Below are 72,089 nucleotides of genomic sequence, written 5' to 3'. Positions count from 1 at the left end.
CCCATTTCCTAGGGATTCCAGTGATTTTAAATATAAAACCAAAACCTGCAGGTTCTAACTAGAAAATATTTCCCTGGAAATTTTTGTCTAGAAAAGGGTATGACTTGGCCAATTAGAATAATTTATAAGAGAATAATGCCTAATGTTTCTACTCCACAATTTTGATTTGAGGAATTCCTGTTTCTCTCACATAACTGCATTAAATTTTGTATTACAAAGTTCACTTACTGAAAATTCACTGCAGATAAAAAAGTAACAATATGTTTTTTAATAATTGCAATCAAAAGCTTGAGTCCTTAAATTCAGCCCAAATATACTTGAACTAGAAACTCTTCACCTGATTAGGAAAAATCATTGACATCATCAGAATCATTTCATCCATCATTAGTAACCTTCATTGAATGGTTATTATATCCAGACATCATGCTGAGCATTTACAAACATTACCTCATTTAATCCTCAAATACTGAGGTAGATAGAGTGATTAGTCATTTCCATTTTGTAAATGAGAAAATTGTGAACCATAAAATTTGAGTCTCTTTCCCAGTGTAAAATAACTACTAAGTAAGAAAACTAAGATTCAAATTCAGTTCTGTTTGATCCAAAGTGATTACACAAAAATCACCGTTTAAAGTCTTACACAAGCTGTACGAAAATTGATATCAAACCATTAAAAACTATATTAGATCATTAATGATTTTTTAGGTGGTTTCCTCAAAAAGGCAAAATTGAAAGTAAAATTTAAAAAAATTAAAATCTGATGGGTCATATTTTCTTCTCCATAGTTCTTAGATCCCCCCACTCTTCCTGAGTTCATGTTTTTTATCAATTTTTTACTCCTATTGTTTCCTTTCCATAAGTAGGATAATATCTGGTCAGACAGGTTTTCCTAGAATATAGATTAGCGTTTATAACTGTAAGTGAAATTGGAAATAGCAACCTAGAAGAAATGGGAAATTTCTTTTAATTATATGCGAAGCTAGAGTAGACTACAGCAAAGTGACCTGATGAATCTATCTTTCTAGTTGACACGGAGATGGCACATCAAATTTGATTCTGGTGAAAAAAAAGTGACTCAATTTCTGGATAGTCTTAAATTCAGTGGTCTATCAACAGGAATTTAGTTAACATTAATCATTCATGTACAGAATATGTGACAATGTTATTTCACTTGCAGAAAGGAACTAATAGCTAGAGGAGTGATGTAGTTTGGGTCTGGACTGACCCAGATGTTCAAGGCTTAGTTCCCAGTGTGTCATTAATGGGAGTGATGAGTTGAGTAGGCGAAGCCTAATGGGAGGTCTTTGTTAATTGAGGGTGTGCCCCCAAAGGGGATGATGGAACCCCAGCCTCTTCCTCTTCTTCTCCTCAGAAATTTGTGTCAAGCTATGGGGTCAAGCTATAGGCTTTCTCTGCAACATGCTCCCACCATGGTGTACTATGACTCCACCAGCCCAAAACAGCAGGACTAATCAATCAAAGACCGAAACCTCCAAAGCTGTGAGCCAGAATAAGCCTTTTCCTCCCCTTAGAAGTTGATTTATTTCAGGCATTTGTTACAGTAATGGAAAGCTAATAAAAGGAGTCAAAGTTACCGTTGATTAAACTGATGTGTTCTGTACTCAGGAAACTCGGTCCTTCTTTTTTCCGTGTCTTTTTAGGAGTTCACAAGGGTATGCATGGCATACATAGGGGCATGTGTGAGAGTATGATTTTGTGTGTATGTTGTGAATATATAAATGTATATATAGGTATATATGTTAAGGAGTCCCCTGTATCCTTTACGTCTTTAAGTGTGGCACTAATCTTTGCTTTTTCTGCAAAATTTAATATCGTTTTGGCTAGAGAGGGAGTGTGTGTGTATGTGTGTGTGTGTGTGTGTGTGTGTGTGTGTGTGTGTGTGTGTGTAAGAGGTAGAGATGGGGGAGATGGTGGTGGATAGGGGTATGGGCAGGGATTGCTTCAGCGGCTTCCGCTTAGCTTTGCACTCCTTACCCTACAAGCTAAAGAACCACTATGAGGTTCTTGCCATCTATCTTCTGTCTATTCCCATTAAACAATTTGAGACTGGTGTCATGCCAGTGGCTAGGTGTATGGATAAAACTCCTGTAGCTGGACCTTGGCCAGGACTCCATGTCTTAAGTTCTACCCTAATAGGAGGACCATGATGAGTCTTCCTATCTAAAGGTCATCTCAGATCCTGTGCCTGATGGATCTGAAATATTTGGCATTCCCATTCTATGCATAGTTATTTGAGTAAATGACTATATGACTCTTTGGAGAAGAACCAGGAATCTCACAACGGTGTATGCCCATGATACAGAGTCATTTCTCCTGGGGACCTAATTCAGTCAATGGACTGTGAGTCCAAACCTTGATGAGTCTAGAAATTGGGAAAAGGATTATGAATTTTTATTTAAATGACTGCCTTCAGTCTCTTCATCATAATCCTTGATTTCTTTTAGTTATATAGATTGAGTGAAAACCCTGATACTTTACCACTTAGTATATCCTGGGGGACACCATGGTGTTAACCACTTCTGCAATAACAAGTTATGTTATCTAGGAAATCGGTACCCACTTTCTTCTCACATTGAAGAACTACCACCTTTCATTTCAAGGTCCTCTCATCTCCATTGCTCTCAGGGAACACAGCCTATAACAGCATCTCTGCCATCACGCTGGCCTTCAGAGGATGGCCATCTCTGAGCTGATTTATTTATTTGTTTGTTTGTTTTTGGTACCAGGGTTTGAACCTAGGGGTGCTTAACCAGTAAGCCACATTCCCAGCCTGTTTTATTTTATTTTTTTTATTTTGAAACAAGGTCTAAGTTGCTAAGGCTGGCTTTGAACTGCAATCCACCTGCCTTAGCCTCCCAAGGTGCTGGGATTACAGGCTTAACAGATACAACCACATGGGGCTTCTCTGAGCTTCTTTATGACAATCATTCCTTATTATTTTAGTGTATGGAGTTTCCTCTAGACTCTTCCTTGGGGCAAAGCTATCTGGTGTGTCTTCAGACTTACATAGCACATTTGCTCCAGATTGGCACCTCTCCAAGACTTTGGATCCCTTCTTCCCCACTCTGTCTGCCATGATGATTCTGGCATTTCGAGTTCACTTAATGTACACATTATTTTCCCAACCTTTCAAGAGCTACCCAAGCAGCATGAGCAGTTTAGCACAATCTCTGAATAAACTGCTCCTTGTCTATCTTAGATAAGGGAGGCATCTTCATCAAGCATCCTCAGGACAGAAAGCCATTCACTTTCTCTGGGCTCTAAATGGTCTGTGCTCACTACATCCTGTAGCTCCTTTGAGGCATCATAAGGTATAATTCTTTTTCTTTCTTAACAGATACAACCTTTCTCTATTAAGGTTATACTGTTACTAACTCGAGCTAGGTCACTGGTGGCCAGGAAGGAGAATGGGGTTAGGCACTAAGAGCATCTTCTGCTATTTTGCTGGAAAGAAACCTCTGCTCCATCTTCAGGCAAAGTGATAGCATTAGCCTTTAACAGAGGGGAGTGGCCACTGTGCAGCCTCAGGAAGTTTAGAGGAATCTTAGAATTCAAGATTATCAAATCATCAACTCAATATCCCCATAACATGCCACACTCCTTTCCAACTGAGGTCCCAACCTGGGTATAGCTGGTCTGTCAGGGCTGAGAAGTCAACCTCCTTTGGCGTTTTGATAGTTTTTTAATTACTGGTCTGGATTTAATTATCAGATTTTTCTGTCTTCCAGCTGCAGGAGATGAGATTCTCTTTATATGCTTCCCTGGAGGCTTGACGGTTTTCACAGTTAGCATGAACTGATGATTAATCACCATAGCAGGCAGAATAATGGCTCCAAAAAGATGTCCACATTCTAATGCCTGAAACATATGAAAAGAGATTTATACAGGTGTTGAGATGTTGAATATTTTGAGATGGATTATTAGACTGGATTACTTGGGTGGGACCCATGTACACCCAACAGTCCTTATAAAAGGGAAGTGGGAAGGTCAGAGTCATAGAAAGAGATTGGATGATGAAAGGGAGGTTGAAGTGATATTAATGCTGTCTGGAGGCCACAAATCAAGGAATGCCTGTGGCCTCTGGAAAGCAGAAAAGGCAAAGAATGGTGAAGACCCTAGAGTCTCCAGAAAGAGTACATTTCTGCCAACACCTTGATTTTAGTCCACAGAAAGCCATTTTGGACTTCTAAGTTCCAGAACTGTAACGTAAGGAATCTGTGTCATTTTAAACCACTGAATTTGTAGCAACATATTACAGCAGCAATAAAAGATAAATACAATCACTTCTCACTGTCTTTCTACAATTTTTTCTTTGATTGCCCTCAACAACCGCTGTCCATTTCCCTGGTCCTTCTGATGAGCACTTGCCCCAATCTCTCAAATGCTAATTAGATAGCTCGTAGCTGATAATTCATTTCCTTCCACCAAAATCCCATCCAAGTTCACCATCACTGAAAGTTTAAACGACATTGCTGTCACATGCCAATGACTACTATTCACAGTAATTGGGGGACTGCATGGCCAGCTGCTCAGCACATGTCCATCTCCCAAATCCCATTTTGGTGTCTGTTGCCTTGGACCACTTCTGGCAGCCACCATGGAGGGGCAGGTGCCTCAGGAAACATGCTGAGATTTGTACACATGAAATGTACTGTGGAGAGCCCCTGGGGATTAACAAGTGTGGGGAGTCAAGAAAGGAGGAATGAAAAGAAGAAGAACAGGAGTCAGAATGCAGCCACACTGTTGATGGAGGGGAGCTTTCCAGCTCGAATGGCCCTTGAGGAGGGTACCACCTCTAGAGGAACTCAACCAAGAACTGGAAGCCACCGATACTCTCCGCAGCTGGGGAATAAGTGCTGAGTCCTGCCTTAAAGGTGGATGGGGTATCCTGGGCCATATGTCCTTTGTGGGTAGAGGTAGGCTGTCCTGGGCTGTATTAGTGAATGAGTATCAGTATAGACACACTGACAGTAACTTTTTCAAAGTAGAAATGTCATAAAGCCCCACCCAAGAATGCAGTCCAGGTTTGAAGGGTTTATTGTGGTTTTCCTCCTATTTTCTACCATCACGGCATCTCAGGAGCTGTGTCTGTATCTTAGATCTAAGTTTATTTTGCTGGAACATTAACTGCCCTCCTGTTAAGGAGGAGAAACAGTACCTCCTTTCCTCCCTGTATTTTCAGGAGTTTGTGAGTGTGAGTGGTGTGTGTGTGTAGAGTGGTGAGTGTGTAGTGTGTGGTGTATAATGTGGACACATACTGTGCTGTGTGTGGTATGTAGGTGGTGTGTGCATGTATAAGCCTTCATGGTGTATGCAAGAGAGTGTGGGTGGGAGGGTATGTGAGGTGTGATTGTACATTGAAGTCCCCTGTCCTATCCATCCTTTCTGGTGTCCTTGTCTTGGTATCTCTAGGTCTCTTTTCTGGTGAGGCCTGCTGGTGCCACACTGTTTATAGTCTGCTTCCCTGACATTACCCACCCATTACCCATGTCATTCAGGGATCAGAAGCGCATCTTCCCATATACCCACATATCATGGATAGTCATCTGCTCTTGACCTCTGATGCCTACCATTCCTGGTCCTTGAACTCGCTTCTCCCTTCTCCCCTCCTCAGGGTTTTCAGTGGTCTTGTCTTCCTCTTGTCAGTACTGACACTGAAACTCTTGATCCTGGAGAGAGGAGTCTGACAGGACAAGGTTTGTATTCCTAGTAGTCTCTTTTACATCAAATTCCTCTTCTTCATAGTCATCAAGGCCACATGAGGAGAAGGGAGAAGTACTGATTTTGTGAATTTTCAAACACACACTTTTTACTTGCATGCATGAGGCTCTCTCCAATACTAGTGCCTGTTTCCGAGTCTGACCCACCTGGTAGGTTTCTTCCTCATTGATAGCTTCTTCAAGGTGCCTCTTAAATCAGGCTTTCACTGATCCCTCTGGTGTAGTGTAGATCCCTTCAGGTCTGTGGGTGTCTGATCTTGAATCCTAATCAAGGTTAAGTTTTTTTTTTTTTTTTCCCCCGATGGAGTTTTTAGGTCTGAAGAAATCCAGGCTTTCTAGCTATAACTCTATTACAGAATTAAATCTTCAATGAAGGTGGCAGATTCTTCTGGGCATCCCATACCTGATCAGAGTACAAAATCTCCTGAAAGAAAGTGCTGCCCAATGTCACATCCCTGGCTTTCCCAGTTCACATCAGAGACCTCTTCCCAGGTGATGGATTGTAGCTCATGTGGAGTTCATCACCATATTCAGAAGCCAAGGTGAAAAATCACTTAAAAAAAATTAACCTTTGAAAATTCATATTATTTAAGTGTACTGCAAAGTAAATATACCACCAGTAAGCATAGCATTCTTGTTCCTTGGTTGAACAGTAATTAAATTAGTCAACTCCTTGGGCCCAGGTATATCTCAGTGGTTTTGCATCTGCCTAGAGTGCAAGAGGCCCTGGGTTCAATCCCCAGCATTGAAAAATGCTGAACAAAACAATCCCTGTTTAGGGGCTATGCTGAATTAAAAGAACGGCAACACAAAATTAGCTCCTTTGACTCTAAAGTAACCTCTAGCATAATGAGGAGCTCTTCCTACATAAGTGCTTGGGGAGCCATGGGAAGCTGAAGGAGCTACAGATTTATATCTCTCCTTTCCTCATGCTGTAGCATATGCTCAGTGATGGCAGAAGAGTCAACTATTTATGTTTCAGCTAAAATAAACACGTCAAATAAATGTACACTGTGAGTCTGCTGTGTATATGGGAAAGAGATCAGAAGAAAACAGATACATTTTTTAAAAGGGCTCTTAGCTCTGGGTAGTGAGAATATGAATACTTTAATTTTATTTTTATGACTCCTTTTGATAATTTCCAATTTTTCTTATAACAAGCATACATTTTTAAAAGCTTTTTTTTCTTTATGATTTTAAAAGCAATACATAACCCTTGTGGGGAAATTGAAAAATGCAAGGAAGTATATGAGACAAAGGAAAGATCACCCTATCAACCTATCACCTATAGAAAATAGCTGTTAACATTTTGGTGTATTTTTTTTTCTGCATACTCAACTATGGATGTTCATGTTGATATTGGGCATTCAGTAATGTATCTAGCTTTGTTTTCTTTGTTTGTTATGTTTGTTTTTTAACATCATGTGGTGAACATTTTCACTTATTCCTAATTTTTGAAACACCATTTTAAACAAAGGCAGAAGATTATAGTACACTTCCCTACAGCTCAAAATGAGGATTCTCTCCAGTTTTTTTTGGACATTACAAATATCAAAAAGATCAATCATGTGATGACTAAAGTTGAGTAGATATTAAACCAAATGTCAAATTATTTCCCTGGAACAGATGATAAGGAGTGGGATGTGGATTACATTCATAATCAGAAAAATATATATGTTACATTAAAAGCATCAATATGGTCAAAAAGACCTGCAAAGCATTGGCTGGCACCACTAGGTTTGGGGAAATACGGTCCATCTTTCCCTCATCAGAGGCCAGGCCTGCTGTATTTAAGGAAAGAGGCCAACAACTGATACAGATGGGCAGTCTAAACCATCTTCCATTGTCTTGGAGAGGAAGGTGATAGGCTTAAGAAAATCTTGGTAGCAAGGAAGAAAACTGTATGCAATGTTCATTCCTAATCTAGGGTGATTCCGCAGGGAACACTGCTTTTGCCCTTCTGCTGAAGAAGATATTCTGCTCTGCTCTCCCTAGAGGGATGATATGGCACAGTAGATAAAAGTATCTTTGAAAAAAGAGGCCATTTTAAAGGTGTAACCTCTAAACAACACTGCGGCTAATATGGTGTGTGTGGTCAAGCTGTTCCAGTCACTGGCTCAACCTAGAGAAAGAGCCCTGGGGATCCCCCACCAAGGGAGTAAATTATCCTACTCTCAGCACAAGATAAACTATACACGAGAAAATATTCCTTCCAGACTATTAATCAATGCTATGCTTTGCAGCATTCACCGCAGTTTGCTAAAATATGCAGAGAAAATCATTGCTGCGGGCTGAGAAAGAACATTGCTATGGGAAACAATAAGCCTAACTTCTCCCTAGAAGAACTTTAATCCTCATCTCAAATTTGTTTCGCCCTCTGTTTATCCATATGTTCACCTTTGAGAAAATAGTGCAAACCACATGCAAATGCAAACTGAGAAAGAAATAGTGGCATTTGCTTATGGAGAAGTTTTTAAAATACAAACAATTTTAAGAAATGATTTGGAAGATTTGAGGTGACTTTAAATATTTTCTCCCCAGAAGGATTGATAGCTTTATAAAAGTATTTCCACTAACAAAAATGAAATAATAAAAGAAAACATATTTTTTAAAACCCTTGAAATAAAGCACTCAGTAACTGATCTCCATGGAGAGATATTCTATAAATGACATAAATGTATGTGTTTGGAGAATTTTGTTTAATATGCAGTTGCAAATATAGATATAGATATACTTAATATATGCTTTCTAGTTTAGAAAAACTTCTCTTCCTGTTAAAAACAGGGATAGTAAACTTTAGCATTAGACCACATTATCAATTATAATAACAGGCACAATAGCTCTTATAAAAAATGGCTTTTCTTTGAAGACAATGACAGACGCACTAAGTCATTGCAATCTCTCTCTGCACAGCTAAATTAGGAGACTCCATCATCAATCATGTTGAATTTGTTGAAATGCTCTTTATTCGAGGTTGTTAAAGCACTAACCTATTGTACTTATTGTCATGCTTCTCATTTTTTTAAAACCAGATTTTTTTAGAAGAAAGCAGAGTAGCATTTGGAAAGGAAAAAATTTAGCATGCTGGTTGTGATGAAAAGAACCACACTGAAAGATGTAAATGCTGGTAGAGGGTGAAGCTTAAAATATCTCCAGGGGGGAAGGGCAATTAGTTCCAAATAATAAGCACCAAAAAAAAAAAACAGAAAAAAATATTCACATTAATATATTAGTAATACTAATTAATGACATGTATATTAAAAAATTCTTTTGTTTGTAGATGGACAGCATGCCTTTATTTATTTGTTTTTAATGTGGTGCTGAGGATCAAACCCAGTGCCTCACACATGTGAGGCAAGCGCTCTACCATTGAGCCACAACTGCAGCCCACATGTGTATCATTTTAAAAACATTTTAAACTGCTAATTCATGCATATTGATTTTCAAAATAGTATTGTTTATTATCCATGAACTTCAGATGAGGAAACTAAGGAGAAGAAAGATTAACTGACTTGTTTCAAGTCACAGATATAGTGTCAGAACTCAGATTGGAACTCAGGGCAAGTATTTCTGAATCTGTAGCCCTGATTGCATAAAAATATATACCTTCTACTCACACTCATGTGTTATATATATATATATATATATATATATATATATATATATATATATATATATATATATAAATCACTACAGCAAATCATTCAGTTCAAATCAAACAACAGTTATGGATCTCAATCTTTAGAATTGTTGTTCTGACCCTCTATCTCTTAAATTCATTTTCCCTCAAATACTTTCATATCATTCTCTACATTCTTAACAAAATGTATTAAACAAGTGGTCACAATTCTATTATCTTCTTTTATTAGCTGGGGAACCAAAAGGTTAAATGACGTGTCTGACATCAAATGACCAAAAAGTTAAATGACGAGTCTGATGTTAAATGAGCAAAAAGATAACACAGAGCCAAAGAGACAGGGCTCCTGATGCTGTCCTTGGTTCCGCACACCTTACCACTGGTTTGTGGGTGAAATTGAGAACATCATGCATGGCCAAACTTCCTTTACCCAGGGACTCCAAATAACCTATGACCATCTACCACTTGGACTTATGTGTGAGGCTGTGATCAGTGAATCCTAGCTTCTAATGCTTACCTGTTTGTGATCACATTACTCCTTCCATGGAAACAGCAGTCTGTGTATCAATAGTGTTCGTTTCATATTTATCCCATCATGGGACTAAGATGAGCACAGAGTAACACTTGTAGATGGCTAGAACCTTGGTCCAAGGGGCCTTGTCCTTCCACTCCATGCTAAATACGTTTTTGAGCATATACTGTGTGCCAGGCTCCATGCTAAGTACTTATATGCAGCTCCTCATTTAATGCTCTTGACACTATAATCAACCCTACTGTACAGATTAAAATTAACTTGCCCAATTTATAAACTTGGGAATGACAAATTCAAACCCAGCCAATTTTACCCTCTAATCCTGAACCACCAGGTCACTTACCTTTTGTCTTTACCTTGAAGCCAAGTGATTGCCAATTTTGTCTATTTGCCCATCTCCAAATTAAAAGAATGCTACTTTCTCTTCTGGTTCATGTTGTCGCGACCCCTTGCCCGCAAGGAAGACGCATCTCAGGAATCTTCTTTCAACAGTTTATTCAGGCCCTTGATATTTCTTCTAATCTCTCTCGGATGCCCCTCCCAGCCTTAATAAAGCATCTCAAGCCCCAATGCGAAGCTGCCAAGTGAACTTTCTCATAGGGTGTTGAAAAACAATGCGCCAACTCTCCCTAATAAGGAGTTGTTTGTCACAGACCACAGCGGAGCCAGCGCCATCTTGTCATGGCTACCATAGTCCGCAGAAACGGCTCACCACATCATGTCTTTTTCATCTTTCTCACTTTCTTTTGGTTTAGTTCTCTCCTTTTACATCAATCATCTCCAGATAATATTTAACCTAGGAGGCAGGACCCAGTGACAGTTCTCATTTTCTAAGAAACCCTGTGGAGTTGGTACAACATTTCCCTTGTGTAAACTGATATTTGATCTCAGGCTCCTTGAAGCTCACTGTCAGCCCCCAACATGGTGCTGACTTGGCAAAGCAGTGTATGATAAATTGCCTGATAGTTCAGCTTCTGCGCTTTAAGATCACAGTCATCTGTCTACATCCCACAATTTCTGTGTCATTGTCAACAATGTCTGATAATGTTTGTAATCTGGTAAGGTGAAAGAGTCTCCCAGGTGTTAAAATACATATTGTGCCAAAGCTTTCTAAATCTCTTGTTACGTTCTCAAATACAACTGCAAAGAAAGAGTTGAACAGATCTGAACATAGCATATAATAGGACTTCACTCAATTTTTTTTTCATTTTTTTATTGGTTGTTCAAAACATTACAAAGCTCTTGACATATCATATTTCATACATTAGATTCAAGTGGGTTATGAACTCCCAATTTTACCCCAAATACAGATTGCAGAATCACATCGTTCACTCAATTTTTGATGGGCATGGAGAATTGGTCAACTTTTCAGTCACTAACCTAACCAAAGAGTTGCCAGAATACAGTTCTTCCAGTAGTTGCCAATTGCTTCTTATGAGATCAAGAAATATACTTTAGAGATTCTTATGCTATTTCCTTCACCATTCCTGTGCATTAAAACTAAATGTATCATAAATGAACCTTGATGGTAAATATAAGTCTTCTCAATAGTTGACCTGGGAGATTCTGACTAGAATCTTCAATGCAAAGGTTATTGTTTGAATTGGTTAGTACTTTGTTTAATCTAACATATGTAGCATTGATTAGCACTATAAGTGACCACAGATACATGAAAATGTAAATTTCTACAAATTTAAATGTCACCTGTGGAGCCAGAAATTGAATGTACTTTCATGTGTATAAATCTGTCAGTAGCCTTGCTTACACAAAATCATTAGATTTAACAAAAGGAGAACCAGAACAATAATTTGTTAATTTGCTGTATTCTTTTGAATTCAGTGTGGTTCCTTAAGATTACTTTGGCATTAAAAGATACATAAAAAAATAATACTTAAGCAATCTAGACTGGACATTGGAAAGCCAAGTTGCAAAAAGAAGGACTTTTTTCTTAATAAGACTGTAAAGAATGGAAATAGACATATCTCTGAGTTTTGTGGGAGTCTGTGAGTCAGTACCTTGAGCTTTGAGAGTTATTATTGAAGATTATCATTGCCTGTGGTTTTTGTTTGTTTTTGTTGCTTTCTCCCATTACTAGGGATTGAACACAGGGTGCTTACCACTGAATTACATCCCCAGCCCTTTTAATTTTTAAAATTTTATTATTATTTGTTGATTTTTGAGAGAGAGAGTCTAACTAAATTGCCCGGATTGTCTCGGTAACCTGGGATCCTCCCACCTTAGCCTCCCAATCTTTGGGATTCTGGGCTAGCACCATCATGCCAGGCTTCCACTGTCTTGTTTTTTTTTTTAATTTTTTAAATATAAGACAGCAGAATGTATTTCCATTCATCTTAAACAGATAGAGCACATTTTTTCATATCTCTGGTTGCATACAAAGTATATTCACACCAATTTCTACCTTCATACATATACTTTGAATAATGATGTCCATCACATTCCACCCCATTCCCCACTCCCTTCCCCTCCCACCCCTCTGCCCTATCTAGAGTTGTCTCATCCTCTCATGCTCACCCTCCCTACTCCACTATGAATCAGCCTCCTTATAGCAGAGAAAACATTCAGCATTTGTTTGGAGGGAATTGGCTAACTTCATTTAGCATTACCTTCTCCAACTCAATCCATTTACCTGAAAATACCATGAGTTTATTCTCTTTTATTGCTGAGTAATATTCCATTGTGTATATATGCCACAGTTTTTTTATTCATTCATCTACTGAAAGGCATCTAGGTTGGCTCCACAGTTTAGCTATTGTGAATTTTGCTGCTATAAACATTGATGTATCTGTGTCCCTGTAGTATGCTGTTTTTAAGTCCTTTGGGTATAGACTAAGGAGAGGCATAACTGGGTCAAATGGTGAGTTCCTTTCCCAATTTTCCAAGAAATCTCTATACTGCTTTCCAGATTGGCTGCACCAATTTGCAGTCCAACCAGCAATGTATGAGTGTACCCTCTTCCCCACATCCTTGCCAACACGTATTGTTGTTTATCTTTATAATAGCTGCCATTCTGACTCAAGTGAAAAGAAATCTTAGATTAGTCTTGATTTGCATTTCTCTATTTGCTAGCAATGATGAACATTTTTTCATATATTTGTTGATTGATTGTATATCATCTTCTAAGAATTGTCTGTTCAGGTCCTTGGCCCATTTATTGATTGGGTTATTTGTCTTTTTGGTGTTTAGCTTTTTGAGTTCTTTATATACCCAAGAGATTAGTGCTCTATCTGATGTGTGAGGGGCAAAAATTTGCTCCCAGGATGTAGGCTCTCTATTCATCTCACAGATTTTTCCTTTTTCTGAGAAGTAATTTTTTAGTTTGAATCCATCCCATTTATTGATTCTTGATTTAATTCTTACACTATTGGAGTCTTATTAAGGAAGTTAGGCCTAATCTGACATGATGAAAATTAGGGCCTACTTTTTCTTTTATTAGACGCAGGGTCTCTGGTTTAATTCCTAGATCCTTGATCCACTTTGAGTTGAGTTCTGTGGATGGTTAGAGATAGAGGTTTAATTTCACTTTGTTGCATATGGATTTCCAGTTTTCCCAGTACCACTTGTTGAAGAGGCTATCTTTTCTCCAATGTATGTTTTTGGCACCTTTGTCTAATATAAAATAATTGTAATTTTATGGATTTGTCTCTGTGTCCTATATTCTGTACCATTGGTCTACCAGTCTATTTTGCTGCCAATACTATTCTGTTTTTGCTACTATTGCTCCCTAGTATAGTTTAAGGTCTGCTATAGTGATGCCACCTGCTTCACTCTTCCTGCTAAAGATTGCTTTAGCTATTCTGGGTTTCTTATTTTTCCAGATGAATTTCATGACTGTTTTTTCTGTTTCTATAAGTAATGTCATTGGGATTTTGATTGGAATTGCATTAAATCTGTATAGTGCTTTTGGTAGTATGGTCATTTAGATAATATTAATTCTGCCTATCCAAGAGCAAGGAAGACCTTTCCATATTCTAAGGTCTTCTTTGATTTTTTTTTTCTTTAGGGTTCTGTAGTTTTCATTGATTAGATCTTTTACCTCTTTTGTTAAGTTCATTACCAAGTATTTTATTTATTTATTTTTGAGGCTATCGTAAATGGGGGTAGTTTCCCTCAGTTCCCTTTCAGAGGATTTGTCACTCATATACAGAAATGCCTTTGATTTATGAGTGTTGAGTTTATATCTGCTACTTTGCTGAATTCATTTACTAGTTCTAGAAGTTTTCTGGTGGAACTTTTTGGGTCTTCTAGGTATAGAATCATATCCTCAGCAAATAGTGCTAATTTGAATTCTTCTTATCCTATGTGTATCCCTTTAATTTCTTTGTCTGTCTAATTGCTCTGGCCAGTGTTTCAAGAACTTCATTAAGTTGAAATGGTGAAAGAGGGCATCCCTGTTCTGTTTCACTGTCTTTTAAATTCAAGTTCCCAGGGAGGAATGCCCAGCCCAATCCTGACTAGCTCCTTTGAATTTAAAGTTCTTTCCTTGGCCTGAGATCAAATCTTCACAGTCTCAGGCCCTTTGCCCTGTAAATAGAAAGGAATTTTGCCACTCTTCTAGCTTGGCTTGAGATGTATAAATCTTGACATAAGTCCTTAAGACATGCAGGTTATACTGGTTTTCAATATCCACAACCACAGTCACTCAGGTGTTCAGAGGATTGTGGAAACGGTCTCCATTTCACCTATGGTGGTTCAAGAGTAAAGGAAAGTCACAAAGGGCAGATAGAAACCTTTCCTGCTAGACGGAAGACTGCTTTGTGGCACTGCAGTATAGGAACCTGTAGTGGCCACTCAGGTGCTGACAGACAGTGGGCACTGGGTGGCCTCAGGCAATTCCCAAGACTTGCTTGGCAAAGGCTGAACAGAGTATTGATATTCCTGGCAGTTCTTGTCTAAGGGAAGGGTGACTCACTGATCACCCTCCTCACCATCTGAAATACATAGGTGTAGTCTAGCTCTATTCTCTTTCAAACTATTGTTTTATACATACATGTCAGACTCTGCTCCTTTGAGTATTTGTTGCCAATGCTACAACACATTTTCACCCTCTACAAAAAAAAAAAAAAAACATACTCCCAGTTATTATCAACCAAATCTTATCTGTGCCAGGCACAGCCCACACCCCGATCCCTGCCCCATTGGAAGTACTCCACCACTGTCAGAAGACACTACCGGCCCCAAGGCCTCTGCGCAGCCGCACTGGCAGCTATAGGTCCCGTGTCCTCTACTACGCAGACTCAGAGGCTGCCATTCACCGCCATCAGCCAGGCTGGAACTGAAAGGATGCTGTGCAGCGTCTGCTTCAGCCTCACCACGGAGGCCCAGACCTTGGGATTTTGAAGAACCAGGGCTATATTTTCTGGCCTGGACTCATGAGAGGGAAAGGCCTAGAGAGCCTTGAAGCTGTTGAACCTGCTTCTGTTACCCCCAGATTCCGGGAAAGCCAACGCCTAGCAAGGGCCAAGGCAGGCCCGGGAACCTGTGTTCCTGTGGTCGTGTGGAGGGCAGCTAGCCAAAACGGGCTTCTTCCGGAGGCTCCTGAGCCCTGTGACCCCAGTGAGCAGGCGATACACCACGACTCGCTTGTGTCTGACCTTGGGAGAAAGCCCAGGGCCTTCACTCCCTGGAGGCCTCTCAGGCTCCTCACCCCTCCGCTCTTGTAGCAGATGTCCAGGATGTCCCCCCACCCCCATCAGTACCAGGCCTTCCAAAATAAACGGACATCTACGTCCACCCCATAAAAATGACTGAAATTGTGTGCAGACATTCAGGCTGGGTGGAGGCGCAATCCCAGGGCATAAGCTGAGCTGCGGACTCAGATGCAGACCAGGTACCAGGCAACCAAGGTTTTCAGGTAAGATTTGGAGTCTGCATCAACATTAAAGGGAAAATCCCACAGTTAAGTGCAGATGAGCATTTGCTGGTCGGAGGGAGGAGATGGCTATGAGTACTGACTAGCGAAGGGAAATCTGCTGTCCCTCTTTCCGGGTTTCAGAACCCTCCTTGAGGTTGTTTAGGACAGTGTGTTGTAAACTTTGGTCTCAGGACATCACAACATTCCTAAAAATTACTGAGGGCCCAAAAGAACTTTGTTTGTATGGAAATTTTTATGTGTCAGCATTTACTGTCTCAGGAATTAGAGCAGGAGCCGGGTGCAGTGGTGTATTCCTGTAACCCATCCACTCCAGAGGCTGAGTCAGGAGGATCCCAAGTTTGAGACTAGCGTCAGCAACTTCTCAAGGCCCTAAGCATCTTAGCAAGATCCAGTCCCAAAGTAAAAATTAAGAAAGGGCTGAACCCAGAGGTTGAGTGTCTTTGGGTTCAATCCTCAGTACCAAAAAAAAAAAAAAAAAGATAAAATTAAAACAAGAAGTATTTAAAATAGTAACCAACTTCTAAAAAAAATAAATAACATCTTGGCATTATTAGGAAAATAGTTTTGGCTTTGCTTGCTGCCTGAAAGAGTCCCACTTTGAGAACCTTTAGGAGGTTCTAAGACTGAGCTCATCTCTACAATGCAGTAGGTACTTGAATTTAGTTGATTTTTTTTTTTTTTAGTATACACCCAGAAGTGAGGGTCCTCTGAAGAATCAGTAATTTGTCCCTTTTTTTGGTGCTAGAGATTGGACCCAAGGCTTTCTGAAAGCTTAGCATGTGTCTACCACTGATCTACACACCCTTTTTTCCTAAATTTTATCTTGAGACAGGATTTCATAGGTCTATTCAGTTTTGATTCTTGAGAAGCTTCATGCTGTTCCCAAAGGCTAGCATTCCCAAAGGCCAACAAAAAGCTGTTCTGAAGGTCTAGAATACATTATTTGAGCTTCCTGTTATCAGCTGAGTGACAGGAGACCACTTAAACTCTATGGGCCTCAATGTCCTTATCTGTAAAATGGAGGGAGGTCATTATACTTATTTACCCACCAAACAGGATAGTTATACATGCTCAAATGAAATAAAATATATGAAAACAGTTTGAAAATTTTAAAGCACCATGAAAATCTAAACTATTGTTGTCATTGTGATTCTTTTTTAGTATAACTCCTGTTATCTTAATGGAAAGATGAAAAATACCCTCACCTACAGTAAGAGTAGATGGCCTTAAACCTTATCACTTGTCTAGGAGCCAGTCTCCCTCATGTGTTTATTTGGATCCTGTCTGTTTCCTTTGTTCATTTGCTTTTCATGGGGAGAAAACAAGTTGTTTGTGGACTTGGATATGTAGGCAAGAAGTGTGCCTTTCTTTCTATTCAGGAATAGAGAACCTAAAAACATGAAATTTAAATATTTCTTTAAACTGCTATGGAATTTGAGGTAACCAATATTTCACTTAACTAAAAACTATAAATATTAAAATGCCTTTGTACTATCTATGTAATAACAGTAAATATAGAAATATTTTCATTAGCTATACAGAAGAATCTGTTTTATTACTTCATAGCTTTCCCTTTGTAAATGCCTATGCTCATTAATGCCATAGTTACTGCAGTTATTCAAGTATAGGATACAGAGATACAAACATTTTGCTATACATTTGCTATCTACAACTGTGAATGGACTGAAATCATGAACCAAAATAAAGCATGACAGAGTGTCATAGGAGGATTGGGACCAAAGCAAGATGTGAACCCATCAGGGCAATCATTAAGTCCTGCAGCCCTGAATCTGGCATTTGAAGCATATAGTGGTAAGGTGCAAGTATCAAAGGGTTTGGACAGGCCCACCCCTAGGCCTTGCTGACTGTAATTCACATAACCTCTCCCTTGGGCTGTCTTCTTATTCCATGAAGATTGCCTCAGCAGGCATTTCATGGTACTGGCATCTTTAACTTCCCAGGATCTCCATTGCAGCTCTGGCTTCATTCTCAGAGCTTTACACACTGCCTACAGGGATTCAAACCCTGACATATGGTTTCACATGTTTTCCTTTAAAATCTGGGTTGAAGCCTCCATGACCTGTAACTCCAGAATTTTGCTTTCCTACAAAACCAGCACCACATGGACAACACCAAAGTATGCCACCAGTGGACATGGTAGCTGAATCTTGAGCTGGTAATAGATGGTCTTGTCAATTCCTGAGATGCCCTCAGGGCATCTTCCTTGCAGTATAAAGTACTTGATTTCTTTTTAGTGGTGTTAATCTTTTCAACAACCAGAAATTCCTTACCCTCAACTTTAAATGGCATTTTCTGGACAAATTGCAAGTTTTTCTAAACTTTCTATTCTGTGTTCTATGCCTGATTATCACAGTAAACCTGGCTAAAAGCCACTAGTGACTCCAGTGCCTGAATGCTGTTCCACCAGATTAGTCTATCATCTTTAAATTCAGTTTCACATAACATCTCAGGACATGGACAAAATCATTGCCAGAATGTAGTACATGTGGCCTCAAATCCAATTCCCAATAGAGTCCTCATTCCCATCTGAAACCTCATGAGCACATTGTTTACTGTTTGCATTTCTGTTGGCATTCTGGTGCCGCAGTCTGGCTGGGCACAAAATCACGAGCCACTCAAGCAGGAACAAATTTTATTTTTGAAACTGCCGCCAATGCCCCGTATGCTCCCAGGAAGATTACCGATGGACCCACGCTTTCTCCCGGCCCCCCACTGGAAGTCCCTCCTCCTGAATTCCCTCCTACTGCACTTCCCCAACCAATGGGAACTCTCCAGTAGTCCTGTAGAAGGCCGAGGTGGACAGCAGGAATCCAATATCCATATGAATGCAGAATCTAAACATAATCATATCATCTCAATGGATTGCTGGGGCCACCTTTCAACCAAAAATGCCATGCATCATATTACTTGGCTGTGGCTCTTAGCATTCTGGTCTTCCATGCTTACTGCATGATCGCACTGCTGGTATCCCCACCCTGACACACAGTGCTTGTCCTCCCAAACATTTCTTTGAAATCTGGGTGGAAACATCTCTGACCCTATAACTCCATTGTTTTGCATTCTTCCTTATGACATTCTGTGATTTATCCAGCCTGCCTCTTGAAACTTTTCCAAATTCTTCCTACAAATCATTTCCATGGTCAGGGTAGTCACAAAAAGAACCCCACTCCTGGTACCAGTGTTCTGGTTTATTTAGCTTTTTCTTGCTATGACTAAAATGCATGACATGAACAATTTAAAGAAAAAATGCTTTATTTTTGGCTCATTGTTTCAGAGGTTTTAGTCTATGGTTGGCTGTCTCCATTGCTTTGGGGCTGAGATGAGGCAGAACATTGTGGCAAGATGTGGCTGAGAGATGGTTCTCAGCTTATGACAGACAGGAAGCACAGTAATGGAGAAGGAAAAGGGGATAGGGATAAGAAATTGCCTTCCAGGGCATGACCCCATTGATCTACTTCCTCCAACCATAACCCACTTCCTATAATTTCCAAATACCTCTCAGTAGTTCATTTAGCTATCAATGGGTTAATACCCTGATGAGATCAAAGCCCTCATGAGTCGATCACTTTTCCAAAGCATCACCTGTGAGCATACCTGAACTGGGGAGCAAGCTTTTAATATACAAGACTTTGGGGAACATTTCAGATCCAGACTTAAAAATAATATATTTTATCATTGGCATGTGTGCATATTGTAGGGAAAAAAAACATACTTCACTAAGCACAGTGTTCTTGTACACATGCATTTACATATGGGTAACTGTAAGGAAATAACAGATTTTTCTGTATGGCTTATGAAAATCTTTCTGTATTTACCTATATATAACATCTATGATTTGATATTAACTGGTTTAGGCATCTCTGGCAGTCTTGGAATGTATTCCCCATGAATAGGGGAAGATTATAGTTACATTATGTCAGTCCTAGCAAACAAATTCACTTGCCCTCTGGAAAATAATAAATGTAGCCAGATAGTGCAGGGCACCGTGATTTAGGAAGGAATACAAAGAGCATTCTCCTCTATTTGCATTGTCCACTATTGAAACCCTTGTCCTTCCAGGCCTAGTCCCTAGGCCATTTTCACCACAAAGACTTTCCCAGTCTTGTGGTCAGAATCACTCATTTCATCTTCTGTGATCATCCTTTCCTCCACAGTCCTTTCTGCCATTGAAACCAGATAAATTTTACTTACTCTTATTTAATCTTGCTCTTATATCTTAGTTAATTTTTTATTACTGTCCCCACCCACTCAATTCTAAGGGTTTTGAAGGCAAGGCATGTATTATTTACTTGAGAAGCATTGGTTCCATCTCCCACCAGCTGATACAGAGACAGTGCTTGCATGGAACACATGTGGTGGATGTTCAGAAAATATTTGAGATAGTTCATTGAACTGATTTTTAAAATTGATATTTCCTCATTGTGACTGTACCATCTTAACTGTACTGAAAGAGAACCTTTCAGAAAAAGAGGAACTAAAATTAGTTTGGATGACCAAAGGTAAGTACCCAAGAAATGATCTTTGTTGTTGTTGAGGTTTATAGAAAGAGAACTTGTGGGAAAAAAAGTCAACCTGGGTATATTAGGGGAGTCCAGGACACAAAGCCAAGCAAACTAATATTGTCCAGTTGAGGAAGGAATGGGATTGGATTTATAGCTTTGAGAGTTCTTCAGGGCTAGAGTATGAAAGTTGGTTGGATTAGGAATCCTAGCTATCACAAAAGGAAGAAAAGTGTGATTATCATGCCAAACCAACAAGAGCTGGCATTTTTTGGGGGGGGCTCTTTGGGAAGAGAAATGGAGAATGATAAAAAAGGGAACCAGAAAGTTGTCTGGCTATGGTCAGACAGGAGGAACTGGAACTACAATAGAAGTGAACCTGAGGCTGGGATAGAAGTAGATTAATTGAAAGCATTTTCAAAACCAAACATCAGAAATGTGAATAAATAAAAAAATTAATATATGTGGGGGCTGGGGTTGTGGCTCAGTGGTGGAGTGCTTGCTTAGCACATGGGAGGCACGGGTTTGATCCTTAGCACCACATAAAAATAAATAAATAGATAGATAGATAGATAGATAGATAGATGTATTGTGTCCATCTTTAACTAAAAAAAAAACTTTTAAAAAGATGTATGTGAACAATAATACAGAATATTTGAAATTGAAATGGTTTAAGAAAATTGCCATAGATGGGTTTAGTCATTATAGAAATGTTTTAACAGCATAGGCTTGAGAATGATGGTCCTTGCTTTCTCCTAGCTTCTGTCATCTTTTCCCCTTACCTAGCTTGAATACTTAACTGAAAACATTTTTATTATTATGTTTTGTCTTATCAGCAGGTGAAGTGATTTTTAAATTTTCCTTTCTTAAAAAGTCAATTATTGGTTGTCTATGGCCCTTAAAGGACTTTTTCCCACATTATTTAAAGTTTCCATCCTACCTCTAAGATTCTCCTTATAAAATCATTTAAACTCCCTTCTAGTACTCTCCAAGGCCTTGAGAATTTATACTTTGCTTGAAAACACCCTATATCTGTCTCAATGGCCCAAGAAATTTTACGTTCCTCTGCCATCCTTCTTATAATGTCTAAGTGAATGGGATTTGTAAAGACATTTATCTCTTTGTATACTTTTATATAGTGTAAGAATTGCCCTATTACTGATCCCCGAAATGTAAATGAACTGCAATATATTTTCATTTTTAGTCATTAGGATGAGGGCAGCCAATTGATAGAGCAGTAGAAGCCAGCTTGTGTGAGCTTTTGGCAAATAAAAAGAATAGTCATCTTAACGAAAGAAAAATGTCAGTAAACATGCAACTTCTATTATTTTAGACAGGGTTTTGCCATAAAAATAAGTAACAGATTGAGAAAATTTATCTTCTCTTCTTGCCCTGATTCTTATTCTTCTTTCTTTTTTTTTATTTTTAGTAAATGTACAGTTAAGGTCCCATCTGAGAACCACTGACTGCAAAGAGTTGCATATTTATCTCCATTTGATGATTGTTAGCTTTCCCTTGACCTTTGCTGTGAAGACTATCCTCTTTTACATGAATTTTAAGAACATGTTCAGAGATATTTTGTAAATTGCCATATATTTAGTTAGTACAAATTTTCAAAATATGGGATTTGAGTATAATGAGAAAGGGAGCCTATCTTGTGAGTTGTAACACAGCTAGGGTGTCAGAGTTTCATAGACAGCAGGTAGGTACTGTATTGTTATTGTAGATAGGTACGTGACTTTAGAAAAACCCAAACCTGAGTTTATACTCTGCCACTTCTTAGCTCTGTGACCTTGGACAAATTTCTTAATCTGTGTCTCAAATTCTTCTTTAGTGAAGTTGTTGCCGTAGTAGCTACCTCTTATGAGATTTAATTAGTTAACATCTATGAAGTACTGAGAACAGTGCTTATTTCTTAGTAGGTACAAATTGAGAAAAAATTTTTCCACAATTAGTAAGAGCTTTGGATGCAATTTCAGCTGTGTATACCTTTGGATAAATGTTAAATAGATAAATTATCATTTGGCATTTTATTATGAAAAACTCTGTACCTTGTTTTGGGTCCTGATCAATTGGAAATTGTGAAAATAACCCATATAGTCTAAAAAGCCCTTTTTATTTCTGGTGTCCGCCTCAAGCAAGGCTCAAGTGATGCAGACCCTTGTTGCCTGAAAAGTTTCTGAGTACTATTGGGAAAGCTCTGAATGATAGACAGGAGTGTGAGAACATATTACTTCTGCTTTTGTGACTCAAAGTGAATTAAAGCACCAAGATGAACTTCCTGAAATCATTTACTGTTGTTCACATATGTACATATTGATAGGGATGTGGATATAAGAAACACAACTATCTGTGAAAAAGAGCTGAGAATACAAAACAATACTATTATATGGAACTCAGCAAGTTTATGAAGCAAACTATTAATGTTTGTTTTGATGTTCCATCATGGCTCTAATCTGGCATAAATTTAGCAAAACTCTCCTACTCTGCTGAATTTAATGGAATAATTGGGTTGCACATTTAGGAGTGCAGCTTCAGGAGCCATGATAATGAGAGAGGTTGAAGTTTACATCAGCTGCTTACATCAATCAGATAGCACTTATTGCACAGGTAAGGTCTCAACTGCCTACAAACATTAATTTCAGGTGACCTTACTTAGCAAAACTCAGTTTAATATACTCATTGTAGAGCACATTCTTTGTTTTTACAATGGTGTGCTTCCTAAGAACACAGTAATACTCATTTGTCTCAGCTTTGATGTTCTGCCTCACTGGTACTGCAAACTGATAAATGATTTCTTCTCTACAGCATTATGAGAAAATAAGTCTTATTTTGGAAACATCAAGATTAGTGGCTGGCTTTATAAAAACTTGTTTGGAATCTTTCTAAGTTTTTAATGATCTTATTTTCAAGTTAGAAATTGATTTTATTCTGCATACCATCTTAGTTTCACAAGCAATTCTGATTCTGTAATTTAAATTTTACTCTTCAAATATCTGGATCTGGGAGTATGGTTTGTTATTTATGGGCATATTTGAAGAGTTTATTCTATAAATTATAGCTGTAAGATGGCTTCCTAAAAGCATTTTAAAATCATTTACAGTTATACTTCTTTACATTTAGTCAGTAGTCTACTATTTTATGACAACAAGCATCTTTTAGCATATTTTTTATTGTAGGAAATCTAAAAGATATACTAAGTAGAGGGATGTGCATAATGAAGAACTTAATTCCACCTTTCAAAAAAATCACTCCATAGCTAATTTTGCTTCTTCTGTTTAACTATGTTCTCTCTACCTCCATGTTATTTTGATGTAAATACCAGATACCTTGTCATTTTCTCTCTAAATATTTCTACATTATCTCTTAAGACAGACTCTGAAAATTTTAAGTCTTATCCCAATTCCATCATCATAGCCCTTTAAATCAATAGTCATCCCATATGTTATGTTTCTCCACCCATTTCTTTCTTGTTATTAAATAAAGAAAGCAGGTTTTCCTTCACCTGCAGATCAGTGACTACATGACATTTGTGCCATTTACCATAGTCTTCTATTCATAAAGTGAGGAGTTAAATAAAAATGATCTTTTTAGGTTAGATTTTATTTTTATAGGAATTCTTCATAGTTGATAATGTTTACCTTACCAAGAAATACATGTTTGGATTCTCTCTTCTGGGAATGTTAGTAGCCACTGAAGCTCATTATGTTAGAATCATTATTTCATTAGAGATTGTAAAGAGGTGAAATTTTAATTCCTTCTTAAGTCATTAGTTGGAATACTTGAATAAGAAAAGATACCCTGAGTATAGTTCTTATAATAAAGAAAAAAATAGCTTCAAATTATTTTCCTTCATTTACCAATTTTTTCACAATGAAGAATTTTTAAAAATTCATAGATGCAAAGGTATTTGATATATTTAATGTGTTGCAGTTATTATACTTATTCATGTAAGATTGTTTTATCTTCATGGAGTAGGAGATTTTGCTGGTTGACTCCTGAATCCATCTTTAGATAAAATCCAATAGTTATTGTTTGCTGCTAGTTTCTTATTACCATCAACAATTGGATTACTAAAAAGATTTTTAAATAATATTTTGTCCTATTAAGTAGGACATATATATTAATATATATTAATAATATATAATAAAACTACTGTGATATTGTGTCCCAGTGTCAGTTAAGTCAGGTTGGTGTGTAGTGTTAATTCAAATACTTTGTCTTTCCTAATTTCTGTCTTCTTATTCAGTCAGTTACTGATAGATTAGCATTTAAAAATCTGACTATAATTATGGACTTGTCTGTTTCTTCTTTTGGTTCTCTGTATTTTGGTTTTGTGTATTCTGAAGCTTGGTTTTTAGGTAGATACACATTGAGGTTATGTCCTTTTGATGAATTAGTCTTTATATAATTGTAAACTTTTTATTAATTCTGGGAATATTCTTTGTTCTAAAGTCTATTCTGCCTGATAGCCACTCTAGTTTTCTTTTGATTTGTGCTTACATAGCATATTTTCCCCAGTTTATGTAAATGCTTTTATTCTAAAAATTTTTTATAATAACTTTATTTTATTTATTTTTGTATGTGGTGCTGAGGATTGAACCCAGTGCCTCACATGTGCTAGGCAAGCACTCAAACCTTGAGCAACAATCCCCAGCCTTATTATAAATTTTTATGTACATCAAATTTATCAATGTTTTCTCTATTTGCTTCTGAATTTTGACTTATTGTTAGGAAAGCTTTTACCATTAACAAATTATAAAGAAATTTACTTAGTTTTAAAATATATATATGACTTAACATTTATATTTAATTTCTGATCCTTTTGGAATTTATCTTACACTATAGGCCAGGCACTGTGACTTGATCTTGGTATGGAGTAGCAGGGATGGATTGGGGTTAGAATTTGTGGGCAATAAGGTATAAGGCATCATCACTGTATTAAATTGCTTATACTAGAAGAATCAAAATAGCTTCCAAGGAACAATCAAGTAAATGTATGGGAAGAAAATAAAATAAAATAATCAGTTCTCTGTAAATGAATTTATGGGTTACTTGAGAACACAGAGATGAATAAAACACACACACATACACACACACACACACACACACACGGAGAAAGATAATGAAATAAATTTATATAAATGCCTTTATACAATAAGATGATAAAAAAGAGTGTTATTTCACATGATAGTTAAGATTCTCAGGTGAAATGACACAAGAGCAGGGTTTTAAAGCATGACTAGGACCCCAAACAAAGAGTAAGTGAAGAAGGAGGACATTCCTACCAAAGCAATCATTTGCCTGACATGAAAGTACTTGCCATGTTCATGAAAAAGTGGAAGAGTTCCCTTGGCTGGACATTTACCACATATGTGTTTCAGGGAGGAAAGGATGAGGGTCAGCCTTAGTGAACCCCCTAGACCCAGGTCAGGAAATGTTTTCTTAAAGTTGTCATGTGATATTTGCAGACCACATGATCTTGTCAGTCACTTATTTGTATTGTTGTGCCATAAAGCAGCAACAAACGATATATAAGCACATAAGCATGTTTGTGTTCCTGTGGAATTTTATTTAAAAAATAGGTGGCAGTCTGGATTTAGCCCATGTGCCATGGTTTACCAACCCCTGGATTAAAGGATTGGGGTTGAAGGACACGTGAGGATATGGGGTGTTGGAAATATAGAGAAGTCTAGGAAGTAAAGGTAAAAGTCAAAGTAATATCACGTTTCTTTTTTTTTAATGCCATCAAAGAGCTAAGACTTCCAGTATGGCTGTTATCACAGTGTAAGTTTATAGTTTATATAGTATGTCAGTTTGGGATCAGAATCCTCTTGACCTATGATATTGAATAACATGAGTTGCAGGAACAAGAAAGAAGTGATGATTTCATTTTTGCCTTGCCCAAGTGGGAGCAGTTAAGATAAGTCTTCCACAAATTTCGGTAATCTTCATCCAGTTATAAGTAAGTACCACCCTGTGCAGAAGAACTCCTCCAGAGTGGGAATTTTGACTTCAGAAATCAGTCTGCTAGTGTGGTAATATGTCATTACTATCATTTTGATGGTTAAACTTAGAGGAAGCTAAAAGGCTATTCAAGCATTGTATTAAAGTCTGATGAATTACATCTGAGAACAGAGGGAAAAATCTTTTGATGAGTTGAATGGGATGGCTAAATTTTATCTAAAAGTAGATTAGACTTTCAGACTTTCAGATTCCACAAGTATTGACAGCTTAATAACAAAAAGAATTTTTTTGACATAAGGGTCTTACTATCTTGTCCAGATTATTGGTGTTCTACTCCTGGGCTCAAGCCACCCTCCCTCCTCAGCCTCCTATGTAGCTGGGACTATGGGTATGTGCCACCATGCCCAGCCCACAATGTTTGTTTTTGATTGTTCATCAAAGAATGGAGACATACCATTGAGTAAATGCATCTTTATTTTGGTATAGTACCAGTAATATCCAGTAAAAAAAAAATTAATTCTAGATCTCTGAAGGAACACCATCTAGGGATTATTAAAGTGAAAATTGGCAGTTTTTTCAAGGAGCCCATGATGTTTTCATAATTGTTTTTCACATGAGGGTTTAAGTCAGTCCATATATAATTACATTTTAATTTTTAGAATTCACTAGACACTGTGAAGATGATTTTTGAGCAGGATAGTTATTGAGAATTTTAGCCAGAAAGCAAATTATCTTTCAACAAGATGAAAATTTCATGTTAATACTAAATGAGATTCTCCAATGTGTCCCCTACTTTATGATATATTATTTTTGGAATAGAGAGAGAGAGAATAGGCAATTCACACTATTTCTTCTTTCTTGTTTAATTTGTCAGAAAAGAGGCAGGCATGAAATGTGTTTTTCCTTTTTTTTGCAATAATTTTTCACTCTGTTTCTTGGGCTTTTCTGGTTTTCTTTGCCTTTGTTATTCTCACCAAATTTGTTTTCATATAATAACACATATTTAAGATCCACAGAAATCAGTGGTCTGTGACCTGGATAAAGGATTTGAAAGTGATCTCTTGATTAAATAGCCTGTTGTTTTTGAAAGTTTAGATTTCACCCCCTGGATTGCTATTTAAAGACCTATGATGCTAGAGAGTAAGGATGAGGTATGACTACAGGGCCAAAGGGATATTAAAGAATTGGGAGCCATTGGACCGAGGTGGCCCAAGTGCCTAAGTTCCTACATAAGCAAACTGAAAGCTAACACAAGGAAAACAGTAAAATGAAACTAACACTTAACCAGCCCAAACCACCAACTTCTAACTAGGGCCTTTCCACTGGGATGACCCAAATAAGGCTACTATTACACTTTAACCATTGTTTTCATTGCCTTACTTTTGAGCTTACCCTAAAAAAGCCTTCCCCCTGGAGTCCTGACCTGTTTATGGTCTGGAGCAGTCCCCTTCATACTTTGCTCTTAGCACAAATAAACTTTTTTGTTTTAATGTGACTCAGTTCATTTTCTAACAGTGATTATGCATTGTATATCAAGTATGTCCCTGGCATGGTGTTATACTCTTTTCATATGTGATATCATTTAATAAATTTCTTTATAAATTAAGAAAAATTGTCCTCCTTTGTTAGTTAAGGAGGTCACTATTCTGAGCAAATTAGAAGAGGAACATTAAGATGTGTTTGTAGTGACCATATAGATTATTTCCCCAGGACATCCAGAGGGTGTTGAATCTGTTTTATATTTCATTCAAGAAATTACTAATGAGTTTAGAAATATAATCACTAATCATTTCATGCCATTGCCTAAGACTACCTCTCCATTCTCTTCCAATCTCCATATCCTACCACAACCCAACACCTAACAAAATATACCAACTTAATAATTTATTTCATGTAAAAGGGGGATGAAAGGATGTTCCACAAGTGATTAGTGTATGTCTTGGCTGATTGTGTGTGTGTGTGTGTATAAAAAGTGTACCTACAAGTGATGTTGGAGATAGGGACCAATGAAATGGTTTTTCTCAGTGGAATGGTATTTTAGTCATCTTTTTGTTGAAAAGAACAATTTAGAGGAAGAAATGTTTATGTTGGCTTATGGTTTTAGAGGTTCATTCCATGGTTGGCTGACTCAATAGCTCTGGACCCAAAGTGAGGCAGAATATCATGGTGGAAGGGTGTGGCAGAGAAAAGCAGTCCAGGATATAGCTGGGAGAGAGAACTCCACTTTCCAGGGACAAAATATAAACCCAGAATGTATTCCCCCAGTGACTGATTTCCTCTAGTCAAACCCCACCTTCCTAAAGTCACCACCCAGTAGAGCAGTTCTTTCATATTATTAATTTTTCAAATGGATTAGTTCATCAAATGGATTAGTACACTGATTAGGTTACAACTCTCATACTCTAATATTTTTAGTGAACATTCCTGCATTGTCAAATATGAACTTTCAAAGGACACTTCATATTTAAATAATAACAAGTGGCATGATTTGACATGTGTTTTAGATGTATTTATTACTGTAACAGTAATATGGTTGATGAATTTTTGGGAGCTGAAACCAATGGCCAGGAAGACCAGTACAACAAATCTTCCAGTAACCATATCAGCAATGTGCTGATAAGATATGGGGGAAGAGAGAAAGATTTGAAAATGAACCAACTATTGTTGCATGTTCAGTCCAAGGAAGAAGGAGGAATGAACAATACCTTTCAGATTCTGACTTGGATGCCTAGTGTTATAGTTTTTGGATGAGAGTGTCCACCAAAATCTCACGTGTAAGACAATGCAAGAAAGTCCAGAGGATAAATGATTGGGTTGTGACAATCTTAACCCAATCAGTGAATTAATCCCCAATAGGGATTAACTGAGTGGTAACTGAAGTGGTGGTGTGTGGCTGGAGGGGATGGGTACTGGGGGGTGTGGCTTTGGGGTGTATATTTATAAATGGCAAGTAAAGACCTCTTTGTATGCTTCCTGATCATCTTGTGAGCTGCTTTCCTCTGCCACACTCTTCCTCCATGATGTTCTGCCTCACCTGGGAGCATTGGGGAATGTAGCTGTCTGTATAAGGACTGAGAACTCTGAAATTGTGAGCCCTCAAATAAACTTTTCCTCTTCTACAATTGTGCTGATTGGGTCTTTCAGTCATGGCAGCAAAAAAAGCTGACTAAAACAACTAGGTGCATGATAGTGCCTTAACTGAGGCAAATACCACTTTTTAATTTATTAAGAACAACAATATTTTCTTCTTTCACAGAACTCCACTTGCCAGGGACAAAATATAAAACCAAAAAAGTATTCCTTTCATATCATATATGAAAAGAGTATAACACCATGCCAGGGACATTCTTGATATTCAATGCATAATCACTGTTAGAAAATGAACTGGGTCACATTAAAACAAAATTCCTATCTTGTATAGAGCAACTCTGACCCACAGAAATAAAATACAAGACACAAAAGCAAGCCAGTGGTAATTTTAAGTTTTCTGAATGTCATGTTAAAGTAGATAAAAAGAAAGAGAATAATTTTAACCTATTTTATCAAACTCAATATAGCCAAAATATTGTCATCAAAGCTTCTAATATAAAAATTATTAATGGAGCATTTTACATTTTATGTTCATGTGAAGTCTATGAAATCTGGTGTATCTTTTATATTTAAAGCACATTCAGTATGCACTAGTCACACTCAGATGCTCAACTGACCATGTCTAGTGGCTACCATAGTGGGCAATGTACCTATAGAACCTCCTAATATAGATAAAGAAAAGCATTCTTTTGTTTTTTTTCCCTTCAGTACTGGAAATGGAACACTTGGTCTTATACTTATTAAGCAAGTACAATACCACTGAGCTACATCCTAAGCCTGTATTCTTTTTCATGAAAGAATCATATAACTTCTAAAAAATCAACTAATTAAGATAAATGCTCAAGTATAGCTGGGGAAAAAGCCACACAGCTTAAAAAGAGACTATATTACCGGAAGATTGAGTTCTGCTTTGAGTTCTAAGGCTAAAAGTTGTGTGATCTTTCATAAGTTAATTTTTCTGCACTGCAGTAAAACTAAGGTTAAGACTCTTAAGAGTTTTCTTTTAATGTCTCTAAATTGATGTAGTGACCATGTCATGCTGCAGCTACAACAATTGTAATGGTAGCAGTAGTAGAAGTAATGATAATGGTAAACATTATACAACACTCATTGTGTGCCAAGCACTGTATTAAATGTTTTACATGTATTAACTAATCTAATTATCACAATCCTATGCAGTGGTCCATTATCATGCTCATTTCACAGATCAGTAAACAGGAGGGCAGAGAGTTTATAAAGAGAATGCATTTTGGGATTTAAAACAGCGGTATCCTGGTTCTTCCATACATGCCCTCAATCACTAAACTACTGTAGTATTCATTTAAAAAAAATGAGTGGGAAAAAATCCCAGCTTGGCATGGTGGTAGAGGCCTATAATCCCAGCGACCAGCGATTCCAGAGTTGAGGCAGGAGGATTGCAAGTTTGAGGCCAGCCTCAGCAACATAGTGAGGCCCTAAGCAATTTAGCATGAGACTGTTTCAAAATAAAAAATAAAAAACGCTGAGGATGTAGCTTGGTGGTAAAATGACCCTGCGTTTAATCCCAGGTGAAAGAAAGTAAAGGAAAAAAAGCACAGGGACATGGTGGGGAGCTGTTATTTTCTTTTAACATCAGACTCAAATTTCTTCAACAATGTAAAGATAGTTTCAAAGCCATGGCAAATAAGTTTTGAATGAACACACTAATTCCCTTGGTTAGCACAGAGAACAGAATATACTCATTTTTATCCTTAAAAATCCTTTTAACTATAAGGAAAATGGATGAGTGCTGCCTTCTCAGTCATTATTGCAGCCTTTAAGACCAGCTTCTTTAAACACAGTGGGAGAACAAAGTGCTAATAGGCAGAAATCTGAAAGATTTTATATTTCTTCAACAAAGAGAGTAGAGCCCTTTCTTATTTTGGTGGTGAGGCTAGTGATTGAACCCAGTTCCTGTGTATGCACTCTACCAACTGAGCTATATCCCCTGCTTAGGAAGAACCCTTTCTAAGAGTAAAAACAAACAGATTGGGTCTGTCTGTCCCTATTCCTGGCCCTTCTGTGTAAGAAAGTTCATAAGAAGAGGTACATGGACTAATGTTTAACAGCTGGCTCTTTAGAAAAAAACTGTATATGTTGTGTATATGTTTATTATAATGTTACAAATAAGATGTTTATTATCTAATTTTTTGGTTGTTGTTGCTTTGGTACTGGGGATTGAACCTGGGGCACTGTACTACCATATAATATCTTTTTTTTTTTTTTGAGACTCTTGGACTTGCAATCTTCCTGATTTAGCCTCCCAGTCACTAGGATTACAGGTGTGTGCCACCACTCCCAGTTTATACTACACAATTTAAAAATAAAAATATGCTATATCTTATAAACTCCATATACTCCATATAGCCATTGAGTCTTACACAATGCTTTTTTGTTTTTGCTGAAACCTTGACTCTGAAGGTAATCTAAGGTAGTAACTGATGAATGAGTATAGTTCCTACATGAATATTGGTTGTTATTTGCATTTGTTAACAAGTAAGACAACAGTGAAACAATGAAGACATATGTTAGAATGTCACTCTTTGGTAGATAATATGAGTCATTTTGCTGAATCAGAAAATTGTTTTCAAATAATGGAAAGATATTTCCCCATTTATCTGAGCTATTTATAATGTAATAGTCACAGATACAAAATACTCTTAGGTTTAATCTGCATTGTAAACACTTTTTGCCATCATTTTTCAGACAGTTTTCAAAACATGATACCTTTAAAATTTAATGAAGCAATGCCTAGACATTTTCTGGTGACTTTTTAAATTTTCAAGAATAAAAAGAAACTTTTACAGGTATCCAGACAGAGAAAGCAGGTTACCAATAAAGCGTCAAAACTCAGTCTGTCCTTAGATTTTTCTTTTACAATTCTAAATTCCAGAAGACAATGGAACAGTGTCTACAAAGTTTTAAGAATAAATAATTTTGAACCGAGAATTATATGCCCTGCCAAGTTATTTTTTCTGTTTGCAGGCAATTGGAAGATAGATATACAGAGATTAAGAAAATATATCAACCAAGAATCTGCTCTGAAAATCTTGCTGATTTACTGCAGCCAATAGAGAATATGTAAAATAAATAGGGAGGAAATTTTATAAATTAATGATAAGCATTAAAACTAGTTAAAAAGCATCGTATTTTAGTTGTTACATACTAGGGTAACAAAAGTGAACACAAAAAAAGATTTGTAAGCAGCATGTAAAATTTTTAACTTTATAGTTTTAAGCTGCCAAAAGGCATGCCAAATACGCAAATGTATTGGTCAAGTAAAATACTGTTTTATTTTTGCCAGGTAGTATTGTAGATAAAAACACATGTTGTTAAGCTAAGAAATAAAAGGGCTTTGTCACTGTGGAAAGGACATGTACAATGAAGACTGTACTTGTTAATCTGACAAGAACAACAACAAAATCAGGCCCTCCGTTTTTTTGTAAGCAGTTTGCTGATTTCCTTGGTATAAATGCCAGGGGGGCAATCTCAAGCTACTGTGATGTCACTGAATGCAGAGATGGTAAGAGATGCGTTGTAGCATGTCATTGTATTGTATTTCTACTCAAAGGCATAATAAATAGTAAAATAAGATCATTAGAAAGCATTTCTTCCTTTTCTTTTAATATAATTAACTTAATTATACTTTGAAACAATTCAATTTTCTTTCTTGTATTACTGAGGATTGAGCCCAGGGCCTCATACATGCTGGGTAAGCACTCTACAGGCTACACTCCTGTCCCATTTTTAAATTATATTTTGAGACAGGGTCTCACTAAATTGCCCATCCTGGCCTTGAACTTGTGATCCTCCTTCCTCAGCCTCTGTAGTACCTGGGATTACAGGTTTGTGCCACCATGTCTGGCTTATAATTCAGTTTTTACAGTTGTGTTTAACAACTGTCTCACAAAATTCCTAGAAATTTAATAATCAACTCTTAGTAGTCAGCACAAACCAGCTCTAGAATATCATTGGCATAAATATAGGGAGTTTATACACTGATTTATAAAGCAGTACGTGGAGGAAATCACATCCCCTAGTCTAGATACATGAGATTAAACTACAAAGAGATTGTATGCTTGGAAAGTTGATAGGGAACTAGACCTTTGTAGGCATCAGTAAATATAGTCCATTTAGCACTCTCAAAAAAAAATTTACTAGAGCCCCTTAACCAGAATTTTGATTTTAATAACCAGTCAGGATATACACAGAGAGGTATATTTAACTTGGACTTCTATGGAAGCATCAAAAGCATATGTTGAAAATGACTAAACCTGTACTCTGTAATAAGATCTCTACACAGTTGAATATATGGGAAATGAATTGTAAAGGAGTCAGAGTGTTTTTATACAGTGTCTGGTTCATCCTCAGTGAGGAATTGATGACAGTGTTTTATCCACTGTGATTGAATGGCCTTGCCAGCCCCAGCACTGCTTGTGCTCCCATGAGTCCATATCTGCTCTGTTGTGAGATACCTGCTTGGTGTTCCCAAGTCCTGGGAACAAATCAGATGTATAAAATGTACAGGCCATTTCTTACAACATTTGTTCACAACCTTCTCTGAGTCCCAAGCCTTGTCTGCCTGAGGTGTAACTGGGCAACTGAGCAGCACTTAGAGGCTTCTAGGTGAATATGTGCTTAGTGTGGGCACTGGCGGCACCTGTGATTTCTCTGGGGAATGAGTATTCTACTGTAGGATCTGGGTTTTCTCAGTATCTGGTAGTAAAGCATTTTGGAGGAAAATGCCTCTTTAGAATGTGGTCTGGTCTGAAAAGAGGGGCTCCATTGCTTGGGCATTTCTTGGGCACCACTAGTAAACATCCTTTCTGAAATTTGCCCACCTCCATGGCACAGACAGTACAAATACCAGTGAGCGTGCCAGGTATCATTTATTGTGTGGAGTTTATTGGGTCAAAAAAAATTGCCATAGTGAATCAGATCTGTGAGTCATGGAAATTCATTTTTAAATTTTTTTGTGGAGTGGGATCAAATAATGGCTCATGGAGATTTTAATATTTTTTTAAACCGAGACAATTCAATCTATATCCTCTCAGCATTTGCATTTCTTGATTGATTTGTCACCTTAATATTTCTTTTCATAAAAATCATTCTCAACTTATTTAGATTGCCCTTCAGAGGGCTTTTATCCCACTCTATTGTTTTTCTCAGTTGCCATCATAGTTCTGTACTAGAACATTAGTATTTCTGGCCCCAGGCTTTAGCCCCATAAGCCTAATGTATAAGATTAAATGTATTTATTCATAAGGTATCAAGACCAATCATATGCAAAATTATAAGGTAGAAAACTTCTGACTTCCTTGCCTCACCTTTTAACATAACCCTGGATTATAAGCTTCTTAACACAGAAATTTTATCTTATTCATATTCATGCATTGGGTTTTACATTTTCAACACAGCCACGGTCAGATGTATAAAATGTACACCTTTATTCAACTATTCTTGAATTCAACTCCGCTCTGTTCCTACCATTTCAAAGATAGTCTTTTTGATTGAAAAAAAAAAGCCTTTTTCAAGAAATCACTCAGTTCAGAGTTTAAGCTCAACCCATCAATATTCCATCTTCTTATCACAGTTGTTCTCCTTTTCCTACTTGATCTACTGAGATGGTGTCTGGGGACATTAACATTGAGGGGATGGTGCTCAAAGTCATACACCTAGAAAGAGGTGTAGGTTAGATTCAACCTAGGAAGTCTGGCACCGGCAACAAGGAATTTAACAACTAAGCCATGCTGCCTTTTAGTCACCTAGACTGATACTGTGAACCTGGACAAGACTAAACATTTATGAACTTCCAAATAAGAAATAAATGATACGTTGTAGCATAGGAGGCTCTCAGTAAATAGAAGTGATGACAATATATGTAATTATTTTAGTACTTCATTTTCTTCATTCTGAGTGGTGCCATGGGTGGGAATAAACGAGTGAGTTTATGTTTACAAACAGCTCTGAGGATTTGGGTTGAAAGCTGGATACTAAGGATGATGATTGTTCCTTAAAAACAAGAAACAGTTGTGTTCCTCTCTGCAAAGGAACAAAGGAAGAATGAACTGCAGTTTGCAACTGATGACTTGATTGTGTCTGTCTCTGTCACCATCACATGTAGGAATAAATGGTCACTTGAGGCTTGGCTATTTTTAAAGACTTCTCTCAAAGTGACTGAAAAAGAGGCTTAAGGTGATGATATACTTGAGAAAGAATTATTATACCTTTTACCACAGCACTTCAAAGAATTTAGAATCCCTTTGTTCTGAATTCACTTCAGCTGCCAGTGGTAGAAAAAGGATACAATTTCTAAATTAGAGGAATACCTGTTATCCAGAGATCGTGAAATATAATTCTAAAAGTAATTTGGTTAGTAGGAATTTACTGTCAGACAACAGCAGCCATTTAAAGTGTACTTCTTTTATGATTTTTTTCTTTTCCTACAGCTGCCCCATTCTTATTTGGATCTGTCTCTACAGATACAGTACAGACTAGCTACTTCCCTCCTCTTGGCTTATTTGCTCCTGAAGGTCCTGGTAGAAAAAGAATGCTCAGAGCTGGGAAATTCCTGGGCAAAATCATTTGGCTGCAGTCACTGAATGGAAAAACCACCCTAATTATTTCCCTACTATAAGACTATAATATCGGGAGTGGAGAGATAACATACAATTCTCCATGGCATTCTATCCGTTTGTGGATTCATTTATTCCTTGATCTGCTTATTAATCATTCTTTTATAAACATATATGCTACTTGAGAGGACACATGCCAGACATCTTTCAGTGATCTGGGGATAAAACTTCAGTGAAATACATGAAATTTATTCCTGTGGTTTCTTTGTTATATTTCTTAATATAACGTTATTCTTATTCAGCCAGGGGTTACAATACCTTTATACCTTCATAATCCACTTGAATCAAACCGTGTGATATGATGTATTAAGAACCATGTAGTGTTATGAACGACCAATAAAAAAAATAAAATAAAATAAAAAAAAAAGAAAAATAACCCTGATTTTTCTTTCAAAATAGATGCTAAGAAAGCTTTATAAAAATCAGCATGGCCTGAAGCTTCTGTGTCATCATGAGACCACTCAAAATAAATTTATATAACACTATATTTTTAGAAATATTTCAGGTAAGAATTCAGGATCATTTGCTGAACCAAGGATGAAGGATTTATATGCTACCTTTTCAGATACTTTTAAAAATACTTGTCTTATTAAAGTAATTCCTTTTTATATAAATGCAATCATGAATTCATCCCCCCAAATTCTACTCAGTCTTTCCAGAGGATTTGGGGGCAGTGATAAAGTCTAAATAGAATATATGGAAAGTGAATTTGAGCAGAATTTCATGATACTCTCAGTTGGTAAGAACTGTGCCTTCATTTCCTGCAAGTTAGGGCCAGTGACTCTGTTGCTTCCAAATCTCTTGCTAAGAGATGGCCAGCCAGTGGCTATAAAATCTCATGCAGTGGCAGCTGTTTTCCTGTTCTAGTATTAAATGATTATCCAAGCAACAGTTCTGCCAGATAAATAGCCAAGGCCTTGAGAGGCAGTTTTCTTTTGTCATGTTAAGGTTTTGCATAAGCATTCTGTTTTCTGGCCTTTTCTGGTCCAGTTGACTATTTTGGAATCTCCATTCCTTGTAGTCCTTAGAACTGGCAGGTACTGGGGGCCAGTGAGGCTTCCCCAAGTAGGTTTCATTGTGTTAATTGAGTCTGACTCATTTCCCAGTAAAGGTTGTAAAATCCCTGTGGAATCTCTAGGTCCAGGTTGTTTATTCTTGAGGATTGAACTCAAAACAATGCTTCCAGAAGGGCCCAGATGGAGGTCTGGTGACAAGAGAATAGTGAAAAAGAGCAAAGGGAACCAATATCTATTGAGTATGTGTGATATGCTTAGCACTAAGATCAGTGTTTTAAAGATGTGATTTTACTTTATCTTCCATCAACTCTTGGAGGGGATATTATTAGTTCTCATTTGAAAAATTGAAGCAGAAATTAAAGTGACATTGCCAGTAAGAAGTAAATTCATAATTCAGACTCAGACTCCACTGTCTGACCTTATTTTGTCTTCTTCTCTGCCGGCTCTGTTCATTTAGAAAAGTGCAGTCTTTGTGCACCTGTGGTTCACATATTCTACTACTCTCTAAAGCCTTATTTATGTATATCCAGTAGTAAATTTACAAGGCAGAATGAAAGTAAAATTAGACTTCAACTCATTCTAAGAGCAGCTAATGAAAGTAATTAGCCACACACACATATAAAAAGTGTTGTACATTAAAAATACATGTAATTCCCACTTCATTTATCAATTTTTTCATTATAGTTATTGTATGCTATGATATTTATCCTCCAGTATACTAAGCAGATTTATGAAAAGCTATTAGAAACATTAATCAAATCCTACTCTTTTTATTACATTATATTAAAAGGGCTATATTTTGAGTCTGAGCAAGCCTTTCAGGAAAGAGAAATATAATACTTAAGAGACTAGATTCAGGAGCCAGACTGCCTGCCTTTGAATCCCAGGTTTGACACATCCTGGCCTGGATGTTCTTGGGCAAGTTACTGCAACCCAACTGTCTTTACTGTAAAATGGAGTGGTGAATGGTGATATTTATCTCATCTTGGAAGGTTGCTGTGAGTATTTCCTGAGTGGATGTTCTGACATCAAGAACAGAATCAGCATGTGCTAAGTATTCCATAAATGCTGACTGGTGTATTTCTTTGACATGCTAAGAAACTGGGCAGCAGCTCAGCAGCTTGCTTAGGGAACCCTACTCTGCCAGTGGTGGGGTTGGTCCTGACAACCCAGGTCTCAATTCTCAGTTCAGTGCTGGTCACTGCAGGGGTATCCAGAGAAGAACAGCATAGTAGACTAGAATTTTCCCCTATTTCAAATAAACTGAAAGTGCTATTTCTGTGCCCTAAATTTCCACTGTTTACTGTAGGTGAAGTTTATCTTCCCTGGGGTTCCCTTCCCAACTTTCTCCACTGCTTAGCTGCCTGTCACTGCCTTGTGCTGTCATCCCTAGCCAGTGGTTCCCAACAGTGTTTAGTACATCAAAATGTCAACAGATTCTAACAGGTATACATTGCCATATGTGTAGTTCTAAAATCCAAAGACTCTCAAATCTGAAAGCATTTTCCATGACTCACTTGATTGCAAAACCTGCGCAGACTTGAATCTGTTCAGTGACAAAACACCTGAACTGACATTCGGCTATTCACAGTTTGCCCTTGTCCCTGGTGTGTGTAATCTTGCAGTTTACTGCAGCCATCTTAATGATTTCACTTCTTAGATACTGCCCTGAATCTCAGGGCAGAGGAATATATATCAGTAAGGATCTTGACAGAAGGAAATGGAGCATTCAGCCAAGGTGGATGAGGAGAATTTAGTAAAGGAACTATGAATAAATGTGTGGTGGGAGAGAAGGAAGCAAAGAGGTATGGTGTACAACAGTTATTAGCTGTATCAGGAGCCATTACCACTCCTAGATCAGAAGGGCCTGGTTGCGATGGTACTTATGAAAATCCAGAGATAGCAGGAGAGGTGAGGGCTCTGGTCAGGAACTACGGCTTCCTGTAAAAGGATCCAAGCAGCAGCACATAACAGTGAAGGATTCCTAGGGGGAAAAAAGCCTGCTTTCCTCCTCCCTCCAGATCTCTGCTGGTTCTATCTTTGGCTATGGATTACCTGAAACTAGAGGCAAGGAGTCCCTAGATGGGGCACCTAGGAGGGTACTGGGGGTGGCAAGTGGACCTGGAGGGCAAATGGAAATAGTTCATACAGTATATTTCATCATCTCCAATATGTGCATTCCATTATCTTTCTGAAAACAGAAAACGCAAGAATGCTCACAAAAGTTTTATTTTATTGTCAACACACAGCATATGCATACCTTTGAAAAATATTGACAAATATCTACGCAACATTTTTTGGTGTGTGTTTTGTTTGGCAGTCTTGATGCTATTAAATCTATAGACTTAAGAGCCAATCATCAGCATTCTTTGGTGACCCTTACAGATTGGAACTACTGCACAGAAATGTGTCATCTCACTTTCATCAGTTCACTCATTGATTTATACATTCATTCATTCAACAAATATTCCTTTTGCAGAGTACCTACCCTGCAAAACACTATGAGCTCTGGGATATAAAGACAAAAATATAAATATACAATATAAAGACACCAGCCCTTCTAGTAGCTTACAGATTTAGTAAAAACCAAAACCAAAACCAAACCAAACAAAACAAAAACCAAACACTGATTTGTTGGAAAATTATAACATGGTCTTGGGTTAGCAAAGAGTTTTCATCTTGAAGCTTTCTTGCTGCTTGGGGTTCTGTTTTGAGAATGATTTCTTGGCTCTATCTGGACTCAGTAGGAAAAAAAAAAAACAAAACTACTATGACCTATTAGCAGTGTCTCACGTAGACATGTGAGCAAAGAATGAAATCATTCCTGTAACAAAAATAAGAGCAATTTCCAGAGGAGGGGTTACTTTGAATTAGGAATACCTAGAGGCTTTAGGGTGATAGAGGCTATAAGTATTTCCAGGCAGGAACATGGTAGGGAGGGAGAAAGGCAAAGCAAGAGCACATGACAGGCTGGTGCAGGGACTAGAAGGGGGATGCAGTATTAGGAGATGGATACAGATTAATGAGAGGTCACACTAAGATGTTTGGACTTTATTTGCAGCAAGTGGGTTAGAATTGAGGGTTTTTGAAAAGAGAATGGCCTGTGTTCCAGGGAAATCACTCAAACAGCATTTTGAAAGGGGAGGTGGGGCTTAATTTTGAAATACATCTGACCCCAAGGTTTAAGGTGAAGGGTGAAGGATTGTGGACTTAATACTATTTCTCCATTATATGTGGTGTTTTTTTAAATTAAAGTTGTAGTTGGTCACAGTATCTTTATTTTATTTATTTATTATCATGTGGTGCTGAGGATGGAAGTCAGCGCCTCACACATGTTAGGCAAGTGCTCTACCGCTGAGCCACAACCCCAACCCTCTATTATGTTTTAAGAAACATTTAAATTTTTTTTCTCTTTGAAAGGACAGTAGGTAAACAGATGTCTTCTTTTTACCTGAAAATTTTAGAGAATGAAGCATTCTTTATGCCCTTTCCATGCACTGATGCTTGATTAGTGCCTGTATTTATAAATTTGCAATAATACTACCACCTACTTCATTATGTGTAAAGGACTAATTTATTGGATTTTACATATCATATATATTTTAGTAAATGTTTGTCATTATTATCCCATCTTTTAAATCAGCAAAATGGTTTTAAAAAAGCATTTTGGATGAAACTAACATTTCTCAGCTTCTGAAAGTGCAGCCTAAATAAATGTCTTCTTTCTTGACAAATGTAAGAAGTAGTGAAGAGAAGGAACGTTTCATGGAAACCTAACATGTACCTGGTGCTTCTGACCCCATGAAATGAATGAACAGATTCTGAGATTGTTAAGTGGCATCATCCAGGCCACCCTCCATTAAAGAGCAAATTAATCTCTCTTTCCACTTCACCTTCCATGAGAGGTGTACGGGAGACAACGGATAAAACATGCATTCTGTGTGTGAAACACCAAGTCACGTGGTCTCTTTCTAGCAAACTTCCAATTATCTTTTTGTTTTAAGAATTTCGTGTTTCTGTTTGTGCTATATATATGTTTATACTAGCCCCTACCTCTCCCCTCTCATTGAAAAACAAAGAAACAAACAAACAAACAAACACCCTTGGAAATAACATCCATTCCCTCCTAATAGTCAGGTCTAACTTTCAGGCAAGTTGGAAACAGAATCTGTGATTAAGATCAAGATTGGACGGAGAAAAAGATGAGGTAAGGGTCTGTTGTGGCACTGAGGGCCTGGGAGGGAAGTGTTCCCTTGCTGTAGAGGGAATTACCTGACCCATAGGAAATCAAGTTTATTGTAACTCGACTAAGTAAACAGTAATATAACCGGGTTCTTCAATTTTTGATGTGCATGCTTTAAATGAGAGCGTGTCACATTTTCTCCCTTTCTTCCAGGAGCACACATTTTAGACCTGGCCTCTCTCCTTCTCCACCTAAAGCATGATTTCTCTTACTTCTGGCTGCCAGGCAGGAAATCTTCCTAGCCACAGGATAAGCTTCTCCTTTGAAGGGGAAAGGGGAGGGGGAGACAAGGAAAAAAAGAAACAAAGAAAGAAAAACACAAACTTTACTAGAGCAGCTGGCAAGACCCCCAAGTATCAGGCAGGTTTCCAGTTTCCTAGAAGCAAGGATCCCCCTCCCCCAAACATCCTGCGCCCCTGGGCGTGGTTCCCAGTATATGTTAAATAGTCTGCCGGGTGCCCGTGGGTGTGGCTTTCAATGTATGCGAACTTGCCCGCCTGCGCCAGTGGGCGTGGTTCCCAGAGTATGCTAATTTGCTTGCCCTGCAGGAGGGGCCAAAGTGTCCCGGCGGCCTGACAGTGCGGAGAGAGCCTCTGGGCGCAAGGACAGGCGCGCGCCAGGCAGGGCTGGTGACAGGCTCCCGGCGCGCTGGTCCATGCTAGTCCCGGTCTTTGTTCTGGGGCCATCACCGAGACATGCGCGAATGAAGATGGAGGTGGAGGACTCCGGCGGCGTGGTGCTGACCGCCTATCACTCGTATGCGTGCTCCCAGCAGCCCAGCGGCGAACAGCGCTGCGCATCCTGATCCTCCGCCAGTCACCCGCTCAGCAGGTAAGGGGAACTACACTCTGGAGGGCAGCCCTCTCTGGCTGGGCTGGTGCAGAGGTTGTATTCTGCAGCACTTATTTGCTGGGGCACACCACTCGTGACTTGATTGTTGTTTTAAGTTTTGGTGGACTAGATGAGTGGGACTGTTCTTTGTATTGTCCTGACTGGAAGTGCGAAATGCAAGAATCTCCCCACCCAGGGCTTAAGCTTGTCCAGCAGAGGTTAGCAGTGGAATTATATATAGGCTTGATGCAATTTATGATAAGTAAAACATACATATCATTTCTGCCAAAGTTACCTATAAAGTATGGAAGATTTTTAAAATATAATTTAAAACTAAACATACAAAAAAGAAAAAAACCCCATACTGAATGACATTATCCTAAATCCTCAGAATAACTATTGAAAGCTTCTTTAGTAACTGCATGCCAACTAAATTAAAGAGTAGGTTGAGAGACACTTTAAAAAGTAAATTTCAGTAGACTTTTAAAAAAATTTTCATTTCTAGATGTCAAAAACCTTTAACATAGATTATAAATAAATATATTTATACAATTATATAAATATATTGGTGTCAGCTGTTGATTATTGCTGATGTTTACTTTATACTGTAAATGCAATTATTACTTATTTCTTTGGGTCAAAAGAGATCTGCAACCATCTCACGATGTGCATTTTAGATTTAGTAAATCAAGGATCTGTGTTAAATTGCTTTATCAGTGTTCATCTATTTGATACAAGATCAAGGCCAATTAAACTTCCAATGATTAAACAAAAAATGTTTAGATGGATAGACTAAAGTATTTGAGTGAATCATATGGTTTGATAGCTACACATTTAGGGAATATTTAGTCTAAATATGACTATCTGCTGTAGATAAGTTGATGAATGTTTTTCTTTCACGGGCACAATTTGAGTGGTGTGCTTTTATTTCATCACATTGATTTTCATTGATTTTTCCACATTTTCATCTTTAGTTAGGTGATAATAATTACTTCTGTTTCCTAATTTTATTGATTTGTAACTTTATTTCTCAAAATATATTTTTGGCTGATATCCATGAGAGGAACTATCTACATTGGCATGAGATCTGTGTTTGGCTTGGCTAACAAAGAAAGTATTGTTTCTTTCAAAAAGAGCAGGTTGAATAAAATCTCATTTTTATATAAAGACAATGAGAAATTAATGTATTCTTTCCAACTTTAGGAATAGTGCATTATTTTAAAGCCTACTCAAAGATACAAAGATGCAATTGTTTTAGCATATTTTATTTTCAGAAGCGTCAATGTGGACTCTTTTTACTTAGATTACAAGTTATGAAATAGATATAGATATAAGTGATTTGGTGAGAGGCATGGGTCAAGTCTGTGCATTTTAAAATGACTATGGTGTAACTGTCCTATTTGTAAGTGCCAGCAGCTGTCTAGCAGCACCAGCCAGATATCTGAAACTACATCCGTTTCCAAAGCAAATTGGAGGGAGAATTAGATTTATGTTGTTCTAAGTTTGCAGTTTTGATGATTGCCCTATACTTTCTACAGGACCTTCCCCCTACAGTGGAATCAAAAGAGGATAACATAATTCCTTGGTCCCTAGTAAAAGCACTAAAAAAGAGGTTCATGTATTTACAAGGAGCCAGAGGACATCTCATCATTAATCATGAGTCTGATAATAGAAATAATCAGCCCCAAGTTATTAACCTTTGACTCACTAACTACTGATCAATACTTCCTTTCAAGCCAAGAAGCAAGATGGCATTGTTCTACTTCTGAAGAAAGCACTCTGTCTTTCAAGAACACCCTTTCCTTTAAATTGCTTACATATTTTTAACCTATTTTTGGAGTAATAACCAGTATGTCCCTAAAAGCATACTATTGTATCTGACTTTCTAAGTATCATCATTCTTTAGCTCTCTGTAGCATAAGTTCAAATCAAAGTTATCCTTTTCCAAGCGTTCACAACACCTCAGTTTATGTGATTTTTTTCTTTTTCTTTTTTTTCCATACTTTTTGCCTGTTTCTTTCACTAAAATACAATATATTGTCTCTCTCTCTGATTTTGTCTGTTCCCCCCCATTATTGTGTTCCAAATGTCTAGAGCAGTTTCTATACATTATAGTACTCAATATTTCTTAAATAAATTAATGAATTCCAACTAAGATTAAAAAAAATGGCCAAGATAAAATGGTGGGAGTTTTAACAGCTGAACTCAACCTATTTGCATGTACTGTGTGCCAGCAACATATTAGACATTGGAGATACCAAGAAAAATGAGATATAATTCCTGCCCCCCCCCAAATGTGGGCAGACCAGTGGGATTTTTAGGAAAAAAGTTGAAATAAGTGGCAACATTTATAAATCAATAGGCTTCAGTTATAAATCTGTATTTCCAACTTCCAATGAAAAACTCATCAAAGGATTTAGGAACTCCAACCTGTCTGAGGCTGAGTAATAGTAACAGCTGTTCCACTATATGGGCTGTTGGAGCTCCTGTTTGTTACACTGTCCAGATTGCTCTTCATCACTGAAGTGGAGTGTCTTTTTTTAGTTTCTCCTGGGGCTGACTATTATATTTCAATGAAGTAAGCAGCCAGTAAATTGTACTTGTCATTTACATTGGCTTAGGATCAGGTTGCCAGATTTTGACCATCAACTATACCAATTACTACCCTGTGACTTTTGGCAGTTTATTTAAGCTGCTTAGAATATGAATCCACCCAAAGGAAGCCCCAGATGTACTTATTAGTTGCATTATTACTGCTATCCTGTTAATTACAATGTTAATGTATGTAAAGGGGAAAAGTAAAACATTTTTGGTATTTGTATCCCTATCAGGGAAATGGGAAAATAAAACAGGGTTGAGAGCCTGGTTTTTCAAAAATAGTTGGCCATTTAAAACTCAAATATCTTAGTTTTATGTCTCCAATTTCAGAATTAGGAAGGATTCAAAGGATCACTCATTCCTATCTCATTTGATCAATGGTTCAAACTATATGGGATATAACAAGTGAAATCATCTCCAGTCATGTGAATGCATGGCTTTTAGAGGGAGTTATGGGTACCTAATTGATTTTAGGTTGGGCTAGATTGACAATAGTCCTCTCCAGGTTTAAATTCATTTTTAAAAATGAATATTCAGGGTTGGATTTGTGGCTCAGCGATATAGTACTTGCCTAGCGCTTGCAAGGCCCTGGCTTCCGTCCTCATAAAAATGAATAAATAAAACAAAGGTATTGTGTCCAACTATAACTAAAAAATCAATATTAAAAAAATCAATATTTAATGTGGATAAGTTAATGACTTGATTTTTTTTTTTTTGTGGTCCTGGGTTCGATCCCAGGACCTTGTACATGCAAGGCAAGCACTCTACCAACTAAGCTATATCCCCAGCCCCAATATCTTGATTTTTAATATTCAGATTATACTTTGTGCATCTCATCCTGATGCAGTCTCAGATAAGTTGAGGATACATTGTGCCAGTAAATAAGAACAGTTAATGCTTCTTTGTTCTTCTGTTTTTGCTATTTGTATTTGCTTGGAAATCAGTTGGATCATTTAAAGACTGTTATATTTCCTTTGAGCCTTTGGGCTGTTCTCCCCGTGTTTCTTTAAGAATTCTAATGTATTTCTTACAATCTCTATCATCATATTCCTTGATTCTGACAGTGCTCAAGCATGGATAGATTTGGTTTTTTCTCTTAATTAATTCTTATCCTCACATTATTTTTGCCTTTTTGAAATTTTCTTAATTCATAGGAACTCTACAAAGTCTACTTTTGTTGTTACTCTTCATAGAGAGTTCTTGTGACATTGAATACTTGTAACATTTAATTTCAAGTTGTTTCTTTGGAGCAGGCAAGAGAGCCATCAAGATTTTATGAATTCTCAGTTTTGCTAAAATAAATGGTTGAAATTGCCTTTAAAGTAATCACTAATGTATTTACAAAAAAAAAAAAAAAATCCAGAGAATTCAGAGTATTGTGGGATCACCTTCATGTGGATGAAGATGGCCACTTTTTCTTAACTTTTTAATTTGATATAATTTTAGTCTTGTAGAAAACTTGCAAAAGTAAACTTAACCTGTATTCCTGAATTTTAAGGATTTTAGAAAGGCAGAGCTTCTACTTAAAATCCTGAGAATATTGTCATATATTCAAGATAATTTCACTTGGAAGCAGTGGCTAAAAATAAAGCTGTATATCTAGGGTTTTTTTCAAAGATTTCCTTAATTATATAGAAATAAGAGTGTACAACAGTTTTTGAGGAATGTATAGTATAAAATGGTCATGATTATTCTGATGTTTATCTAGTTATACCATAAACTTCCTGGTAGAGGACAAAAAAAGCAATTCTTCCTCAAAAACAAATTTAAACACTAACCAAGGTCATCCTTGGAATTCTCCCTCTACAGCAGTGTTTCAACTTTGTGAAGGGATTGTTGTTTTTTAATAGTGTAACTATTTATATGATAATAATTTGATGAAAAATGTAACCAATGATGATTAGGAAGTAAATATCTTATTTTGAGGAAGAACTACATTTAGAAACTTTTAGTGATGTATTTTTTGGTAACTTTCTGTGTTGAAATTAATTCATTAAGAAAGATATTTATTTCAAGATGCAAACTTTTGCTACATTAAACTTTAAATCTCTATGAATTTATGCATACATATAAAGAGAAACTAAATTCCGGGGGATTATAGGTATATTTGTTCTAGAGGATTGAGAAATAGTAATGGAAATAGTATTCTTGGGAGAGAATAGGAATTTATAGATCATTCTTTATGTTGTGGTTGAAACCAGAGTTGGAATCCCTGGTTTCTTTTTTATAGTGGGATCCCTGCTGAGCCTAGGTACCTCCATGTGTAGAGCTATTGGGAAACATCTGGTACATTTCCTTTGATCTTTCCATTTGACTAAACATTTGGTCAGTTGCACTATCCATTTTTAACCTGCTCATTTCTCCCTGCTCATTAATCACTAATGTATTTACAAAAAATCCAGAGAATTCAAGAGTGTTGTGGAATCACCTTCATGTGGATGAAGATGGCAACTTTTTCTTAACTTTTTATTTTGATATAATTTTAGTCTCGTAGAAAACTTGCAAAAGTAAACTTAACCTGGATTCCTGAATATCAATGGCTTACATAGCTGGAGTTATCATTGTCAAAACTAAACAAACTACTTCTGGCATAATAGTATTAGTACAGGCTGTGTTCTCATTTTGCCAGATTTTTTTTTTCCTAGAATGGAATTTTCAAAATGTTGTAGAGCTAAATTCAATATACCAAACTGAATTTAGGTATGTTTCCTGAGTGTCCTCCAATCTGTAACAGTTTGTTCTTGTCATTTGTGACTCTGGCACTTTTTGAGGACTGGTTGCTGATTTTGCAGGACCTAGTCCTTTAATTTGGGTTGGTCTGATATCTACTCATGATTAGACTGAAGTTATGCATTTTTGATGAAAATTCTGCAGAAGTGATGTTGGCCCATCATACCAGTGGGTACATGATGATAATGTGTCTTAATGTTGATTGTAAATTTGGTTACCTTGTTAAGGTGGTGTCTGCCAGGTTCCATGCTATGAAATTACTATTTCCCCCTTTGTAATTTATAATTATCTTCATACTTTGAGACTATGCAAATATCCTCAGATTTTCCTCTTCTAATTTTAGCAACCATCTATGGATATTGCCAGTAAAATTTATTACTGTCGTTTCTTAAGGGTGTTTTTTTTGGGGGGTGTATGTGTGCTCATGGTTGAACCCTACTAGCTTTACCACTGAGTTACAACCCCAGATCTTTTAAATTTTTATTTTGAAATAGGGTCTCCCTAGATAGGTCAGGCTGGCCTTGAATTTATGATACTCCTGCCTCAGCCTCCAGAGCCACTGGGATTACAGGAGTGCACCACTGCCCAGGCTAATGACTTTTAAAATTTTCTTTTAGTTTGACTTATTTTACATACAATAAAATATACAATCAGCATTCCTTAAGATTTTATTGTTTTTATGTTCTTCGCCTTTAGAAAGTAAACCAAATGTAAATGGGCACCAGTAGTTATTTAAATCTAAAGTTCTTTTCAGTTCAGATACAAGGGACAATAAAATGACTTAATTTTGCCTGGTCTGATGCATGAAAACTATAAAAGTAAATTCCCTAATTTTCAAAGTTCCATGAATTCTTGGAAGCAAAATTTTATTAGAGGGTTAAGAGAAAGAAAGGATCAGAAAGTTAATAAATTAAATATTTTGTTAAGAGAGGGTGGTTGTTCTTAAATCCCACTTTTCCTGTAGAGTATTACTGAGACTATCTTATTTTCTTAGAAGTATTTTGGTAGCTGATGGAAAACACTTTCTTGAGATGTTACATGAACATCTGAAAAATGTATTTTGACTAAAGTAAGCATTCTTATTTACATATAATCAGAATTTCTTCTAATTCCATCCTCAAACCAAACAATTTCATTTCTGAAATAATTGACACACTCTTACTTCAATGAATTCTAGCCAAGAATAAAAGTAAACTGTTATTGTAGCAAAACATAAGAGGTGGATAGAATGTTTCTCAGAAGGAAATTTTGGGAATAAATTATATCTGGCTCAGTTGTTAGCTTTGAATTGTTTTTAAGCCACTTTGAAAGAAAATGCAAAGTCAGGCATACCTTTAAATAGTGAAGACATTAACCTTAGAGACTTGTCATCATAAAGAGCATGATTAAAGTGCAATAGTAAAGATACTTATTAAGATATTGTTTGCTTGCCTTACTAGTAAATAACCTATATGGCATATTGTTTTCTCTCTTCTATAATTTATTATTTATTTATTTTGTTATCTCCTCCTTATTTTTAGGCATCCCTGAAACTTTTTAACTAGCTTTTAAAAAAATTTCTAATATTATTACTTTTAACTTGGAATTTACTTTTAATCAGATAGCCAAGCTTATAGGTAAAGATAATGCTGTTCAAAGGGCTACAGTGTATAATCTTTGTTGAAGAATTTGATAGAATATATTTATTTTGGTTTCTTGGAGATATTTTTAGTTTGCTTGCTTTGATTTTCTTTTGGATTTCAGGTTATTGGAGTTGATGAGTTTTGTGTAACTCACTATTATCACATGAAGTTCAAATTATCCATTTCTTTGAGAATCCTGGAGGATGTGTATCAAAACAAAATAACAATATATCCAAAATCTTAAAGGTGCTTTAGTCTCTAAAATGTGAAGTAAAGAAAATAGCAAATAATTTTATTATATATTCATCTTTTAAAAAAGAGTTTTGATGCATTCTTTGAGTGTCAATTATATCACTCTTGAATAAATGAATATTATGGATAAGCCATCCATTTGACAGGATGAGGTGCCCTATAATTCCAAGGGTGGGAGAGCACACACTCAGCGTACTTAGAGAACCAGCTGTGTGGCTCATATTACTCTTAAAAACTAATTAAGTCTGTGCATTCCATTTCCAATCCCTCAGATGAATAGATGATGAACACACACAAACACAACACAAAAGACAGTAAGGAAACACCACACACCAAGGATAAAGTAGTGTGTAGTGATTTTTGAATTTTCAAACACTTGAGATTTATTTGTACTATTTCATTCATTCTAAGTTGTGGTATTGATTATCTTATATATATGAAGACAAATCTTTATATGTATGGTAAACTCTGTGGTCGGCCACAAAATTTTTCTTTTGTATATCTGTAATGTGTAAGGTAGAGATTCCTTTGAAGTATCCTGATAATTATTCATTTATGAAACTCAATGTAGAAAACACTGACCCTTGCATTTGCCACTAAAGAAATACTCACTAATGTATTTGCATTTATATAAAGATCCATCCATACATTTATGTTTTTCAGATCAGTAGAAAAATCTGGAAAAAATCTTAAACATGTTTAAATTATAACTAATCTTTACGTTATATCTAATTAAATGATGATACATTTTCTTCCCACTTCTCCCCTCACTCTCACTACCACATTTAAAAAATTCATACAAAAAGTTAACTCAAAATGGATCAAGGAGTTTGATATCAAATCAGAGACACGGCATCTGATAGAAGAAAAATTTGGCTATGACCTACATGCTGTGGGGTCGGGCTCCAAATTCCTCAATAGGACACCCATAACACAAGAGTTAACATCTAGAATCAACAAATGGGACTTACTCAAACTAAAAAGTTTTTTCTCAGCAAAAGAAACAATAAGAGAGGTAAATAGGGAGCCTACATCATGGGAACAAATCTTTACTTCTCACACTTCAGATAGAGCCCTAATATCCAGAATATATAAAGAACTCAGAAAATTAGACAATAAGATAACAAATAACCCAATCAACAAATGGGCCAAGGACTTGAATAGACACTTCTCAGAGGAGGACATACAATCAATCAATAAGTACATGAAAAAAATGCTCACCATCTCTAGCAGTCAGAGAAATGCAAATCAAAACCACCCTAAGATACCATCTCACTCCAGTAAGATTGGCAGCCATTATGAAGTCAAACAACAATAAGTGCTGGCGAGGTTGTGGGGAAAAGGGTACACTTGTACATTGTTGGTGGGACTGCAAATTGGTGCAGCCAATTTGGAAAGCAGTATGGATATTTCTTGGAAAGCTGGGAATGGAACCACCATTTGACCCAGCCATTCCCCTTCTCGGTCTATTCCCTAAAGACCTAAAAAGAGCATGCTACAGGGACACTGCTACATCAATGTTTATAGCAGCACAATTCACAATAGCAAGACTGTGGAATCAACCTAGATACCCTTCAATAGACGAAGGGATAAAAAAAATGTGGCATTTATACACAATGGAGTATTACTCTGCAGTAAAAAATGACAAAATCATAGAATTTGGTGGGAAATGGATGGCATTAGAGCAGATTATGCTAAGCGAAGCTAGCCAAGCCCTAAAAAACAAATGCCAAATGTCTTCTTTGATATAAGGAGACTAACTAAGAACAGACTAGGGAAGAAGAGCACAAGAAGAAGACCAACATTAAACAAGGATGAGAGGTGGGAGGGAAAGGGAGAGAGAAGGGAAATTGCATGGAAATGGAAGGAGACCCTCAGGGTTATACATAATTACATACAAGAGGAAGTGAAGGGAAAGGGAAAAACAGTACAAGGGGGAGGAATGAATTACAGTAGTGGGGGTAGAGAGAGAAGAGGGGAGGGGAGGGGAGGGGAGGGGGATAGTAGAGGATAGGAAAGGCAGCAGAATACAACAGACATGAGTATATCAATATGTAAAGCAATGAAGTGTAACTGATGTGATTCTGCAAGCTGTATACGGGGTAAAATGGGAGTTCATAACCCGCTTGAATCAAAATGTGAAATATGATATATCAAGAACTATGTAATGTTTTGAACAACCAACATTAAAAAAGATAAATAAAAAAAAACACTTAATAAACATTTCAGCACATTTATGGGAATGCACATGTGGGAGAGAATAGAAATAAAAATAAGACCTGGTTTTACTTCACAAAAAAAATAAAAATAAAAATAAAAATAAAAAATTCATACAGTGACCCAAGTTAATGTGTCAGTGGTTAGATTAAATCCATCTTTAAGGGACAAGAGATGAAAAATAAAATAAGAGAAAATAAATGCAATCCTAGAAGTAAGGCTAACCTTATTTTCCAAAGGTTTCCTTGACAATAGTACTACTCAGAAGAGTTATTAGCTATCGTAATAAACTACAATCTACCAATATAATTATAATTTGGCAATTAATCATCATTGTCCTGTGATGTCATTTAAAAACAGACAGACAGACACACCTGATTTTACTGAGCTTACTAGGGGCCAAACGCTATACTACCAGCCTAACATGCATTATCCCATTAATCCTTACAACAGTCCTGTGGCATGAGAAGAAGCTCAGGCATAGAAAAGTAGCCCATGACCACACAGTAAGATAATGAGAGAGCCATAAATCCTACTCAGCCTTCTGCCAAAACTGGTGCTTTTAACCCATCATTAAATTGTAACATTGTTTAATATATTATAGACATTGTTTTTATGCTTTAATTTTATTATAGGTTTATTTTTTTGTTTTTTGTTTTTTTTTTAGAATCAATAAAAATAGACTTTAATTTATGGCTCCCAGTGCATAACAATAAAATATAACAGAAATATGTGCATAGGGAAATAATATATGATAAGAAATAAGGTGAACTCATTGAGATGTACTAAATTCTATTGCTTTTAAATAAAGAATAAGCTTCTTTTCAGTGTTTCTATAAGAGTCATTTAAAAAAGAACCCCTCTTAGGACAGAGAGAAAAATCCCAATAATTCCAAGAAACATAAATGGCAGAAATAAAATTATCAGATCATAATGCATTGAAACTAAGAATAAACAAATTAGGAGTAAATTTTGGAAATTTTAAATATATTCTCTTAAACAATTCTTACACTAGGGAAAATATGGAAGTCAAATTATTTTAAGAATTTTCTGGATATTTTTTCTTTATTTGTGCATACGAAGGGTAAAATAAGTTTTTCGAATCCACCCGGGCCCCACCTCTTGTTCGGCCCTAGTGACCCTCCCTTTGTAAATATTAATACACAACTCAAAGGGGCCATTGTCTTTCCTATTGAACAAAGACCATATTCTTCCTTTAGTGTGTACTCCTTGCTTTACCCCAAAGATATCTTTCTTCTTGCCCCGTCTCTTGATTGCCCCCATTCTCCCTTAAATACGTACCTAAATAAATCACTGTTTATGCATGTTGAAATTCTTTTTCATCATCTGTGCCAACAAACCTGCTGGTCCTGGGTCAAGTTCCTGCTTCTCTCTGGGAACTCCTTAGACACTCCTTTGGAGACATCTCTTCCCCTTGTGATAGATGTACAATAATTTATCTACCCTTTCACCTCTTTATTGTCTCCAACTTTTGGAAATCACAAATAAAGCTGTAACAAACATCTTTATGTAGGACTTTCTGTGGACATAAGGCTTAAACTCCTTTATGTTAAATATCAAAGTGTGCCAGAATATGTTAGTTTTGTAACAAATTGCTATGCTGTTTTCCAAATAGACATACCATTTTGCCAACCAAAAATGAAAGAATTTCTATTGCTCCAAATCCTTGCCAGCGTTTAATGTTATCTGTGTTCCTGACTTTATTCTTTACAATTGGCATATTGGAGCATCTCATTGTTATTCTAGCTTTCATTTCACCAGTGACATAAAATACAGAGCATCTTAACATATGCATATTTATCATATGCATATCTTGTTAAGAGCATGTACAGTTTCATCTCATATCCCCATTAGCACCAGCAATAGCAACTTTCACATAATAGATTTTATAAATACTCAGTTTTGATTTAGTCTTTCCTTTTGCAAAAATTTCTATTCTATTTTGATGGAATAAGCATAGAATGGGTTACATATGCATGTATATAAATAGCTCATTTGTGCAATTTTGTTATCACTTGAAGGAACTTCAGTAATAGGATTATACCACCCCCCCCCTGTTTCAAAGCTATATTCTTGCCCTTCATGCAGTCTTATTTAGGTAACAATATTTTAGACAAAATTTGCTCAAGTCGTTCAGATTGACCAAGAATGTAAGATCCAAGCAAAAATGACTAAGAAAGTAAGATCTAAGCAATCATTAAATGGAAATCTTTCTGTGGCTCTTTTTCCCCAAATGTAGAAGGAGGATGGGCAATTTTTATCCCTTAATCCTTAGGTTCATGTTCCTAGTAACAAGATTTTAGGATTTCTCCCTTCAGTTTTATTAATTGCTTTATTAGGCTGTAGGACAAACTTCTGTGATTAAAACATATTTTTCATTTAATTCCTTACCATATGATTAATAACATAAGAAATTTTAATGCAAGTTGAGAGGAGGCAGTATTCTATGAGAATAAATGGGGCCTTCCTCCTCAGGTTTCTACTTCATCCTGATTTGGAACCAACCAAGGGACCAAGTTAGGTTCTATACTATGACCTTGTGAAGATCAATTCTATTCTATATCTTGCTCAAAAATATAGGGTGATGCAAGGTGCTATGTGAGGATCTGTAGTCTTAGCTACTTAGAAGGCTGGGGTGAGAGGATCACTTAAGCCCAGAACTTCAGGGCCAGCCTGGGTCACATAGTAAGAACCTGTCCTGGGGGAAATAGAAATCTGGACCCCAGAGCATTGCACAACCCTTACCCATCAGTGATCTTAGGGTCACAGGTGGTGCTGACCTAAAATGAGCTTCAAAGATTTCCATTTATACAACTAATCCTGGGTCCTTCCTGACCTGGCCTTGAATTTTTGCTAGAGGCCAGAAATTGGAATGGCCTCTAGTCTCTGGTTGCTTATGTTTATTTTCTAGGTATTCACTTTGATAAATTTCAGTTCCTAGTAAACAAGAACTACAGATACCATACAGTCATGTTAGTCACATGTAAACAGTGGTCTGGGCCAACTGTCACATCTCTAGGCGTGTTTTCTCCCTCTTCTTAACCAGCTGGGGAGTTCAGAGTGTGTTGCTGAGAGGATTAGGCTTCATGAAGACCAGTCATGAATGAGGACAGCAAGTAGCAATCTCTGTGGTTCAACTGGGAGGTGAACTAGGGAGAAGCCTACCCTTTGAGGCAGGTTCTGAATTTTGTTCTACTGATTTCGGTCACCTGCTCCAATCACAGCAGCATCCACTCCAGCTGGTTCCTTGGCCTACCTTGCTCAGTCAGGCCAACAGCAAGGGCCACTGAGAGGGAGAAAGATGGGCCTCCAGACTGGGAAGCATGAAAGGGTAGAACTAGAGAAGGGTTGAGGTGGATTTTGAGAATGGCATTTCCTTTGCTTCCTTTCCAGAGCTGCTATAGCTCTGTATGTTATCTCACCAAGAGTATCTCTGAGAGGCTTGAAAACAACTTGATTTGCCTTTTCATTGGCATCTTAAAGAAAAACATTGACTGACCTCAATAGAATGTGCAATTAATGGGGAAAAGAGCTGACTGAAAGTTTTCTGCAGTTTCTGTTTTGGAAAACAGAGAATGCCTAGGCCTGTGATTTTTAACACACTCAAGTCCTCTATGCCTCATTTATAAAGCTCCAGGAGTACAAGGTCAATTTGACAACTGTTTTTTTTTTTTTTTTTTAATAATGTCTGAATTGTGCTTAGTTGCAGAAAGCTCCACACTGGAGGACTCCCACTCTGCCAGTTGCTGGCACATGTAATAAAGAAAAGCAGGCCATGTCCTGAGAATCTAAAGGTGTGTCATGCTTGGTGAGACAGTGAGTCAATACCAGCTAAAACAACATGAGGCATCGCTTGTGGGAAGCCCAAATGTTGATTATATCAATATTAAGCATGATGCTCCTCTTTTCCAGTGCTTCCAAAGTTCTCATGGGAGTTTTAAAAACTAGCACCAATTTTCTAATAGTTTGTGGAAGTGCTTTGCTACTGAGAAGCTTTTAAAATGTGTTGAAAAAGGGAATTCTTTTCAGTTAGCCAAATCTTACCCCTATTCACCCACTCTTCTGTCTCTTTCACACTCCTGCCCATACCCTGCTCAAACCAATCTGGGTCATTCTGTTTTAGTCTGATTTAAGAGCTATTGGGTTAAAATACATATAATCAAAAGTGTAATCTCTAGCTGTTTGTTCATTCGGTTCCAGGATCTCTCAGTCTATTTGTTCCTCTGGATCATAAATCATGGGTTTAAAGTAGACCAGGAAGGGGTGGAGAAATGACTTAGAAGGCTCATGCATTTGTTCAAGGAAAGATGATAATCTACATTCAGGTTATGGGAATATGGATGAAAGGGACTAGTAGATTCTATGGGGAAAACCAGCAACTAAATTAATATGATTTAGTGATTAAATGCATAATGAGGACTAGGAAAAATGACTTAGGTTTCTGTCTGGGAGTGTTACTAGCTGAAATTGTGAATTCTGGTGGATGAGTAGATTATAGATGGTATGATGATGGGTTTCACATGGGAACGTGACCTCTAGGATCCTGTGAGATCATGAAGTATATATGTTTAGCAGACAGTTGGCTGTATAAGTCAGAATTTTAGGAGGGAGATTATGGCCAAAAGTTTTAAAAAAATATTTATTTATGAGAGACTTTAGTGCTGGGGGATAGTCCAGGCTGTGATAGGATGAGCTTTGGCAGGACAGAGTAGAGTCTCCATAGAGACAGAGGGAGAACAAAGATGGAAATCAGAGCAGCAATGCCAAGTTGGGAAAAGCAGGGCCTGAGAGCCTGTAACAGAGATCAGAAAGATTGGAGCAGTCTGGAAGCCATGGTGTTGGACTCAGAATGATCCAACAGCTACATCAAGAGCAGCAAAATGGACAGTAAGGGTGAAAGCTGAAAATCATCTTCTGGACTTTTAGTGTGGATATTAGTGTGGATATTAGTGATACTCTTTGTTGCAGTGGGTTTAATAGAGTTGTAGAGTTGGAGGCCAGTTTGCTACAGGCTGAAAAGTGAAGGTCAAGGAAGCAAATGGAGGCAGCAAGAAGAAGTGATTCCTTCTAAAAGCTTACTTTTGAGAAGAAAAGAGAGAATGGTGGCAGACTGAATTTGGGAGGTTTTAAAACTTACCAAAAAAAGGTGAAAATCAGATAGAAGTCAAGAAAGAAACCTAGCAATTCTAAAATTTAGGGCTTAACATGTCTTTCCGTTCTTAAAATCCTTGGCTAATGCACGTCATGTTTGCTTTGAGTGTGTTCCCTCAAACTTGCTGTGCAGAAGTTTGGCCCCTCAATGTAATAATATTGAGAGATGGTGGACCTTTAAGAGGTAAGGCCTAGCCTGCATGATGACACATGCCCGTAATCACAGTTATTGGGAAGGCTGAGGCAGGAGGATTGCAAGTTCAAGACTATTGTCAGCAATTTAGTGAGACCATATCTCAAAATAAAAAGGACTGAGGATGTAGTTTAGTGGTAAAGCAGCCCTGGGTTCAATCCCCAGTACCAAAAAAGAACAAAAAGAAATCAGAGGTAGGGCCTACTGAAAAGTAATTAGGTTATTGGCACCCCACCTTCAGCATTACAAGGAATAATGTAGTTCTTGAAGGCTGAATTAGTTTTCTTTAGAGTAGATTGTTATAAAATGAGATCACCCCATGCACTTCTGCATGCAATCAATCCTTTTCCCTCTTCTCTCCCACATTATGATGCAGCCAGGGGACCCTCATGAGAATCCTGGCATCATGCCATTTAGACCCTCTAGATACCAGAATCATGAGCCATTTTAGCTTTTTTGTTATAAAGTACCCAATGTCAGGTATTTTGTTACAATAATACAAAGTGGACTATCACAATACATATTATTTTTGCTTATAGGATGAAACTTTATCCATAATCCTACAGTAGTATGGAAGTATCATTAGGATAAGAGCATTGTCTATTTTCCTCATCACTGAGTCCTTACCTATTGTCTGCTCCCCACCATCAAAGGGCCTGATACTTAGTCTTAACAAATGGTTTCTGAATGAACACAGTGGAAGCTGAAATGTGGAAATATGACTGTCTCTTGATGAGAAGCTATTGGGTATACCTTCTGAAATATGAACATCTCTTCCTTTCTGAAATTTTCTCAGAGAGAGAGGATCCTCTAAATTAACCTTCATTCACAGAATAACAAACTATTACAAGTATGCCATCAATTGAAGAATAATTAATAAATATCAAAACTGGTAACAGTTCATAAACACCCATACCTTGGTAAAAGAAGTACAGCATACATAGATACTTATTGAAATATATCTGCCATTGCTTTAAAGATTAAGATTTGCTTATGGATCATTTCACTCATTAAAACATGAAAATTTTAAATTCTAATTCTTACAAAAGTGCAATTGAAGAAAGATTTATTGAGCCCCTGTATGCCATATATATTGGTGCTACAAAAGCGGTTCGTAGTTGATCCCTAAGAGAAAATAGATAGGTGTGTTGAGGGTTAGTATCAGCAGCAACCAAAACTGGAGCTCCCCCAGAACAGAAATTGTATTTGTCATCTTAGGATCCCAAACATTCAGCCTAATGTCCCCGAATGGACACTCAATATTTGAACAGTTGAATGAATGAATGAATGAATGAGGTAAATGCATCAGATATTCTGGAATAACAGAAAAGATTTAACTAACACTCAAGGCTCAGGTTCAAGAAATGCTTCTTGGAGGAGTTAATTCAATTAAAGATTTAAGATTCAATTAAATCTTAAAGAGTGAGCATGTGTTAACAGGGCAATTATAAGAGTTGGAAGAGTTTTTGGCAGACAAACCATTATAAGAGAAGGGTATTGCAACCTGCAGCTGCAGTTGCTGGTCTTGCTGAGGCCATTCAGTATGAAACAAGTGGGAGAGGGTCATAATTGTTCAATATGCTCTCTGGCTGGAATGATTAGGGTCAGACTATACTCAGTGACATGACATGCGGCAGTGACATGCCGTTTCTTCATTTGGATAATGAAATGATTCCACTAGCTGACCTCTAGGGTCTTTTAAAGCATGAATCTAGTTTTCCTCTATGATTAAGGTGGAAAGTAACTAGATAATTGTAGACCTATACTAATTTTAGAATAACATGTTTCCCCCTCTAGTTTAACTTTGCTCATTCAGTTGATTTCACAGGTCCTTGAGCTGTCTCAAACAAATTTTTGATTAGTTTGAGATTGCTTTACTACAACCAAGCAACTTAAGTGAGGATTGATATATCAGTAAGGTGCTTGTCTTTAAACTTCTCTTTGAAAAATATAGCCTATCCAAGAAGCAGAGTGATTTATATATTCCAGGAGTTATAAATTGGCAGCTTATTTAGTAGGAGTGTTGTGTGCTATTTAAGAACACCATGGCCCTTTATTTTTTAATCTATTTTTATTTATCTATTGTTATTTTTAGATAGTATACACTAATGACTTCTTTTTGGAAAGACAAATTTTGTTAATATTGTATTAATGCAATATTTAATACTTTACATAATTTAATTTAATCATATTTAATCCAATTTAAATAATTTAATTTATAGTTATTTTGGTAGAAATTTAGAGTAAATTTAATATAATTTAAATAAAGCAGAGATTTCTAGAAAACATGTGAGCATATTGTGGAATATTTCCTCTGTGTTCTTAATTTTCTAATAAAATATATATATATATACACACACAAATTAAGGAAAAAAATCACTTCATGTTTTCCTTATTGTCTGCTTTTGAGCTTCTTCTGACACATTAGGTCCTACGCTGAGGCCTTGTTATAAGAATGTGCCTATAAAGGAAATGGGCTTAGAGAACTGTCTCTAAGGACTGTCTCCCCTTCCCCCATCTTTTTCTCTCTCTTTCTCTTCCCTTCTTATCTGCTACTCTGAAGGGGAAATTATACTCAAGCACATCATTTTATCAAAGCTTGAAAGTGGTAATAATGCAGACAGACCATTTGTTGGTTTTATTTAATTTTTTTACCTGTCAGCCAGCTATCTTTCAGGGACTGGTTGTTGGATGTAAGGAGGTAGGGTAGGAAAGTAAGTAGGTTTAGATTAAAACTCATTTCGGGGTCAGAAAATTGAACTCACAATTCTGCTCTCAGGATGTGGGATCTGGAGACTTATTTCTCCATGGTAGACCCAGACCAAACTAGGATGGAATCAAGTTTATTTTTGTGCCTGATTAATTTGTTTTGGCGTCCTGAAGCCCTTCTATTTACCCTGCCATGCATCAAGTAGGGATAATTTGTATAGCAAAGGGATATTGGCTCCCATTAAGGTGGGAATCAAATGATTTGACTACCTGCCTTAGTGTTTAAGGTGTTTTACTTTTCCAAAGTGTGTGTGTGTGTGTGTGTGTGTGTGTGTGTGTATGTGTGTGTACTTTTCAAAAACTTCTGATGGTGAAATTATAGGTCTTATTCTGATGGTGAAATTATAGGTCTTTTTCAGGGAACAGAGAAGAGTTCTTTAGGCAGCAAGTCACACACCTTAATGTACACTAGGGATTGGTGAAGTTTTTCTGCAGAAGACCAATATTTTGAGCTTTGCTTCTTATATAACCTCTGTTACAACTCTGTTGTTGTTAACACAGAACAGACATAGACAAATATGTAAACTAGTAGGTTTGATTATGTTCTTATAAAACTTTATTTGAGCCAGTTGTGGTGGCACACACCTGTAATCTCAGTGACTCAGGAGGCTGAGGCAAGAGGATTGCAAATTCAAGGCCAGCCTCAGCAACTTAGCAAGACCCCATCTCAAAATAAAAAATAAATAAGGCATCTCAGTGGTAGATGTGTGTTAAGTCCCTGTAATCCACCCCCCTACCAAAAAAAATGAAGGGAGAAAGAAAAAATAAAGAATACACCTTTATTGAAATAGGAAGTAGGCTGGATTGGTCCATGGGCCATAATATCCAGCTACTGACTGAATCATTGTCATATTTTGGAACTTTAATGTCCTCTAAAGACCCAGCTGCTAAGGGTTAGTCACCAGCATGTGGCACCTCTAGAAGGTGGGCTGTCATAGAAGGAAGTTAGGTCTTTAGGTTGTACCCTTAAAGGGATATTGGTTGCTGGCTGCTTCCTGTCTTTTTTACTACCCACTGTGAAGTGAGCAGACTTCCTCTGTAACGTGTTCCCGCCGTGATATATGGTGCCACTGCAGGCCCAAAGCAACCAGGCCAATAAACCAGGGGCTGAAACCTCTGAAACCATGAGCCAAAACAAACTTCTCCTCCTTATAAGTTGTTTCTGTCAGGTGTTTTGGTCCTAGTATTGGGAAACTGAAGACTACAGACAGCTTCCTGTTCTGTCTACTCATGAAACTTGTATAGCAAGCCTGTCACAGCAAAATACAGAGAATTAGATCTCCAGAACATAGAAAGCTGAAAGGGACCTGAGGTTGTACCTGTTAATCACCTATGCTTGTTAAAGTGTGAACACTGAATAGTATAGTAGCTTTTCAAGAACCCAGATAAATCACTCTCCTATCTTTCAGTGTTCATTGCTCTGTTCTGTTTATGATGGATGTGAGTCACATTAACCCAAACATACCATTAGATTGACAGTTGGGGAGACTATCTTAGCTCAAATATTTTAAAGTAGTAAAAGAGAAAGCAAGAGACAAAGAAACAGATGAAGGAATTTAGGTGATAGCATTCTGAAAATGTAAGCAAGGGATATCTTAAGAAAGGATGGGAACTATACATTTAGCAAGCAGATTAATTACTGGCAAAAAAGGCACAGTATACTGATCAGTTTTCCAAATCATTGCTTTAAAATTATAAGAGTATGAGAGGAATGGATAATAATCTTAACCAAGAAAATAAAAATCTCTAGATTCTCTGATTTTTTTGTTCATTCATCCATCTGATCTTTCTTTCTGAAATCTTTGTTTTAACAAATATCCATTGGATGTCTTCTTTTGAAGATGCTGGGAAAGATTAAACCTAAACAACATGCATTTCCTGTGATTTAGGAGATTAGACAGAGCCCATGAGGGCTGGGAATGATGTCACCTTCAGTATTGCTGTCTATGGAGAGAAAACAGGGTTTGCCTCAGGGAGAAAATAATTTTTGAGATGGGCATGTGGATCTCCTGGGTGACCTGTGCATATTGGTGTATGAATGGGGGTGAAGGAGAGGAAGAGGGGGTAAGAAAGGCCAGTAATTCAGGTTAGACATATTGAGGGATTAGTAAGGAAAGTGATAATAGTTTCTGTAGATGAATTTGGTGGGATTTTATTTGCAAGGTAGGGATGGCTAAACAAACATGTTGTCAAAGATGTTAATTAAACATCCAAAGCAACTAAATTATTAAAAAGTTCCTCACTTCAGGAGGGTGTCTTCAAATCTTCATAGATATTATATGTATAGTTTATTGAATAAAAGTGTTAATTATTAAAGAATCAGACTCAAGCAGAACCTTACTTCTGTTATAACTCTTGAAGAGTTTATCCCTTTCCCTTCAAAGTGAAACTCAAATGACTGATAGAAACTTGTTTGCACATTGGAAGTAGCTGGCTTAATGGCTAATATCATAGCAAATTACAAACACATGCAGGAATCCTAGTGGTTCAGCCAAAGTCCCATATTCAGTGGAGTCATACATTGCTATTGTCCCAGTGACTCATGCTATCATTTTGTTTGACTTGGTTTGTGGTTGGGTGACCCAGCTGGGTATTGTGGGTAATGGGGTTTTTCTAGCATTATGCACCAAAGATACACATAGGGCAGTCAGAGGGGAAAGGCTTTAAGTAAGTCAACTCTAAAGAAACCCTGACTTTGGGAATTCCATGAAGGCAAAATGTTACTGAGACCAGATTTTGGAGGTCATCTCAAACTAGGTCAGGTACAGTTAAAGTCCATGGCTGCTGTTATTATGGAATGCACCCCTATATGTTTTGGGAAAGTAGTGAAAGATATTTCGTTTAAGATTTTCCACCTTCCTGGAATGATGCCACCCCAGAACAGAGTTCTCCATATTCCCAAACATGAATGAACCTCAAATTCAGCAAATATTCAGTCAAACAAATCTTTTACTACATCAATGCATCAGTACCCATTTAGGGAAACAATTTAACATCCAGGATATCTTTACATTTATAGTTATCATGACTATATTCTATACCTAGAGACAGTGCTTGTGGCATTCAGAATGTTTCTCTAGTACCTAGAGATTAGCTTTGAACAAATGTAGCACAAGTTTCATGTAAAAATAGCACATGGCTAAAATAGGGATCCACTGGAATGACTGCTGTGTTGGATGGTGCTGTTCAGTGTTGTCTCCCTATAATCAGGATGTTTCTGGATATCATTACCATGATGAATAACTTCTGTGGCTGGGACATTCTGGACAATGTAAGAAAGCAGAGGCTGGGAGGGCCCGTGGCTAGCATGTTTTTGTTCTCAGAAGTGAAAATTTTTGCAATAAATATTTAACAAGGTCAGGGCCTAAGAAGAACCTAAGTTCTAGACATTTATTAAGGAAAGTATAGTCCTTCAGTATTTCACTTAACATAATGGAAAATGTTAATTGTTGCCTAATAGGAAAACAAGAGAAAGCAATCCTTTTTTTTTTTTTTCCTGATACCCACAGTCCATGGCACATTCCTAAATGGGAATTTGTTCAGTGCTTTAGTGTTTTCCATAGATGCCTAAACAAGTGAATGATACCCATTTGAGACCATCATTTGCTAGTTTTGTGAGCCAACATGGGGGGAAATAAAAAGTTTATGTAAATGAAGCATTTCTGAGATTGGGGATGGAGTTTACAGCACATCTCTGAACTATATAAGCATAATGGCATCAGAAAAAATGTTTGAGCTAAAAGTCAATCGGAGCAAACCAGTGATCTGATCTGTTGGCACATTATCCATCCTGTAGGTCATAATACTCCTAAAATATGGGTTCAAGAGTATTAGCTAAGCTCATGGATAGCAAATTAGTCGTATATCTTTATAGGAAATTTAGAAATGTAAAAGCCAGATCCCATTCTGTCCTACCAACATTCCATAGTAATACTGTCCAACAGTGTTATAGACTGGAGAAATATTTCCCTTTATTCAGGATTTTGTCTTCTGCTTTGATTCAAGATAGCTTTTTCATCAGTTTATAGGACTTTTGAGCCCCATGTTTCCTCAGAAAATATCTAGCCTCATTTTCAAGTAAGATTAAGATGTTAAGCCACTCAAGTCTCTAATATTCTAACATTTCTATATTAGTACGTTTTCCATTAGCTTAATAGTTGCCTGAGATTATCAACTAATAAAGAGACAAGTTTTATTTGGGCTCACTTTTTTGAAGGTTTCAGTCCATGGTCTGTTGACCACACTGCTTTCAGGCCTATGGTGAGGCAGCACGTCATGGTAAGGGGCATGTGGTAGAGCAAAGCTGCTGATCTCTTGGCCAGGATATGAAAAGAATGAGAGAGACGGGAATCCCACAGTCCCCTTTGAGGGTATGATCCCGGTGACGTAAAGACATCTTGCTAGTTCCTACCTCTCCCAGTTTCTACCAACTTCAGTAGCACCAAACTAAGAACCATGCCTTTTAAATATGGGCTTTGTGGGACATTTAAGATTCAAACTATAGCAATTTCCACACCATTTATTTTAAATAAAAGAACTCCTCATTACATTTTCATGTTGTCTTCTTGTCATTCCTTCTCATATGATACGTGGCATCAGAACATAATATTACTCCATCCACAGACTGTCATCTGCCTCATGTGTAATCCCAGATTTTTAGTCACAAATACAATATCCATAGATACCAGACCACACTCCTTCTCCAATCTTGGGATAAATGGCATATTCACAACACCATCATTAGTCTGTCTTATGAAAATAAGTAACTTAATGGAAAGGAGCATTTTGATTTTTATAACTAAAATTAAGATATAAATAATTCTCACTGACAGATTATTTCCAGGTAGTAATTAAAGTGAAGGTAGTTTCAGGGAAATACCTTCAGTATGCATTTAAAGTTCACTGAGGACTCCAGGAGAAAAGAAGCATGCCTTCACAATGTCATTTCCAATGACCTTCAGCTCAGATCTCTTTTCTGGGATCCTTTCTTCTATTGGGCTTTTCCTTTTGTGGTCACCATGCCCTTCTAGGCTTTCTTCCCATACTCTTTCTTGGTCTGTGTTCATGCTAATAATTGCTCATATTTATTGAGTGCTTCCTATAAAGCAAACATGGTTCCAACTACTTTATACATGTTGCAGCCCCAAGAGCCTTACTCTTACAAGGTGAACACTATATTGTTTCTTCTCTGACAGATTTAAAAACTAAGGCATAGAGGGTCATTTACCCAACTAAACTATGAAGAATTCATCGCAAACCCACAGTGCTATCATTTATTTTTTAAGTTGTGTAGAATGTCCACACCATGACAGAGCTCATGCCCCTTCACCATCACACTTAGTCCCCTTTGAATATATACATCCCACTTCATTTGCCCACCTGTCTTCATTTGGTTAAGTTTCATTATCCCTGAACATCGGGTCATAGGTTATATTTTCTAGAAAACCTTCTCTGATACCTTTTCTACTCTCTTCCAGTCTGGCTCAGCTTATCTCCTTTATACTTACAATGAACCCTGGGGCAATTGCAGCTTGAAATTCCCACTGGTAATTATGATGTGACTTCTCTGTAGCAGCCCCCTGCCCAACACTGGACTACAACCTCCCTGAGAGCAGGAGTCAGCATTGATGTTTATGATCTTGGTACCTAGCAGTATGCTCTATAAATATTTATGAAATGGAGGCAGGCCATGTACAAATTTTCTTTTCCAAAATTGGGAAACAAAATAATTGATTCTGGTTAAAATTTATCACAGAAGACTTTTTTATTTTTATTTTTATATTGAGAATAGAAAATAAGGCAGTAGAGAAACAAAGAGTAATACTAATCTGGGTCAGATTCCACAAGGCTAAATGCCTATATTTTTACTTTGTTAGATTTTATCTCTTGTAAAGAAAAAAAAATATCCCCAGGAGGTGAAAGAGAAAGGTAAATGCTTTTGTTTTCAAACTGAAACTGGAGTTTCCATGACCTCATTGTGAGGCAGTTGCTCTTCTTGGAGATAATTTGTCTCCAGTTAAAGTGCAGCATCTAATTTAGAGCTCTGTGACTTGGGATGATTCAGAGGGAATCAGAGAACATAATTTTAAAAGCTGGAAAATGATGGCCAAAAGAAATATGTTCAAAACTTTAGACTGTTGGGGCTGGAACATAGAAAGGAAGAATGATCTATGCCAGTTGAGCCCATGAGAAAGAATCATCTAACTGGGGGCATGCACAGATTGGTTCTATACATGGTGTTGTTTCAGAAAATTTGGTCCTTGTTTCCAACGCATATCCAATAATGAGGACATGATTGTGAGAAAAAAAAATTAAAAAGGTTTATTGCTTTGCTAGTAGAGGAGAAACACAGGAGACTCCTGTCTCAAAGGCTGTGATTCTGTTCATCCGCAGAAACAGGGCACTTTTATAGATGTGATTCAGAGAAAATGAGATTAGAGAGGAGAGATCTGGAAGGAGAAGACCAGAGAAAAGCAGATCTGGGAGGAGATCAGGAAGGAGAAGTTTAGGGAAAAGAAGATTGGGAGAAAAAAAATGTAAGTTTCAAAGCCACAAGGGATATCAAAGCATCAAGTCAAAGCATCAAGTCAAAGCATCAAGTGAACCCCTGATACATTGTTTCATCCGCAGAGAGAACTGCCAGCCCCCAGAAGCTGCTGCTGGCCCCAACAACATCATAGATATCAAAATACAATAGTGCTGTCTCTTTGTAGTTGTACAAACATAACATTTACCCTGTAATTTCTATTTCTGATTTTAGTTTGATTTTCTGTCCTTGAAATTTCCGGGGGTTATAAATGCAATTGGCCATTGCTGAGACAAGAAGCCAATTTTCCTATTATAAGAAATAGTAAAGTCCCTTCCATTTTTGAGGACTTGCCTACAAAACTTAAAAAAAAAAAAAAAGAAATTCCAGGCATCTGGAAAATTCAATTTCATAAACCAATGTTTAATTAGAAAGTAAGGAGAACTATAGTTGTAGAACAGACCAATTTGATTACATTTTAACTATTAAGTAGATTAATTTTCAGGGTGGTCATTCTTTATTATGTTCATTTAATTGACATTAGATTATATTAAGAATTTAATTTTAGCTCCCTCTACAAATTGGCCAATGCCGATCCACCTTTGGTGGACTAATGAGATTTCTGTTCAGCATGGCTTTTATTAATCCTCATTACCACTCTAAGAAGAAAAATCTGAGTAGGGCCAATGGAATTCTTTCTCCCCCTGAGTTCCTTGACCCCAGTTTCTGGAATTGTTTCAACAAAATATGAGCATTGTCATAAAATTCTGGGTCTCCCAACTCAAATCCAAATAATGATGGAAAAAAGACTGTATCACTGGTGTCACAAGTCAATAAAGGACTAATGCTTAACTTTCGATTTTTTTTTTACAAGCTTATTTTTGATTCGTCTCTCTAACCTTGGCTCTCCCAACCTCTATTCCCTTCATTCAAGACCATTTGTGTGTTCAGGTAACACAGACCACATGTACTCCAACAAAGATTCCTTATTCAGCAAAACCACCAGTTGATGAACCACTTAGCTTCTGCACACAGGATCATGTAAAGGACTGCTGTGGAATAGGTTCTGGGATCTTCTCATTGGGCTCAAGGTTAGTTCTTAGCCAGGAGTTACTATGCAATGACACAATAGGCCTTTCCTCCTCTCCACTAAAAAGTATAGATAGGTAACAATGAAGTCCCTGTTCCTCTCAACATGTTGTCCCAATTCAGGAATTCAGAAGTTAGAGTTCTAAGAAACTAAGTCAGTGTGGGTACAACAAGGGGTAATTTTATTTTTTCTCTTTTGTATGCTCATAATCATTCTATTGAATTTTGTTTTGGGCCTATTAATTGACAATGCTCCCCCCCTCCCCTTTTGCTATAAATACTATTTGTAAGGGATTTAGATATGGTTAAAAAATACTCTCTAGCCCTTTTCTAATAAAATCAATAATTATGTTTTATAGAAATGTTGCATAGTTAAGTGTTTCTGAATCTAGGATATATTTTGGGAAACAGAAAAATAAGGGATTTGTAATATCTAGGTACACAGTTTGAAATGACAACTTTAATGGGCATTTTTAAAGGTAGAGTTCTTAAAAAAGATCATTAAATATTTCTGCTTAGTTTTAGAACAATATTGCAATTTTAAAAATTGAAAGCAAGAACATTGATTTGAGACGTATGCCACTGTGCTTGTCTGAAAATAAATTTCTTCAAATTAGCCTTTTAAAATCTCTGTGTGTTTTTAGATATTCCTATTTAATGCATAATGATAATAGGGACAGATTTCATGTTTTCCTGAGAGCAACTGGAGATTAATTATATTTTTTCTTCTCTTTCCCCCTCTGTATTTTTGATTTGCTCTATATTATGCAATAAGGTTTAACCTTATTCTATAAACACAGACCACAGTTTGAAAATTAGACAACCTCACATAGTATGAGGTTGACTTTTTAAAATGATTTTTAGTAAATTGGGTATTTTGTAATTTAAATGCAAGGATAATGTGTCTGGAGAAATGGGACTGAGTGGTTGAGACCTCTTTCATTTTGTTACTGTTTTAAAAACTTGAATTCTGTGTCTTCTGAGGCATGCCAACTGCTTGTTTCTGCATTTCTAGCAGTTTGATCTTCAAACATTTTACCCCAAGCATTCCAATTTTAATGGTAGTAAATACATACGTTCTTTGTCCATAAAAGACAGAAGAGATTGCTGAAATTCTTATGAGTCTAATTGTGAAGCTGACATACAGAGTCATGCTGACTGTTTTGTGCCTAGGATTTGGTCAAATTCTGGCCCGTGTTAACAAACTTGTCCTGAAGATTGACGTCAACTCTAAACTATGTAATACCATTGATTCTCTGTTTGTAATGGTTTCATCCTTATTCTTGGTATCTACTTATCTCAAGATTTGCATTAAGGAATAAGGTAACAGGTAATTAGGAAGAAGTGACTGTTTAAAACATTATTATGGAGTGGAATAAAAAATTTTTTTTGGCTATTCAACTCCAAAGTTGTAATTACTTTTAAAAAATCTTTAATGAAATTCACTTCTTTCTATTAAATGTGATCTTCAGTCTTTATTACAGGTTCTTCCAGAAAGGTACCATATGTCCAAGCAAAGTTTGTTGAGAATCTAATAATGATATGTCATTATCCTAGTGAGAGGAAACCTATCTTTGGATAACTAAGATCATTTAGTGTCTGAAATCATAGTAGAAGAAGGAAAGTTGAAGATGAATGCTGTTATTTATTGAGTATCATCATCAGGACAAGTTTAGATACTAAGATTCTAAGAAAGAACTTTGTCAAAACTTTGAAACCACTAAGCAGAATACAGTGGGCAGTTGTCTCCCTCACACTGATTCATCTTTGGCATAGAGCCACTTTCTGGGACTAGAGCTCGCTTGACTCTAGTCTCCAACATCTGTAACTCTGTGGACCCACTTAGGACAAATGGAACCCAGTGCTTCAGAGTATGCTGAAGCTAGCCTTCAGAGGTGGGGCAGGGATTTCCCAAAGATCTTCATAAGTAATATGGTGAGATGAAGGTTAGGAGTTGGGGAGCCTAATTAGCTTGCTGTTTCCTAAGGAGACAATACAGCTGAGCGACTAGACAAATTTGATCCAAGGTTAAGGAGATCATAGGATTTGGGTAAAAGAACCAAAAGAAATTAGTTTTTTCATAATTTTGAACTGACATGAAAAAAACATATAGGACTTCTAAGGAAAGAGCAGAGATGGAGGCAGTATAGGAAGGGCATTATGTCAGTGAAATTAAATAGTGGCTTGTTTTCAAAAAGTGATAATGGAATCTTTAGGGATATGAATTGCATTAGGGAGTTTAATGTAGACTAAAAAGCATTGGAGGAGGAGAGGCAGTAATTGATTTAACAGAAGCACTAGAGAGAAAGAAGGCAGGAAGAGGAATAATAGAGAAATGGGGAAAGGCCCCAGGGAGCTCATGATGGTAAGAGCAACTGATCTTAAGATGAGGAGAAGAAAAAATGAAAATGAAAAATGAACAGATCAGAATTATTAAAGCCAACTACAGCACTTTCCAGCTTTTGTGCAGATAATAATTCTAAGAAGATGACTGAAACATCATTCAGAATTCACATGGTGATGTACCAAATCCTGTAAAAGTGTTTGAGAAGAAAGGGTCGATAGACACCTCCCTTAAAGCATGTGTTATAGTAAAAACTAACATTTAGGAGGTAAGCATATATAGGCTTGCATGCACATAAAGTTTTTAGAAGTATTAAGGTTAATTAGTAGTCCCAGTGGATTTATAGGCAGAACAAAACAAAGAAAAAGATTCTTGTTATATAGAAAGATTGAGGATGGGACCACAAGACAAGAAAAAATGCATAAAAGACAAAAGATAAATGCTGGACAACAGTGAATAGCCTTTGGTTGCTGTTGGCAGAGGTCAGGGGCTTCTGGAGTTGCTATAAAGAATCATCTGATGCCAGGCATGGTGGCGCATGCCTGTAATGCCAGCAATTTGGGAGTTTGAGGCAGGAGGATATGGGAAATTTTGATAGTTAAAGGAAAAGCCATTAGAAATTTTGCCTGGACAGAGATTTTTCTGAGCTAACTAGGATATATGGTCATCCTTTTCCTCAATTTAAATACCAGAAAATGAATTACATATTTCCAAAAATGAATGTCACTCTTGAATAGGGTTTGAGCAATTTATTTGCATGTTAATAAGCACCAAAAATATTAAATCAGTATTTGTCTCAACTATTAAATTTCATATGTAGAATATAAAAGAATCAGAGAGCTGGGTGTGGTGGCAAATGCCTGTAATCCTAGTGAATTGGGAGGCTGAGGCAGGAGGATCTAAGTTTGAGACCAGCCTCAGTGACTTTGCAAGACCTTGTCTCAAATTTAACAATAAAAAGGGCTGGGAATGTGTCTCAGTGGTTAAGTGTCTCAGGTTTCAATTCCTGGAAACAAACAAAGAAACAAATCACAAAAAGCCCCAGGAACATAAATAAAGATCTCAGAACATGACCTATAAAAAATTAATTGTCCTTATTATGTTCTCAGGAAGCACTATTTTTCCCCCACAGTTCTTTGAGTCATTATTTCTTCTGGTTTCTGCTCTTCCTTCATCACCTTAAGGTGTTGAAAATCTAAGGCAGGTGATGAAAATACACACTTCATGGAGGCATCCCTTAGGAACATGCTTTCTAACTCTTGGTATGGAGTACAACAAATTTAATAGTGATCAGAAATGGGGAATGGCATTATATTTTAAAACATGGAAACTAACTGTTGGAAGAAGCCATTGTTTAACATGATGAAGTTTTGAGAAAACCCTATTACATATTCTGCAGAGATTACAGTAGAGAATAGGGGCCAGGGCAAACTTCCCAGTGCAACTGTCATGCACTGGGTTGGGGGTGTCATTTAGCATGAAGATGGAATTAGAATGAAGTTGAGGTTGCTTTGGGTCACTCTAGTATCCAGCTTAGATCCAGTTTTCGCCAGTCCACCTGAAGGGGAACTTCTGAATTTCAGAGCAGAAATTCAGTTACCTCAGTCCAAGATTAAGGTGGCCTAACACGTCAAATCAAAAGGCCTTCAGTATCTTTTCTATAGGACTATTTCCATGTTGAGACTATACATTTTGCCTTTGAGAACCTTTTTCCAGGTGTCATTGAGTCCTATTCTGCAAGTTTATCCCCTAGAAGGGAAATGACATAAAGCCTAAAGAAACCAAAGGTCTCTAGAATGATGGGTCTGAGGCTGAGACAAAGGAGAATAGAAACTTGGCCAGCATTACATATTGGTAGAAATGAATTTGAATTATGACTTATAGTACTATATTGAGGATAACATAATGCTTAGATTTTACTATTATTGTGATATTACTACCTTCAGGAAATTCAGTTTATACAGATTTAGTAATAGAAGCATGTAAATGGCTGTCAGTGTTCTAGCTACCTATCCATTCTCTTGAATTAAGAATTAAGCAGTGACAAGTGTGTGTATAATTTCCCCAAAATTTGTGATCTCTTTCTCCCTACATCTTTCTCTCCATCTTTCCAAAGTTAATAGGACACATGATATTAGAGACACAGGAACATATATTTAGCAACTGTGGTAAATTCTTAAAAAGCTGGTGCCGAGAGTCTTTCCAGAGTTCAATGGAATAAAGCATCCTTCAACCCACGCAAGCAGGACTCAGTGTCAAGCTCACACGGCGCTGCTCCAGAAGACAATGCATGATCTCTGCATCTTGGATTCCTGTTCTAGCCAAATATTGGCTGCAAACTGGGTCCTTTTTCCCTCTTGGAATCATGGAAACAATAAAATGATCTAGTGCCAATTGAACACTGAAGGAATGTTTATTCTTGGCCAAGAATAGGAGAAGTGGGGAGAAAGTCTC

The sequence above is a fragment of the Urocitellus parryii genome, assembly GCF_045843805.1.
Source record: "Urocitellus parryii isolate mUroPar1 chromosome 13 unlocalized genomic scaffold, mUroPar1.hap1 SUPER_13_unloc_16, whole genome shotgun sequence".
Taxonomy (NCBI): Eukaryota; Metazoa; Chordata; class Mammalia; order Rodentia; family Sciuridae; genus Urocitellus; species Urocitellus parryii.
Note: the sequence above shows the minus strand (reverse complement) of the source record.